Genomic DNA, 69734 nt, shown 5'->3' with positions numbered 1-69734 from the left:
GACAATATGACGTTGGGCCAAGATCACCATTTTTTCACTGATAAACAGTGAATATTGGTTGGCTGTACAACGTTTGGCCAACAACATTAGCTAAACGTTGGGACATGGCACATGGTGGGAAAGGTTTGGCCCGACGTTGGCTGACATCAATTTGTCGTTGTTGAGCCAACGTTGGCTCGCCAGCCAAAAAGACGTTGGGCCAACGTAACAGCACACGTTGGCCGAACGTCGTATTGCTATGTGGGAAGAGTAGATCACTTAAAACGTGTTTTTAGAAGAAAAAAAAACATACAGAGGTTTCAGTATATTTATATTTAAAATATATTTGCTCAAATTATTATTTTTCCATACCTAGTGATTTGTGACTCAAATGAAGGGAAATGTAATTCATCTGTTTGGAGCCTCAAGGGTTATTACTCCATATGGGTTAACCCTCTTGTGCCTCCAGACATACGAGACGTTAGCCTTCTTATGTTTCCTTACCAAGATATAGCATAGACTTCAAGTGTACTTCAAACAATAGGTGTCTATTCTCTTATCCGGCCTCCAAAGCAAAGTGGCAGAATCCTTTTAGAAATGTGACTTACAATGAATAGAATGAAATGGAGCACAATATCATTTTGTTTAACATAAAAGAATGAAGATTGAAAAGTGCTATTAAAGGTACTATGTCCCTTTTGCAGCCAACCTCACATGCTGTAGAACTTTGCAGGAATTATGAGTATGTCATGTATGTCCTATCTGTGAAATTTAAACATTAGCATTGTCCTCATATTCAAATTATGCAAGGAAACCCATTTACTTGCTAGACTTCACTGTCAGACACTATTGAGTGACTGACTGGCTTTTTTTCTTCTTTGGTAATAACATACATGAAAAGAGTTGTAAAGGGTACATGAGCTTTTGTCTACATCAATAACCCACTTCTTGTGATGGCCAAGATTAAACTGATTGATTCTTTGCGCAGCATAAAACGTATGACCATTCGGTACAATTGTCTGAAAATCAAGACTATTACTTTTGGGCTCTATAGCCTTAAAATCGATTTGACAACTAATAGTCGTTATTTTCCCACTTGAAGACATTTTCAAGCCCCACCTTTTTCAGGGAAGTTCTAAATTAGTATTATCTTCAAATGCAGTTGGAATTTAACTTTTTCATTTTTTTGGCCCGCAAATGGGACATAGTACCTTTTAAAGGAGAGTGAAAACTTAACATCTGAGTTGTTTGACCCATAAACTTATTAAGTTGATGAGATGCTAAACATTCACGTATTGACAAAACTTTGTGTCAATCAATATGATGATTCAGTAGTTACACTATTATAATAATGTATTAACACTCCTGTGACAGGCTTTTCTGTGGGTGAGCAGAATCGAAGGAACTCGTTGGACAACCCCAGGAGAGGTGTCGCAAACGGCAATCAACCCAATACTTCCAAAGTGAGCAGCAGCCCACCCCCTTTTGGCCACATCGGTGCCTTCTCTACGTACAATAGCCACCTTCAGACTCAGTCCAGGAACGGCCATCTCAAAGTCTTGCCAAACAGTACTCCGATCACGAATAACAGGTAGGGAGTGTTTTGTTCAGCTCTGTCTATGAAAAAACAATAATTTGGGGTTATGCGCTTAACCAGGATTTCATTTTAGGGGGGGGGGGGGTGGTAGTGAGCATGCAAAGCGTGCGAATCACTTACAGAGCGTGCATAGCGCGCTCCCTAGGGGGGTGGGTGCAAAGAGGGAGGAGTTTCCCCCCTCCCGCGCGAAGCTTTGACATTTCATTAAATTATTAAAGAAAGAAGACGATTCGTTGGACCGTTCTCGACTCTTAATCCTTATCTAAACTCAGTTTCTTTTGACGTTTCATTAGAGAAAGGAGACGATTCGTTGTACCGTCCTCGACTCTTAATCCTTGTTTGAATCAAGTTTCCCTTCCTCTGCGCGGAAGTTCTGACGATTCATTAGATTATTTAAGAAAGAAGACGATTTGTTGTACCATTCTCGATCGACTCTTAATCCTTGTCTGAATTCAGCCCCCCCCCCCCTCTCGCGCGAAGCGCGGAAGCTTTGACGTAGCATTAGATTATTAGAGAAAGAAGATGATTCGTTTTACCGTTCTCGACTCTAAATCCTTGTCTGAATTCAGCTTCCCCGCTCCCGGCGCAAAGCGCGGAAGCTTTCACGTTTCATAAATTATTAGAAAAAGAAGACGATTTGTTGTACCATTCTCGACTCTTAATCCTTTTTCTTCCTACGTCCTCTTCCTTTCTTTTTTTTTTTTTTGGGGGGGGGGGCGTTTTTTTTGGGGGGCGATCGCCTCCACCGCCCCCCCTGGCTACGCCCCTCACGCTTGGTGATGCTAATGGAGGGGATAGGAGTTCTTGTTTGTACATGTAGATTGCCATTTTAAAACTTACTCAGAATTTAGGGGTATGTGTTCTGTCAGTTTGACACACCAATCTTCTGGCTCTTATGTTCACCTAAAAATCTTATCTAGGATTGCAGCATCCTATGCTAAAATATTCCTTTGCCTGAACCATGTGAACATGATTTTCAAAAGCTATGTATATGTGGACTTCATGAACCTGTTCATAACTGGGCCCTGTCTTTTAAAGGCTTGCGATCTATCCAAATCAATCGCAAGTTTGCAGTCCCCTATCTCTAATATGTACATAGTTGCGATCGATATCAACTCCTTTTAGGACGGGGCCCTGGTCTTTTGATTGAAATATTATCCTCTTAGATCGAGCTATAATATTTAAAATCATTTTCCAAAGGGGATTTATTCAGAAATTGATAATTTTTCTTTTTTCCTGTCTTCTACTTCAGACTAGACAATCAGGTTACATCAAACACGGCGCCAACGTCCAACAGCCAGCAACAGCAGCAGCAGAACTCCGCCCACAACCCCTCAGGCAACTATGTCATCGACTACACGCCCCCTCAGAAGGTCATGCACTCTTCCTGGAATGTGATGGGGATTCCCCCCAGCGGCAAGACTAGGGGAAGCCCCAGCAGCAATCAGAACAATACCCCATACAAGGGGGGAAGCCCCGCCTACCAGCAGAGCCCCCAGGGGCAGGGTCAGGGTCAGCAGGGAAGCCCCGCCTCCAAGCAGAGTCCGGGGTACAGGAACCAGCACTGGAGCTCCAATGGGATATTTTGACGAAGGCTTGGTCGTGTTGCTGTGGTGAGTGGTGTAACAAACTTGTGACAAACTTGTGACAATGGTGACACAAATAACATGTCATAATATGTAACAAACATATGTAAGCAATTGTGTTACAGATGTGTACCAAGCATGCTACAAAAAGTATTGCGAATGTGTAACAAGCGTGTAGCTGTCGTGCTACAAATGTGTACCAAACATGTAGCACATGTGTTACAAGCATGTACTAACATGTCACAAATGCGTTACAGATGCATGTGACAGCTTGTAACACGATGTAATGCCTTTGTTCCATGTATTACAAGTGTAAAAACATGTGTATCAACCATGTTACCAATTTGTATCAACTGGTTACAAACATGTGATATACAAACAATCAGGTAACAATATATAACAAACAGATCGAAGAGGTGTAACGGCTGTGTTACTAATCTTTATTGAGCAGGTTACAAACATGCTACAAACGTGTAGCAAATGTGTAACAATCGTGTCACAATGTGTGATACACATGTTACGGATGCGTAGCACACACGTTACAAATGTGTAACAATCATGTCACAATGTGTAATACACATGTTACGGATGTGTAGCACACATGTTGCAAATGTGTAACAATCGTGTCACAATGTGTGATACACATGTTACGGATGTGTAGCACACACGTTACAAATGTGTAACAATCGTGTCACAATGTGTAATACATCTGTTACGGATGTGTAGCACACACGTTACAAATGTGTAACAATCGTGTCACAATGTGTAATACATCTGTTACGGATGTGTAGCACACACGTTACAAATGTGTAACAATCGTGTCACAATGTGTGATACACATGTTACGGATGTGTAGCACACACGTTACAAATGTGTAACAATCGTGTCACAATGTGTAATACACATGTTACGGATGTGTAGCACACACGTTACAAATGTGTAACAATCGTGTCACAATGTGTAATACATCTGTTACGGATGTGTAGCACACACGTTACAAATGTGTAACAATCGTGTCACAATGTGTGATACACATGTTACGGATGTGTAGCACACACGTTACAAATGTGTAACAATCGTGTCACAATGTGTAATACATCTGTTACGGATGTGTAGCACACACGTTACAAATGTGTAACAATCGTGTCACAATGTGTAATACATCTGTTACGGATGTGTAGCACACACGTTACAAATGTGTAACAATCGGGTCACAATGTGTGATACACATGTTACGGATGTGTAGCACACATGTTGCAAATGTGTAACAAGAGAGTTACAACATTGAGAGAACATGTGACAGATGTGTGGTATTTGTGTTACTTGTGTGCCACCAAGCAGATTACAAATTTGTAACAACTATGAAGCTAATGTTATCTGCTTGTAAACACAGAGCACTTTCGTTGTACAGTAAGTCTTCCTTTGTAGAATGCAGTTAAAACATACAGGCAGTGTTGACATGATATCTCTAATGTATATGTCTGTTTGTAAGCGTATATATTGAAACTTGAAAACTCTAATTTTAGCACAAATTCTCAACATTCAAAACGATATTCCTGACACAAATGCTTACATCATGCATTACATATATACATTTTATTTCTTCAAGGGTGGGGGGGGGGGGGGGATTTACAAAAACATGTCAATGGAGATTGAAAAAATATGATGTGTATAATTATCCTCTAATGGGAACAAAGAAATCTGTTGCACCTTGTATTTTATTCTGTTGATATCTGATATGGGAAAACAAACAATTTATTAGCTTGGACTGTGCATACAATGAGTTGTATAAACAGCTGTAATGACTGATAAGTCTTCTGCAAAACTGTCTTGATGAGAACAAATATAAAGCAACGCTTGTGTGTGATATTCTTGCGAGATCTATTTTGCTAAAATCAGCTTGCAGTTCCTATTCCAAAGTAGCTAATATCAAGTTATTCATGTGTTCTGTGAGCTGCCATCCGCAGATATATACAAGTCTTCTTTTGTAATATAGTTTTGTACTTAAAACTAAAAGCGCATACTTTTAAATGTATATGTACCTGTATGATATAAATAATTTTATTTTACATGTATTTAGGTGGCTGTAGTGCAAATGTCTAAATTTTTAGTCCATGCATGTATGTGTAATGTCAGTTATATTCTAGCCTTTGATTCAAATCGATTCAAATTTAAGCTACAATGTATGTGTACTTGTCTGTTCATCTATTCATTGTAAACTTGTGTGTTTTATCTGGGCCCTGTAACACTAAGGTTTGTAATCACTTGCAAAATGGTAACGGCCAATCCGGATGTTATTAACAAGGCTGACTATTACCAATCAGAATGGTTATTTCAAATTTGCAATTGATAGCAAACCTTTGTGTTATGGGGCACTGATTCATAACACATGCTCTAGCGACAATTGCTCCATGGTAGATTTCATACACATTCCTAACTTCAACCCTTGACCCAACTCTATACCTAAACCTAAACCAAACTTAAAGAGAATGTCCACCCTGCTTTCAAGTTGGTTTTAATAGAAGAAGAAAAATGAGAAAAACACGTCATTGAAAGTTTGAGCAAAATTGATTAAAAATAAGAGAGTTGTGAAATTTTGAAGGTAAGGCCAATTAAACGCAAATTGGCAGCTATGTTATTAAAACCAACTTAATATCAGAGTGGACTTCACTTCCCCTTTATCTCAATTACTCCATATCCTTACCATCATGTCTCGGACAAAATACAATCTTGGAGCAATTGTTGCTGGATCAAAAGTTGAATCATCATTTCGTCTATCGCTTGTGCTCTCAGATTTCAGGGAAAAAAGCATTACTTACCTTACCTCTATATCTAGTCTTCTCCATTTCAAGAATTTAGTCACTTTGGTAGGGTTTGCAAAGAGGAAGAATTACTGATGAAAAGCTAGTACCGGTAATGATTGCTTTGAAAGTTTGAATGAAAATTGTTGTAGGATGAAGGATAGATCTTGCTATACATATTTATGCTCAATTGTGATGGAATCATTACAAATTCTGTATTTTGTGAAAAAATGAAATGTATTACTTATAAAAAATGAAAGAATGGTCTCCAAATCCTAGAAACCTGAAGTTGTCTTTAGAATTACAGATTACTCCAAAATATGTTGTCTTTTTAGTACATTTTGCAGTGGAAAACTGCTCAGTATTTGAAATTGGGGTATATGGTTTTACTGCTTGAGGTCACAGATATTGATTTTTAAAAAAATTTTAAAAAAAGAAAAACAGAAAAGCAGGGTTTATTAATGCCAAGGTTACATATTGTATCAGTAGTATTCATTTTGTTGGGTTCATGGTAAAACCAAATTAAAATTAAAAAAAAAAAAAAATATGTATATATATATATTTTCCACAAAAGAACAGTCTTATTTCATATACCCTAATAGAAATTAAATCAGAATATATCTATTGTCAAGACGTCAACAGTCTGTGTTTGTATGACATTTAGTGGAAAGACATTTTAAACACAGAATTTCAAATAAATATTGAGGGAAGACTGTGCTGCCATTCTGTAATATTCTGAAAGAAATGTGATAAACATGTCTCTTTATATATTCTGTATCTCTAGAAATCTGCCAAATTATTCAGGAAGATAGTTATTTTTATGAAGTTCTGCTGATGACAGAATAGGTATTCTTCTCGGAGTATTAGCATTTCTAGAGGATAAAAATCTTGAAGTTTTCTACACTTTCATATACATTCATACATTTTATCAGTATTTCCTCAGGACCTGACTCATGAAAAACATTTGTATCCAATCGATATATTTTAAAAAGTATCATCAGTTTTCATAACAAGATGTGTCAGCACTTTGAATACTGCCATGAATGTTATCTAACAAAGGCCCATATACATAACATTGCAATGTAAGTAGTGATTAGGAAGGATTTAGAGTTTTTAATCAAAATCTAGTAGATTGTGATACATGTACATGTATGTTATCCTAGATACATTTATATAATTTGATTTGTAGATTTTTTATATACATCTGTACTTGTATACATTGTTGAAACTATTTGGTAAAATTATTGACTGAACTAATTAAAAAAAAAATTACATGTAGTATGTATATTTGTGTCAATAATAACATATGTCAATGCTGATTTTCCTTAAAATTACTTCTTTTAAGTTTGCTTCAAGCATTCTCTCTTAAATTCTTTTCGAATATATTTTTATTTTCAAAGTAAACGACTATGTATGCAACCGTTTCTGACAACAGAGAGTTGTTAAATAGAATGAAAAAAATGTTGTTGAAAGAACAATTTTTTTTCTTCATTGGTTAATTATGTATGGAATTGGCAATGGGCTTATGGCTGCTTATTAATTTCTTTTTGTCCAAATCTATTTCAGTTGGATGTAATGATAACAAAATATGTTGATTTTGTTTTTTTTAAATATATTTTTAGAGGTTTTGTTCAGTTTTTTTAATAATAATAATTAGAAAGGCCACTTATTTAGCGTTCATATCCCTCACATAGTGATACCCACAGCGCTTTAATAGCTTAGACATTATTTGCCTGTTTCTTAGTGGTGTATATGCAATGTGCTGGTAGTTAAAAAAGCCTACTTTCCTTTTCATGCAAATGTCTCATAGTTTATTTAATATATGATATGTGAATCAAATAAATATATACATGTATAGATAGTTGCTGGCATAACAAACACATATGTAAGAGATAGTATTTCCCCAGATTGTACATAAATAGCATATGGGTGTGCAATATGTTTTGAGTGCTTTTATAGTTTTTGTTCTTATTATTGCAAATGTTTAGAAAATATAGTTGATATATTTCTTATGAACTGTAAATTCATGGCTACCAAATCTGGTATGCATAGTACAATTTTTTTTTTAATTTGATCACATCTAGATCATTCATTACAAAGAGAAGGCAGAGTTTTGGAAAATATATTTTGACTGCTTTTAATATAAGTTTTATTCTTATTGCAAATGTTAATATAATATAGTTGATATATGATCTGTAATTCTATGACTGCCAACCTGGTATGCATATATTGTAATACAATTATTGTTTTTATTTGATCACATTAATAATATATAATTTAATATAAAACAGAAGGTTAAGTTTTGGAAAATATGTTTTAAAAGGATTTGTGAGCTTTCTAATTCTTTGTGTGTGTTAGTATTAAAGGGAGAATATCCAGTTGAAATGTCCTCTGACAAGGGTTGCTCTTCAAACGCCCTCATGTTTGAAATATGATGATAAATTGCTGAAAAGTTTGGGGTTTTTCATGCCACTTGTGTGTGTGTGTAGTCCCATATACCTGTTTCTTTGTGCAGTGCACACAATTTTTCAGCAAGTTTGGATAAATTTCTATTTATTTTGATCAAACAAAACCATACAGGACACATATTAAAGGAGCTACACAAAGAAAATTCACTAACAACTGATAATTAGAACAAATTACATATGGATGGAAAGGTTTTCTCTTGAAAAACACGAATAATTTGCTGAGAAATCATATAGATATCATGGAAAGGCGTGCAATTTTTCAAGACCCTTCTTAGACCCCCAAGCGCCCCCGAACGTAAGCCAAACACACGAGCGTAGCGAGCTCTGAATAGTGACGTCACACACTGGACAAACAGCTCGGTACCGGAGTCGCGCGTGTATTAGTCTGCAGCTAGCCAGCCGTGTCCCTGTGTGACGTCACAAATATTGACGCTCTACAAAGGACCGCTGAAGGCAGAAAATCTGGATCTCAAAACTAACATTTTTGAGAGTTGATTACTGCTTGCCCCTAACATATTTTGAAGAAAAGAGTTGTTGTATTCGATCAGCAAGGCTTCCCCTTCGCAATGATATGAGTTTTGCATCAATTCAAAACACTTTTGATTCTTCGTGTGTCTACTTGTATTTTGTACTACATAAACAATCTTTGCCAATAGTCCATTTTCGTAATGTAGTAAAATTTAATGCATACGTCTTTGTGAAGTGCCTCAAGGCAAATATTTAATTCAAAAATAATTAATATTGTATTTTTACAGTCAGAATGCAAAATGCATATGATTTATTACCTTTTGTTAGGCAGGGCAAGTCATGTTTATCCTACCTGGCAACCACTTATGTAACATGCAATTTGGATTCTGACTATTGAAAATTCAGTTGTTTATAACAGATGAATAAACCAATTTGTATAATGAAACACTTTACAAAGATTTATGCATTAAATTTGATTACATTACAAAAAATGGTATATTGCATCTAGTCAGGATCACAATGTAATCGCACGACCATGTTTGTATTTATTTATTTTAATTATTATTACTATTTAAAATATTAACACTAATGTGAATATCAGCAGGAGTGCATGTTCTTATTTTTTACTTTTATACACTACCTTAATATCAGACAGCTCTAAAGTAATAAGCTGAAAACATTAAAAAAAAAAACGCATCTTAAAATCAAGGTAGAATATAAGCCATGTTCATGATATCTTTCAGGGTGGAGGGAAATATAAAAGTACTCAGTTGGTACAACTATTTTCTATTTTACTGGAAATTGGAATATTTAAAAGGTATTTAACATGATATCCAACCATTGATTTGTAAATTTCTTTTTGCTTTGACCAAAATTTGTGTGTGCAGGATTTTGCTTTCAAATTAAAGATTTTGGTTTTCTTTTTTAGAAAGAAGTAATGAATGATCACATCTATCCTTTATTTGGTATTGAATTTTACTGCTCAGTAAAGTAAGGAAGGACAGTGGAAATGAGAGAGAGAGAGAGAGAGAGAGAGAGAGAGAGAGAGAGAGAGAGAGGGGGGAGGGAGAGAGCAGGCGCGGATCCAGGATTTCTTAGGGGGGGGGGGGCCAAATATTGGGACGTATTGGTGACCAGCAGTGACATAATGCAGGGGGATGTAGGGAGGGGCGAGTTTTCCCCTCCCTCCTCCGCAAAGCGCGGAAGCTATATATGACGTTTCATTAAATAGTCCAGTAGACGGTACCATAGACCATACCATGTACATGACCTGGAAAAGTTTATAAGTACAAGGTTTTTTTGTTGATTCGTGTTCTAGATGGGTATTGAAGTAAATTCAGCTTGGTTGCCAGCTTGGCAACCTTGGGCAACCTTGAGCAACTTTTTTTATAGCCTAATTAGCATAATCATCTAATTATCATATGTGCAATATGTAATAATGTTGCTAATCTCAAACCAGGAAGCCTGAAAACAGGGATAATACAACTTTTCAAGGGTTTTCTATGACGAGGAATTCATTTATGACACCAGTTTTTATTTTTAAGTAATGCAATTGTCTTAAATAGCATAATTAGCATAATGAGCTAATTAGGATATGTTAAAAATATGGACTTCATTGTCATTGTTTATCTATAAACCCTGAAAATGGTTTATATATCCCCCCCCCCCCAAAAAAAAAAAAAAAAAAAAAATTCAGGTGGGGGGTGGCCCGTACAATCATCCCCCAATAATTCACCATCAAAAAAAAAAAAAATGAAGAGAAAAATTAAGGATGAGAGCCCGATGAGAGTAGTTTTACGTTTCATTAAATCATTGCCGAAAGAAAACTATTCGTTGTACCGTTCTCGATTCTTAATCCTTGTCTTAATTCAGTTCCCCCCCCCCCCCCCTCTTGCGCGAAGCGCGGAAGCTTTTACGTTTCATTAAATCATCGGAAAAGGAAAACGATTCGTTGTATCGTTCTCGACTCTTAATCCTTGTCTTAATTCAGTACCCCCCCCCCCTCCGCGAAGCGCGGAAGCTTTAACGTTTCATGAAATTATTAGAGATAGAAGACGATTCGTTGTACCGTTCTCTATACTCTTAATTCTTGTCTGAATTTCAAAGATGTTTTTTGTCTGGTTCTTTTTCTCCCTACGTCCTCTTCCTTTCCTCTCCTCTTTTTTTTTCTATCCCCCCCCCCCCCCTGGCTACGCGCCTGCGGTCAGATAAACAAATTTTGATACCTTGTCCGACCCGGGAAGCTCAGGGGTTTTAGGCATTTGATTACGGTCAGATGAACATATTTTTATACCTTATTTGTGACACTGGCAGGACACTAATTGGCGTGAGGTCCAGCGGGCGAAGCCCCCAGAAAAACAGGGGTTTTAGGCATTACATTTCCGTCAGATTAGCATCCAGGGGAGTCTAGGGCCCTAGGCGGGGTGCAGGGGACAGAACCCCGGAAGCTCAGGGTTTTTTAGGCGTGTAATTTCGGTCAGATGAGCAGCTAGTTAACTATTCTTTCTTTCTTGCTCTCTTTATTTCTATTTCTCTTTACTATACCTTTTCAAAAAAGTGTGGGGGGAGGGAGCTCGAGGCTTGCGATTCCAGCCGATCTCCGGGCCCTAACTCTTCTCAAGAATCATATTTCTTGCCTGGCTGTAAATTTAGGAATTTGTCATTTTCCAACAAACGCATACAAAAGTATAGTTTACTAAAAACTGAGGAAAAATCTCGGAAAGAATTCAGCATTATTTGTAAGCCACCGTTATGGAATTAGAAATAAACCACGTTTGAATTTGAATTCCCCCAAGCCCCCTATCAGTACGCCAGTGCCCCCTTTCTTCTTTCTCCTTTTTTCTTCTTTCCCTTTCTCTCCTCCTTAAGGTTTGCCGAGGGGGGGGGGGGGCAAGGGCCTTTTGGCCCCCACCCCGATCCACACGTTGATGGCGGGATTAACCGGAACTGATCTCCCGTTCTTTTCACCCTTTTCTTTTCTTCTTCCTCTTTTTTGTTCCCTTTTAGCTCTCCTCTTTCCCTTTTCCTTCTTTCTCTCTTTGTTATAGCGGGGGCGGGGGGGAGGTAAGGGCCTTTTGCCCCTCCTCGATCCACCGGCGGGAAAATTGCAAATGATATCCCCTTTCTTTTCTTTTCTTCTTCCTCTTTTTCCTTCCCTTTATCTCCTCTTACCCTTTCCCTTTCCTTCCTTCTCTCTTATTTTTTTATTGGAGGGGGGGGGGGGTGCAACAGCCTGGGAGGCAAGGCCCTTTCGCCTCCCCGATCTCCTTCTTCACCCGTTTCTTTTCTTCTTCCTCTTCTTTCTTCTGGCGCTACACCTCTAACAAAAACAAAATACAACAATATCCAAAAAGAGAGGACTGCAATGGGGAACTTTGATTTAAGCTATACGCGACCATTATTCTCTCATTTCCTTTCACATTGTATCTCATAACACGTATACCCAGGGAAGGGAAGGTAATAGAAAAGGGAAAACAAAAAAATATATATAAGGAGAGTGCAGAGGATATGGAGAAAGAAAGACAAAGAAATACATAACGGAAGAGAAGAGGTCAGGGCTTTTAGGCACCAAATTACGCATCTAGGAACCCGCCTTAGGCCCCTTGGTGGAGTCCAGAGGGCAGAGCCCCCGAAAGCTCAAGGACTTTAGGCATTTAATTACGGCCAGATGAGCAAACAGGGGCTGCCTTAGGGCCCTTGGTGGGTTCCTGGGGGTAGAGCCCCCGGGAGCTCATGGAAAAATACTGTCATTTCAGCAATACTTGTAAATCACTGGTATCAAATTAAAAATAACCCATGTTAAAATTGTATTGGGGGGGGGGGGGGGTTACTGCCCCCTCCCCCCATCAGTACGCCAGTGAAAGAGGCGGAGGTGACGGAAGGGACTACCCCCATAAAGCTGTATGATAAGTCTTATATATGTAAACCCCTCACAGGTTTTGAAGTTTTGTTGTGTTACAAAATTACATTCTTTACCAAAACTACAGCATAAAAACAAGCAATAAATTTTTTTCACGCTTCACTTTTACTTTGCCGATATCTAGTGTGCAGTCCGAAGGGTTGTAAATATTTACTAGTTAAATTTTTTAGTAAGTACTGAGCAGGAAAGGACTTCTTAAAAGAGCAAGTTGAATATTCATTTTTGGAACACTGATCTATTTCTATAACTTTTAATCTTGTTAGCATACAGCGTAAACTGTGCATACGTGATACCAACAGAATACATATTTTCTACAATATTTACTTGCATATTTTTTTAGGATATTATGCGAAGGAGCGTAGCGACCAAGCGAGAAGGTTTTAGCATTTCTATTAGTCTAAACGCTGTACTCTTGACCCACCAGAGCCTTAAAGTGTGTTGCAGTCTTTAGTCAGTATTTGCTATACATTTTGTTGGTGTGCACTTTTTCAAATTATCCATGGGGGACTATCCCCCTAAGAAAATTGAGGGAAGACGTGTACCCCGTCCTTCCCCCGGGATCGCCGCCCCTGACTCGCACATTTCGCTTTGTAAATTCGGGCCAAAACCTCCATGGGTGCGATGTGACCTGTGTGGACGTTGGCTCCACCTATTTTGTGTTTTGCTCAAAAAACTATCCACAACAAAGGACTATGTATGCCTCTTTTGTGAAGCGACCTATCAATATTAATGTTCACATATCAGTCCCTTTCTGGATTGCCCTCCTCCCGTCCCCCCCCCCAAGAAAAAATATTATCACATTGTTACATGTGTGCACAATATATATTGATGTGTCAACCTTACGAAAGTGGTGTTTTCATAATGAAATTGACCTCCTTAAAATTTATATTTATATGGAAGACTTAAGAAGACAACTGTTTACAGTCCAACTAAGGGTGTACAGCATGCCGTGTAGACTAAAATGTGCAATGTTGTTCAATTTCTGAATTCTTTGTTAAAAAAACTTGCTTGCTGTCAATAGTGTATACATTTTTTTTATACATTTCAAATGTCTAGTCCGGTTAAAAATAGCACGTAATGATTTCATTATTTGACACGTACTTCACATTTATTTATCTTATCGATAAGCGAAACGATTTCCTTTAGTATCATATAACAAATATAACAGTAATGACAAGTATATGATTTTCCTGGAAATTGCATTATACAATGTATATTCATCGTTATGGAAAATGTTGTATAATATATAACAATGGGCATAACATTTTCCAGACCATTGATTTAATTACGTTTAATATTAAAGCTGTTGCCCTTTGTATATACATGAACTTGAAATAATAAGTAGCCTTGAAAGTGTCGCAATAAATCATGTGTGAGTGAGCTTGAAGTTTAATGGTGTAGGTTTGTTTGATCCTGTATAGCCTTTACTCTGTTTTTAATGAGATATATCTCCAATCAAATCAAACTGAGTGATGTTATTGTACAGCTTAACAATATCAATCTTCTGTTCTCCTAAATAAGCCTGGGAAACTTGAAAATTGCATTACAATGTGAATTCATTGTCAGTGAAAATGTAATACAATACACAACAATGGGCAAATAATTGTTTCCAGACCAATGATTTAAGTAAGAAGAACTTACATTTTATATTGAAACTGTTGCCGTTGGCAGGCGCGGATCCAGGGATTTCTTGGGGGGGGGGGGGGGGGGCAAAATTTGAAATTATGCGAGCCAAATGGTTCGTAATGGTGACCAGCAGTGACGTAATTGGGGGTTGGTGGGTGCAGGGAGGGGCGAGTTTCCCCCTCCCTCCTCCGCCAAACGCGGAAGCTTTGACATTTCAATAAATTATTAGAGAAAGAAGACGATTTGTTGTACCGTTCCCAAAAATAATCCTCGTCTGAATTTAGTTTCCCCCCTCCCGCGCTAAGCGGAAGCTTACGTTTCATTAAATCATTAGAGAAAGAAGACGATTTGTTGTGTTGTTATCGACTCTTAATCTTTGTCTAAATTCAGTTTTTTTCCTAAGTTCTCTTCCTTCCTTTTGCCCCCCCCCCCCGATCCACAAGTTGTTGGCGGGAAAATTGCAACTGATATCCGGCTTTTCTTTTCTTCTTCCTCTTTTTTCCTTTCCTTCCTTCTCTTTTATTTTTTGATGGGGGGGGGGGGGGGGGGGGGGGGAGGACAGCCTGGGAGGCAAGTCCTTTTGCCCCCCCGATCTACTTCTTCCCTCTTTTCTTTTCTTCTTTTTTTCCCTTTCTCTCCTCTTTCCCTTTCCCTTCTTTCCTTCTCTCTCTCTCCTTTTTTTTTTTGCGGGGGGGGGGGCAAGGCCCGCTCGCCCCCCTGGATCCGCGCCTGGGAGAGAGAGAGAGAGAGAGAGAGAGAGAGAGAGAGAGAGAGAGAGAGAGAGAAGGGGGGGGAGAGAACAGAATACAAAATAGAGTAAAAGCGTGTGGCAGGGGGGGGGGGGTAGAAAGTGGGGAGGCAAGAGGGAAGCGGAAAGGAGAATGATAATAATAAGAAGAAGGAAAATGAGAAGAAAAGTAGAAGAAGAGGAAAAAGAAAGAGAACAATAACAACATCAAGAGGAAGAAGAAGGAAAACAAAATTGGGAAAAACACGGCAACAACTGAAAAGCGCACCTACAGCTAGCTTTCCATAGAATTTAAAGAGCATCGAATATTCAGATATTAGCTTTCCATAGATCTTGATTGACACGGTGACAAAAATGGCATCATCCGGAGCTCATTTAGGTTTCTCGACCTCCAAATTACTGCTGATTTTCACGCTTTCTATTGGAGTGAAAGCAGTACTGTATGAACCGACTGGCGATGTCTTTGTCCTGGATGATTCGAATTTCGCAAATAATGTTTTCAACTCTGACAAAATCTGGTTTGTCGAGTTTTTCTCGAGCTGGTGCGGGCACTGTATCAATTTTGCTCCTACGTGGAAGTCTTTCGCGAAGGATTTGCTGGGTGAGTAACACATCCGTGCCGAAGCTGCCGGGGCCGTGGGCGGGCGCGGCGCGGGCCCGACGCCTAAAGTTCGGCATCGCAGTTTTGCTACTCAGGCTTACTGTAATATAGACAGAAATAACCGTCTGATTGGGTCATTTCTTTAATAAAATTGACATTTGTTGACATTCCCCAATACAGACGGCAACCCAGAGATCTCGTACCGTGGGGGTAATTTAGAGCCACAGCGGAACATCTTTTCGTTCCCGACATTTCTCCCCCGATTTTCTTTATTTAGATCTAATTTTCTGATTTCTAAATCAGATGTAAATTAGGTCGGTATATATACCTCCTAATTACAGTTTTCAAAATTTGCTAACCTATTATAGAATGTGAAATTTACGGACTTAATTATTATGAGTTATCCAATTTTATCTCAGAACCGCGAAGCAGTACGTTCATGCATTCGAACTATTACCCGGCGGCTGATATATTTCCGGTTCAACCTACCAAAACATAGCCAATGGCCAATCAGAGCACTCGTTTCGTGGGAGTTCGTTGGTCAAGCCGGGCTGACTCGTACGTAGCTTCGGTAGCTATTGGACGTTCGAAAAGAAAAAATGAATATTCATCAACTAAAACCAAGACGGATAATGTTGACGACGAGACTTTCTCGGATTAATCATTAATTTAGGATCTAAATGAGCAAGCTATCGTAAGTCAAATAAGCTATATAGACTCTATATGTTATTTTTAATTTTTATTATAATTGCAGCAGTTATGAGGATGTAAAGAGTGAAAATCTCGTTGCATATCTCATTCATCGCGGTCTGGTCGAACCGAACCATTTGTTCCGTACAGTCCCGTACAGTCCCGATAGGCCATACTTCAGTCTCTATAATCGGAGGTCTAGTGGAGCCAGACGTAGTCTCAGTGTAACAACCGACGATTAGAGAGACTGAAGTTTTCGGTCTAACTGTAATACTGCATTTCTGATGTCAATTCAGAGTTTCAGACCAGAAGATATTATTGGTTTGACTGTAAATGTGACTTTTGATGCTAATGCTTTTAAATCTACTACTGCCCTGAGACTGCAAATTAGTACCGTAAACCCTCAATAAAAAGATGAAATAAAATTGACAGATGTAAATAAATGAATCATGTTAAAATTTAAAGTTAAAGGGATAGTTGAGTTCTGTTGCAGAGGGCGCTACACAAAATATTTTTTTGCGAGATAATGAAAAACTGAGTGTCGAATTTGAAAGAACGTAATATTTAAATGACAAAATCATCTTTGTTTGATCAAAATCGGTTCAGAGACGGCTGAAATATAACAATTTCTAATTCTTGTGTATCACCTCAAATATTAGATATTTTGAAAATTTTGAAAATACCCTTGAAAAAACGAAATAACACCTTTTACGTCGTATTTCAGCCAATGCCGCTGTTGGCTTTTTGTTGGCATTTTCATGTTGCTTATATTACCCACAATTAGCTGGCTCATGTATTGTTATTTTTGATTAAATAATTAATTAACAGTCACCATGTTTTTTGGAAAGTGGAGCTGAATTGGGATGATCGTATTGGCTAAATTTCACACATTTTAGGGTCTAAAATTACCTTCATAGCAATTTTAGGTTCTAAAAGGGCACTATAAATGTCATAGATAAGAATAAGTGCAATAACCATGCACTTTAAAGGCATTTGCGGTCTGAAAACAGAACTCAACTATCCCTTTAAACTCAATTTAAATGTTCAACTTTCGACAAAACGAAAGTTTTAAATGTGAAATGATATATTCTCAGTGACAGTGCAGTCTGTGCAAAGCTTTATAGTGATAGAAGCGTAACTAAAATTTAAATTCTGATTAATAAACTTGATTGATTATATTAAAGGGATATTTGAGTTCTTGTTTCAGACGACAAATGCCTTCAAAGTGCAAGGTTGTTGCATTTGTCAACAGAGACAATGCAAACAAGAATAGTAATTTTTTCTTTAATTATTGGCAATAATTTGTGTACCCATTTGATTTGTATCTCCCAGGGGACTCTAGGAGACAGGATTTCTCTGTATTATTTATGTCAACTATCAAATAGGTCCTGGAATCAACCCCATCCCCCCCCCCCCCATATTATCAGGACAAGGTTTCATTAAACCCTCCTGCACTTCACAACAAACAAAAATCAGCAACAGATTAAAAAATAAAGACCACAGTCATAGTCACAGGTTAAAACTTGGTTTGTTTGTTTTAATACTATTGCTAATGCTATTTGCTATTATTTACAGATACATACTGTATGATCTCTCTTTTATAATTCAGATTGGAGACATGTTGTCAACGTAGCTGCTATAGACTGCTCAAATAAGAAAAATACTGAGGTATGCAGGAAACATGATGTTCATGGATATCCTTCATTGAAGGTAAGATGTAATTTAGTGCTGTAACATCACAGATATCTCCAATTCCGTTTAACCGCCAGTCAAAACCGGACGGTTTTCGGTTAAACGATTTATAAAAAAAATAAATAAAAAAAAAAATATATATATTTTTTTTTTTTTTTTTGGCCGTGTGGAAAAGCGGGAAGGACTGCGAGGTGATTTAACTGAAGGCACCGATTTGTGCTTGTGAACTAGTCACAAATAATAGTAACAATGTCGTTTTAGAATAATGTGTAAGATCATTAATGTTAATTAAAAACAGTAGAGGACCTAGGATAGAACCTTGTGGTACACCATGTGTTAAACTTGGATGAATATATATTGAGATCTATTACAAAGATTACTTTCAAACCAAGATGACAGACAAATTGGAGTGTTATATGTTCTAGTTTCCAAGTGGTAAGTCATCACACCGATTACTGAGCTGGGAGACATTGCCAGGCATAGTGCCAGGTGGAGGGGCATAAATTGAAACTATAATAATAAATAATAAATAAATAATAATAAAAAAATAAATAAAAAAAAACGGGGAAAACTAAACCGTCCAATTGAAAACGGAATCCGCCATGGGCGGTCGGATACCGGACGGTTAAACGTTTGACTACAGCACTAATGTAATTATATTTCTCTTGTTACTGAGTTATCATACTTGAATCTGGTATCATTGAAAAGTTTGTTTATTCCTGATTACAAGGATGTCTCATTTGTAATGATTGTGGTATACAATGGTATTCTCATAATGAGTGGATTATTTAAAAACACGTTTCGTCTTCTAAACAAAAGAAAGTTCATGAATGACTACCTCATCATCCAAAACATATTTCCTCCCCCAAAATAGGCAAAATATACCATTAGCAGTTGTGCATGACCCCTTTGAACATCATTAAAACACAATCCACCTTCCAAACAAATGAAGAAGTCGCTGTTGACAATAAATCATTCAACTTTTCAATTGAGATTTAGTCCCATATTGAGATTAATTGCACATTCCATGAGTAATTAATCATCACAAATGCCATCCTATTAAAGAGGGAATAAACAAGCATTTAGAATGATGCCAAATTAGATTACAATAGTGCATTTAAAACAAGAGATACTCTAACTTGAATTGCACAACTCTTTTGAGCGGTTTAGTAAAAGTATGTTAAAAGTTAAGTGATAATCATAGATTTTGACACCCAAAGATATACAAGGCCATTGTGGAAAGCAGTTTTTTGGACTTACAATGCTACCCTGTAAAAATTAAAAGGACAAATAAATAAATAAATGAATATGTTATACTGCCTGCACTTGGCTGTGTGCCCTTGACAGCAGTGTAGCAAGGCCATTTGAGTGCAAAAAGAAGAAAAATAAAGTACAGTCAACATGGCATGAATCAAATCAGTTGGGGCTGAAGAGAATACTTTGACTTACACAATTTTTTACTCATACAGTATACAGTTAACCTTGTATTTACAAGTCAAATCTTGTGATGAGAAGCCAATAAAAAAAAGAAATCTCCTTTATTTTTTCTTTTGGTTTGAAGGAACTAATCTTTCCTTAGTCAAAACGAATGTGCTCATATAGGAATTGTCTTCAAATTTAATGTGGGCACACTGTCTTCTTGATAAATGTATTGTAGGAGTGTTATTAGTACTAGGAGGAGGACTAGGATAATTGTAGTAGGGAAGTACATTTGCATATCATGAGTGTAGCAGCACTACATTTAAAAGTGGTTACATAATGTATGAGTATCAGATAAATATATACATGTACATGTACATGTATAGTAGTCAATATTACAGCTTTATACATGTAGTTAAGTTTTCAACCCTCTAAATTTTTACAAAGTATGTAATTGTTGAGATTAATAAACTCTGTTTTTGTGCGCGTTTTTTGCTTTTAATAATTTCATTGATGTTTTTCATTCTGCCATCTTACCTTCAGTGCTTTTTTCCATTTACAAAACCGGAAAACATGACGGGTGTCAAACTACACAGAGGTAAGATCCAGATGTTCATTATTATCTTTTGCTAATTTCTTTTAGTTTTGGAAACATCAACTTGTTTGACCAATCTACACATGTAGTAACTCAGCTTCAAACTTATCTTTTAGTCTACTTTAAATTGCTATACTGTACATCATGTACAGTATAGCAATTAAAGTACATGTAACATGTATCTAAGTTTAATTTTACCTGCATGTACAGTTTCTAGCTCTTCTTTGTATTGTGCTAGGGACCTTTATATCTTACATGTATATGGTTTACAAATTACGATCTCTATCAGTCTTTATGGGCTAAGGTCTACAATGTACTACGCATTCTTGCAATAAACATGTAAAGTATAAATTTTCAAAGTTTTTTTGTCAAACAAATGGCAATGACACTCGTATATCACTTCTAAATATACACAGTACTTGTTCAGTTTATATATCTTTGTAATGTATTATGAATGTACTTTAATGCCATATACTTTTTACTCTGTAAACTGAATAACTTCGACTCTTAGCTGATGTTCAATGATTTTTATATCAAGAAACCAATACATAAACAATACAATACAACTCCATTAAGTACCGGTATCCGAATGTTGACTGCTGTTAGTAATTAGGGTCATGGTATTGCCGAAGGTTATCTTGAAACTCCATTGTATATTGCAGTCTCAAGGTTAGGAGCTATAGTCATAAAACTAACGGTGACTCAAAAGATAAACAGTCAATATTTGTTTTACATACCCATAATGTAATTTATAGTGGGGGGGGGGGGAATGTATAAAATGATAGAAAAAGTTACCTGTCTAAAAGTATCACTGCATGTATTCATTGCTAAATTGTAACTTCACGATTGCAACTTTGCATTGTACTCGCAAGTAGAACTATGCACAGTCAATATTTTCACTATACTGCCCAGCAGTCGGTAGTGAATTTCATGCCTTCAGTTGTGACCAATCAGAGACCTAGAATCTTGATGTTTGTATAATAAACTATAAAAAGGGTTCAACACTATTTTTTTTGGAAGGGGCCTGGATTTAACTTTTTACAGTCTGTGTGCATGAACCCTTTGTAAAAACTTCAAAATGTTGGGGGTCCAGTCTTAGATTTTTGGGTCCCAAGTGTCCCAGGTGCCCTGCTATAAGATTGTTGGATGCAGTGTAAAAACCATTGTTCTGCTCGCGGGAGCTCTTTTAGGAATTAGTGTGGTTAAAGTGTGATTTGCTCCCAGAGATATATAAGTATTCTATTTTAGTTTTTAGTTATTCCTGTATTACCAGTGAGATCTCTTTCCAGTTTACCATATATGCAGCTATTTTTTGAGATTACCATATGGAGCTATTTATCGGAGTTTACCATATGGAGCTATATTTCCAGTTTACCATATGGAGCTATATTTCCAGTTTACCATATGGAGCTATTTTTGAGCTTTCAGGAACAAAAATTGATCACCGCTCATGTATATTTCTTTTGCTGGTGGGGTGAAGTTGGAAAGGAAATAATACTTGTGAGATGCCTTTAGATGTAAATGTCCATGTACATACATGTATGGTGCTGCCAAGTTGCAACTTGTTTGATATAGCTCTTTGCATTTGAATGTTACTTGTACTTGTTAGAGCTTTTGAAGTACATTTTTACCAATTTATAAGCAACAGATTTTCTAAAATTTCAAAATTTCTATGGGTGTATCCATATTCCTATAACATTAGCATATTTGGATATCATAAGCCTCAACAGTGCCACAGCCCATGAGGCGAAAAAACAAACAAACTATAATTAATTTAAAGACTTGCATCGTTTAGTTATCTATAAAGTTATTTTTTACAATGTGCAGTGGTGGATCCAGGGGGGGGGGGGCCCGGGGGACCCGGGCCCCCCCCCTTGAGAAAAAAATCATGTAAAATCACGTGATTTTTACCTTTTTTGGGGGTTGGGCCCCCCCCTGGCGCTCAAGAATTTTTTTTGAGGATCAAAAAAAAAAAAAATGTGCTCACTACCCCCCCCCCCCACTGAGCGAATTTTCGGCCGGCGCGATTTTCAAATTTTCGGGAGCAAAAAAAAGTTGGGCCCCCTCCCCTAAGAAATCCTGAATCTGCGCCTGACAATGTGAAAGAGAGTATATTATAGACTTATTCTTTTCATTCTTAAATTTTCCTTTTCTTTGCCTAGGGGATGGGATATGTATATTGTTGTCTTGAATAATTTTGTTGTTGTTATAACTATTTTAAAACAAAGAGTGAATTGGATAAACTGAATAGAACTGAACAATATAAAATGCAATTCCAAGAAAACTAATCTAATGTGAACAATTTGGCACTGAGTCACACAAAGCAAAGAGTGGAATTATGAATTTACCATTAATGTTATCCTTCAGATTTTAATCCCTCTTTGGCTTTGAAATCAAGGGATTAGTATCAACCCCCTTGCGACCTTTGCATCTACCCTTCCCTGTTTATGGATTAGCACTAATCTATTTATTCATATATGTACGTAGAGATCTTTTCCTCTCTCCCTCTTTCTCTGTTTCTCTCTCTTTCTTGTTCTTTCTTTCTCTCTCTCTCTCTCTCTCTTTTTCTCTTTCTCTCTTTCTCTTTTTTCTATCTCTCTTACTTTCTTTCACTTTTTCTCTCTCCCTTTCCCTCTATTTCTCTATCTCTCTCTCTCTTTCTCTCTCTCGCATTCTCTCTCTCTCTCTGTCTCTGTCTTTTTCTCTTTCTCTATCTCTTCTTTTTTTTTTCTCTTTCTCTATCTCTTCTTTTTTTCTCTTTCTCTTTTTGCTATCTCTCTCACTTTCTTTCACTCTTTTCTCTCCCTTTCCCTCTATTTCTCTCTCTTTCTCTCTCTCTCTCTTTCTCTCTCTCTTTCTCTCTTGCCTTCTCTCTCCCCTTCTCTCTCTCTTTCTCTCTCTCTTGCTTTCTCTTATTTGTTTGGTCTCCTTGTATTGGGAGGTTTTCAAGGAGGAGTAGACATGTATTATTGTATCAGTCTACATTGTACCTACTGTAGTTTGTTAAATTATGCATAACCAAATAATGCTGGCACTTACTGGTACAAGTAATAGCCAATGTCAAATGATGTGGTTTTGTTCAATCAGTTGCATAATACGTATTGAAAAATCAAAACAAACATTTCTGTAAACATTTGAATGTATTGGTAGTATTCAAGCTTAGATTGTACATTTACATCACATTGTGATATGATTATAAAATTATATAATCTTAAATTTCTCCATGTTCCTGTATGTATTGTACATGAAAATATACAGTATGCTGCTTTCAATAATGTTCATTATGTTCGGTAGAAATTATAGATAATGCTGTTTTTTAGCCTTCAGGCTATTTTTTCCCTTTTATGATATCATTCTTCCTACCTATTTTGTCTGCAATTATTTTGATGTCTCCAAAAAAATATTAATAATTTTTAAGGCAAACTAATACAAAATGCTTATTTGTAAGGTTCAGCCAAGCAGATTTCATTTACATGTATTTACCAGATATCTTGGAGATGTATGTCAACTTGCATGCAACTTTTGCATGTTCAATATGCACACTCACGCTTGTTCTTTTTTCCAGAGGGGGTGGGGTTTTGTTGTTGCCACTATGTTCCCAGCATCCCTCCCCCATCTGTAATAGGCCATTGTCATGGTGATGGTGCTAACCATGCACAAATGAATCTGATGACTAGGGTAATAATACCTTGATAGTGCCTAGAGATAATATTTTGTATTAAGTGCTTATATAAATCAAGATTTATCATCATCATCATTATTATCATTATGTGCTGCAATTGGCATCAGAGCGAGTGTTATCAAACTCTACAATGGATTTTCATTTTATATGATTTTATCTGTCTTGTTATTGAAGGTGGGAGAGATGTGCGGGCATTGAGGGAGTATGTTGCCGCACAGATCGAGGAGGAAGCTCAGAAACCCCATCGTCTCAAGCCCTGGCCAGATCTCCAACCTGCAGAGTAGGTTACCTTGTTAGTCAGGGCCCTGTAACACGAAACTTAGCAATTGATCGTACGATTGATATTCGCGATTGATTGCACATAGCGATTAATGCAATCAATCATACAACCGTACAATCAGTTGGTAGGCTTTGTGTAAAAGGCATGATTTCGTGAAACCATCTTAACTACAAATTTGCTGGCATCCCATTTGAAATGCATACATACACACCAATACATATATATGTGTTTCAATTGGATGTCAGCAATCTTGTATCAACAACTGTTCCTGAAGTTACTTTCCAGTTGAACATAAAGCCCATTACAACTCAATGACTCGTGCTAGAGTCTATGAAAAATGCCTGTTATACCAAAATCAAATCTGACTCCATAGAATAGATCTATAGCATTCCTATAATGTTCCAATCTTTATTAAAGTGCCATGCAGATAAGAAGCCATGCAGATAAGAAGCCATAAAGTGCTGCATTTTTAACATGATGACGTTAAGTGTCATTATGCTACACATCTCTGTATATTATGACACAAAGCTTAGTGAAAAGCGGAGGATCCTTTTGCCTGCAGCTTCCATTCATTTACACTAAAAAAAAAACCTGCAGAAAATGTTTGCAGTGGTTTGCTGCATCATGTCTGAACAAGCCTTTATCAACAATGATGGAGATAATCATCACATGAAATGCTTACCCGTTAGATGTACCCTCTGTACTAGATAGATAACAAGGGCAGCGTTTCACAAAACCGTCATAAGATAGAAGTTCACCGATATCCCATTGAAACGCGTGTTAAACTTAATATAAAACGGTTTCATGAGACGCTGCACTGGTAAAAAAACAACAACAAAAAATCCCTTTTTTTATTTCTTGTACCTGTACAGAGCACCTTGGGTGGGGGACTTCTTCTCTCATCATCCCAATCATCAGTTCCTGGTGATCATCTTTCAGGGTACTGACAACTTCATGGGAAAAGAGGTAAGAAATCATATCCTAAACTCTTCTAATTTAGCTCTGCCCGTGGTTTTAATTACGGTATACATTTATGAAGAGTACATGTTTGTGATGTATTACATAACCCAGTGGTGTGCTCTCTAGATATAAGATTGGTACAAGTATGCATGAGCACCGAAAGGTGGACCTGTGCGCTATACAAGTAGGCACTATTATATAGAAATATATAGAATATACAAAATTCTATAGATTGTCTATTTAATGATAGGCACTCATGATGTTGTAAGATATGTCATCACTTTTAAAGAAGGGAAAATTAATACCCATTATTAATAAGTTTAATATGTATTCTATACTATGGTACAAATAATTCTGCAACCATATGCATACATATACCGTACACGTATGTCACTCCAACTTGAGGAGTAGATTAAAAGTCTTTTATACCATTGTTGCCACCCAGCGAAAAAATATATAAACAGGAATGGTGGGTGAATTGCCATCTTGTAGGCTATCCCCTGTAGATCTGTATATCATAATTTTTCTTATTTTTGTTTAGATCATCTTAGATGTTTCAAACATTGAGAGGGTAGAGGCAAGATGGATGAGGAAAGCAGATAACCCTCTTATCGAGAAATGGGGTGTGGACTCGTTCCCCTCGGCATACATCCTAGACCGCTCAGGAGCCCCTACCAAGATTGTAGGGTAAGATTCATAGATACTTTGGCTTGAAGCTGGGTCATACTGTGGCTGTTGGAGAGGGCATATGGGGTATACTTTTAATTTAAGTTTAGACATAAAATTGTGAAAAAAATGTATCTTATATTGTATAAGATTCATAAAGTTCATGATATATAATGTTTTAATGGAAAATAAGCCTTGAAGTCTTTAAATTGGCAACTTGTAGTGTCCTACAGTATACATGTATTGTAGGAGAAATTCTGAAGTGCTGAGATGCATTGGTGATAAATACAGTGATTAATTGGAGGAGGTACATGTATGTACAGGTACCTAGACAGATTAAATTGTTGCATTAACATATAAGTTTTGGGGAACAGACTAAGAGATTTGAATATGAATTAGAAAAGAATTTGATGCGAGAGGCAGCAAATAGCACTAGTTTGGGGGACAGTGTTAACAATTAATTACAATCATACGTTGATGTACCGGTATTCTCCATTTTGTTATTTTCTTTTTTGTGCTCTTTGTAGAACCGACAGGGGCAGCTTCAGTGCGGCCATTAAGCAACACATCAAAGACAATGCAAACAAACAACCCCCAGTCGAACAAATCCTTGATGATACCAACCATTACCATGGTGATGAGATGCTGAAAAAGGAGCATCTATTGGGACCAGGAGGAGTGGTTGGGAAGGTCATCAAGAGCGAGGGAGACAACATCGAGAGTGACTTTGATGGGAGGGACGTGGACGAGGATGGGAATTTGGAGATTAAGGAGAAAGAGAAGGAGGAGGAGGAGAAGAAGAACGAGATGGGGCTCAGTCTGCTCTTGAGGCCAGGCGACAAGGGATTCGTGGAGATGAATAAAGGAGGAAGAGGAGAAAATGATGGAGGGAACGCAGGAGAGGAGGAAGAAGGACAAGGCGGAGGAGTGGAAGCGGGGAGAGAGAAGGAAGCGGAAGGGGTGGGGATACTACGGGAGGAGGTGGGAGGTGCCGGAGTCGGGCTCGATGATGTAGGAGTAGATGAAGGACTGGTAGGGGATGAAGGAGAGGCTGGTGAAGAAGGAAGAGAAGGAGGAGAAGGAGGAGGAAAGCAGAAGATTATGTGGAATAAGGTGCTAGAGAAGAACAAAGAGAAAGCATTGCAGAAGAAGACCAACGTCAGGATGAGCGATCAGAGGCCTAGCGAGTGGTGAGTAAAACACAAGGTGTCCAGCTTTGAAATATCTCTTTAAGGATAATATCTGAAATACACTAGTCCTGATAGTATTTTCTGAGAGTAATTTGCTTCTCTTACTCAGAATACAAGACAACTTTCTTTAAAACTGGAAGAAACATGATGTACATTGAGTAACAGAAATTTAAATAAGTATGATTTCAATAGAAATGATGCAAGTTCTAGGCATAGTGCTTGATGAATATATTCTGAATGTCTAGATGTCATCATATATTATCATCATCAGTTTGTTTAAAGAGATTTCTTTCCTCTGTAATCTTGCTTCTTCCGTTGACAATACACTAATCCACATTTGTCACTCTTCACCCAGGTGTAAATGGGTACCTGCTAATTGCTGGGGTAATAATTAATTACAGAACCCTCAGGAAAAACAGCACTGATGGCTTTCTGGGTATAAAACAGAATTCTTCTTTTTATATATATAATACATTTTAAATACATTTTTAATATAATACTTTTGATTGAAGTTGATTCCATTTCCGTTGTACTCCTAGGCCTAAAGTCTACATGCTGGATCTGGAGTCAGCCATCCAGTACTCACTCCGTCAGGAGGTGTCTCTTCGAAGTCACATAGAAGGGGAGGAGCTCCAGGCTCTAACCAACTACGTGGGTGTCCTCAGCAAGGTCAGTGTACTTTCATGCAGCTTATCTTGTACCTAGGGGTGTTTCACAAAGATCCTAAGTTGAACTTATCTCAAAGTTGGACTTAACAATTATGGAAAGCCGTTAGCATCTTTGAAAATATTTTGTAAAAGTTATTTTAAAAGGTATTAAATGTTAATTCAAATCATTCATATTTTCTTTTATCAAGAAGATTTCACGGTCTTGATCTGGAATTCATGAAAGTTTAAAATACTTGGATTTTTGCTTTTGAATACATTTTATTTTAAGGCTACAAATGGCTCTCCATAATGTTTAAGTTCGACTTTAATAGGATCTTTGTGAAACACCCCCCTGGGTATTGCACAATGGATTTACTCAAAGGGGAAGTAAAGTTGATATAAAGTTTGAGTTAGTGGAAGCAGAAAGAAAAGTCCATCCTAAGTCACACATATCTAAACAAATATATATTTTAGTCATTTTGTGTTGGAACGAATGGAAAGTTGTTCGGAACTTTGTCACAATGATACAATTCAGCAAATTTGAAGTTCCCATGGATACGAAAAGTGATTACAACTTTCAAAAGTTCAAAGTTCTCATATTTTCTGTCCAATTTCATTCAAGCTTTCCTCCAGTCTGCTTCTCTCATTATTTTCTGCTTTATTTCTTTAGAGTTTGTCTCTTAAGATTGTGTTTTCCTTTAAATGATCCTTAATTTCATTTCACAAATTTGCAAGACTCATGAATCGTGTAGAAATTTGATCAAATCATCTTGGAATAATACTCTTTTTCTGATAATTTGGATTCCAGTATTTTCCAGGGAGACCTGAGGTGATGTCCTTTTTGTCCACCATCCATCAATGGTTGCTTGAGAAGGAGGGTACCAGCATACCCATACAAGAATGGTTGACCCTCGTTGACCCAACCAAGGTAAGGTCATATGACTCTAGTACAGTCAAACCTGTCTCTACGGCAACCACCCAAGGGAAACACAAATAGTGGCCTGTGTAGACAGGTGGTCGTTGTAGACAGGTTCTTAACTACAGTGTACATGAAATCTCACGCAAGCATTTTAAGTGGTCGTTATGGACAGGTGGTCTTAAAGGGAAAGTCCACCCCCAAAATAAGTTTGTTTCGATAGAGGCAGAATAATAAGAAAATCAGGTGAGTGAAAGTTTGAGCAAATTCTGAATGAAAATAAGAAAGTTATGAATTATTGAAGTTGTGATCAATCAAATACAAATTGGCAACTCTGTGACTTATTATACGAGCTCTCCTTCATTTGCTTTGTGCATAATATTCCATAAAATCATGTTTTCTTCGTTATTGGTGTTGGCTCAGAAAGCTATTTATGGGGTTTCAAAATCCATTTTGAAGGAATGATTCATATTTTCTGGTGTTCAGAATAGCGTTATAAACCCTTGATTCCTCTCTTTTGCTGAGAACTTAAATGTAATATCATACTGTACAAAATACTCTGCCTTCCTTATCTTGCCTTGAGAGATTCCTATTTTTTTCTTCTGCTGAAGGGTGGCAGGTACATGCATGTGTATGCACCTGCAAATCTGCAAATGTGACGTGTGCGTTGTGCAGATCTGTAGAAGACGCTAACAGAAAGACAACTTTAGACTGCTCAAAAGAATAGACATTTTTAAACAGTGTCATAAAACCACAGCCATTATTATTGACCAAAATGTGTTTTGCTGACACATTCAATTGAATAGAACAGTCTACTGCATTAAAAGGGTAAATAAAACATACAGGGATATCCCCTAAATGCAATTAACCAAACAAAATCATTAAAGATGAAGTAGAGTTCTGGTCATGCGATTGCATTGTGAAAGCATCGGTGTGGAATCGACCAGAAAAGGTTGATCATCTAGCATATAAGAATTTGTGTGTATTGCAAGGTTCTAGAATCATCAAAATGATAAGAAATTTGGCCAAGTCTTGGTAAGTTACAAACACTGTACACAGAAAGATGTATATGGGACTACACGAACACGTGGCGTAAAAATCCTACCCCCGAGTTTTACGATGTTACATGACATATTTAGAATATGAAGGCATTTGAAGAGCCATGCTTTTCAGGGAGCATGTTTTATATGATGTTCTTCCACACTTGCATAAAAAGAATGATAATGCTCACAAATTATTTTTCACCTCTTCCAAGAACTCAACCTTCTCTTTAACATTGAACTGCTACAAATGTTGGAGGTGGTTGCTCATTAACAGTCTTTTAGGTACCCTTTTCTTGTCACATTAGATGCACATACAATATAAAAATATCATAATTTTTTTCATAATTTTTTTTAAATTTGTGGACCAGGAACCAGGGATTGGACTCCCCGATCGAGTGGAATGGATCGGATGTCGTGGCAGCGAGCCTCAGTTCCGTGGTTACCCCTGTGGCCTCTGGACGCTGTTCCACACTCTGACCGTCTCTCAGGCTTCACTCATCAGAAGATGTAAGTACAAAAATTTGATGGCAAAATTTCACTTAAATAGTATCATAACGTGAAAGAAGATGTCATTTAAGACACACTTCTTCAAAGATTTCCCTCGAAAGATGAGTTTGAAGACAAATATTGATAAAGGAATACATTATTTGGGTTTCTGTTGTATGCAGAAAACCTAAATCTTGTATTCTTTCATCAATATTTGACTTCAAACACGTTTGTTTTTAAATACATGTCTTCAATGACATCCTCTTTCACATGATACAAGTTAAGTGAAATTTTGCCACCATTTTTTAGGGGCTCCCAACACTTTAGAGGGGCTTTAAAGAAGAAATAATTTCTGCAATGATTAGTTTGTCCCTTGGTTTAATCATTGCACTTATATAGTGAAAGGATACCTTTCAATAATGCAAAATTTTATTAATTAACATATATTTAATTATTTATTTGTTTGATGTTCCTTTCTAACTCTAGATGATAATGTCAGCTACATGGAGGTTCTGCATGCCATGAGGGGCTACATCCTCGCTTTCTTCAGCTGCCAGAACTGCCGAGAGAACTTCCGTCACGAGGTCGCCGACCTGGACGACTCAATCACCTCCTTGGACAGCGCCATCGTGTGGCTTTGGCAGACCCACAATCACGTCAACAAGCGTCTCCATGGCGACCCTTCGGAGGACCCCGCCCACCCCAAGACGCCTTTCCCCTCGCGGACTATATGCGCTTCCTGTTACGCGAGCACCAATGTAGAATTGTGGGAGGAGAGGAGGGTTCTTCGATTCTTGAAAGACTACTACGGCTTGCGGAATTTCGCGTTCAAGGGAATCCACGCCTCGAACAGCGGAGCCCCGGACGACACGGACATGGGGACCCGCGCCACCCTGAACCCTGAGGGTGTTAAGCAGGATGTTTTGAATCACTTGCGGCAGAGGGAGATGAGTATTCGGTTAGCGGTTGGGACGAGGAGAGCGGGGTACTTTGGTCTCGGGATCAACGGGGTGGACCTCAGCATGTGCATGGTGCTGAATGTCAGCTGCGTGATGCTCATAGTCTGCGTTTACTTCGTCCTGGTATGGAGGAGGAGAAGGAGAAAGAGGCTCCTGCCTCGATGATGAACCTTCTCTCATTTTCTTTCGCACTCTTGGAGAGTGCCGAAACCAGAGACATGATTAAGACATTTTTGCTATTTATTTAATACACTTGAGGAGAATGATAACCTGTGGTGAAGCGAGACCAAAGTCGGATGAAAAACGAGGGTTATGTTACTCATGTTCGACAGGTTTAAGTATCATGGTGCAATTTGAAATATCCTTTGTAAAGTCAGTTTGTTACTTTGTGGTCAATATCTTCTCTTTGTGAGTATGTGGTAATTCCCTGGTAATGAAATGATGCAAAAACACTGTTTCTCAGCCTTTGATTTGCTTCTCAGAAATGTAAGATTCCTATTCCCCAATGTTTAAAACATAGATATCTGTGGTTGGACTATCAATTTGATGGCTACATTTTTTCTTCCCCTGACAGAAACATTAATTTTTTTCCGTTATGAAGTTGATGTCCAGGTTAGGTATTTTTTAAGACAAATTTACCAGTGGGATAAAGCATTTTTGGTCCATTTACACTCTTTAAAGTTCATTTATGACAATTGTCACAAAAAGGGATGTCCCAGAAGGGGTTAAAAAATTATCCGCAAAATAATTATGTCTCCATAGCTTCCATATCTTATAAGTTATAATGATTGTTATCTGTGGTAATAGATTGCCATTAAGAAGTCATGATGATAATCATGATAGCAACAAATAATTGGCTGTTACATTTTGTTGTTGATTTTTTTCATGAAACTTATACAGGGTTGCAGATTTTCGCCCAAAGTGGGATTCTGCAATGTGACTTGCTTGGTTTCAAGAAACTACAATAACAATCATGAATATAAATTTATAACAATAATAACGGATAAAACACAGAAGAAAATAAGTACATACATGTATACAGGTTCGTTGGTATCCTCCTAATAAATGTGGACCTTTTCAAGATAATACTGACTTGCATATTTGTAATATCATATACATGTGTACATGGTAATCTGTTTTTAAAACGGGTGAAATATAAATATTAATTTGTAAACATGTTTAGTTTTGAAAATAGCCTCATAAAGTTTCCGGAATCTCATACACAAAGCAGAAAGTTGATCTTGGCTCACATAGATTCACACTTGAGATACCAACATTTGAGATTGAATTTCTTGTTAAATAGTAGAAAATAATTGAAATGACTATATAGTACATGCATTGTGATAAAATCTTTCATTGATAAGTGTTCAACTTATGGCTATTTATTCTTAATCAACTTTGTCGGTGCAGTAATCTTATATCTCAATTAAACAATTTAAATGTTGAGAAATAGTGTTTTTTCTCTCTAATCATGGAAATGCCTAACTTGTACAGTTTAGATAGTTAAATGATAAACCTAACAGTTATATTTGAATCTACTTACATTAGGTTACCAGATCTGAAATGCTTGTGAATATAATTCAGACTTTTATTTTCTTATTTTAAACTCATTGTACACTCATTTTCTTGTAAATGTAAGATTTCTTTCCTTGCCTGTATCTTATTTTTGTTTATTTCGATGTGATATTTATTCCACATACTTTGGATTGAAATGTCATTCAATGTAGTTTATCATTGAAAATGTTCTTAGATGGCGTTTTAGTCATTATCGGATTCTTATGGTTGTTTAGATGTTGTTGAAAAATATGTGCGAGAATGACTGCTTTGTGGTTAATATGGATAATATGTTCCCAAAGACTTTATAGATATCAACTCGAGGACAATTTGCTGTTTTATATCCCATTACAACCATGTCCTGATCATGTACAGTCAAACCTGCTTTAGTGACCACCTGTCTACAAAGACCACATTTTTTGTTTCCCTTGAAAAAGGTTTCTCATTGAAACATTTACAAAAGGAACCTGTACATAAAGACCACCTGTCTGTAAGCTGTAAAGACAATTTTTCTCGTCTCCCTCGGGTGGTCTTTATTGACAGGTTTCACTGTTATATGACCCCAAAGACTTTCTAGAATTCAACTCAAGGATATCAATGTTTTATGTCTCATAAACAAAAAAATCATGTAATACATAATTGTAAGACTCACATATTTGAAACAGTAATTTACTTGGCTATTGAAGTTGCTTTAGGTGGCTCATCTCGAAAGTTTTTGCACTTGTGTTAGATAATTTTCTAGTTGTCTGTATTACACAGCAGTGCATGTGCCAGTATAGAGTGGTGAAGTGTGACGTCATCAAAAATCTATTTTTAGAATTTCTCAGTGTGACGTCATCAAAAATCTATTTTTAGAATTTCTCAGTGTGACGTCATCAAAAATCTTTATATTCCAAAAGAACACCAAAAATAATGTCCAAATGTCAAAAACCAATTGAATATGTTTAGTATTGGCTGAGATATGACCATCTGAATAAATATACTCCCCATAGGAACTCAGTGTTATATGCTCTGGCTCCTAATGGTTAGGAGCCAGAGCATATAACACTAAGTTCCCATAGGACATATATTCATTCAGATGGTCATATCTCAGCCAATACTAAACATATTCAATTGGTTTTCGACATTTGGACATTATTTTTGGTGTTCTTTCGGAAAATGAAGAAAAAATTGAGAAATTCTAAAATTAGATTTTTATGACGTCACAGCTTCGGTACTCTATCTCGTCTGTTTGGAGCCAGAAGGGTGTTTACTCATATACTTTAATTCAGAATTGACCCCCTTCTGACTCTGAATATACAATATAATGGTATAGAAACATCCCTGTTTTATGTGAAGTCAAATCTGTGTGTGTATGAAGAAGTTCAAATTTTGTAATGAGAAAATATGCCTATCAAGAGGAGAAACTTGTGTCAATCTATTTATGTTGTAATGCCTGAAAATGTACCATTTTCGTGGTGCTTCATGTAGTAGTACCTAATATGATTTAACCATTTATGTATCCTTGAATCCTTTGAACGTTAATAAAATCATGGTTATTGATGTATTCCTAAAGAATCATTGATAAATGGAATTTGTTCCAATTCATAATATTCAACGAAAAAACATGATGAAGTAATTGTGCTGTATAGTTGCTTCAATATATTTTGGCTAGAAAGTTTCAGGTAGAGCTTGAAATTAGGGAAAGCTTGCCCCTTCTTTTCTTCGTATTCATTATATTTCATCGTATTATTGCTCAATTTTTTTGTTCTTATATTTCTAAGATATGTCTTTTTGTAGAGAAAGCAATATTTTGTAGTCGATTGGTGTTTATCAATAATAAGAAAGTGTGCATACAGATACTCACCCTTGCATCACAGTAGATTTAGTAATGTCTTGCACTGCCATTTTAACATTCAAATTGTCACATTAAATCTTGTATACATGTACATGTAGTCTTTCACAAGAACTAGTTTTCACTGCACCTTTCCCATCATAAATCAGAGCCAATTATTCAAAACAGTTTGGCCACCATGTTTGCCCAACCTAGCAACATGCTCCATAGTTCTCCCCACTGCAAACAAGTAGGCCAAAATGCTATACATAGCTAGATATCTCTGCCTTACATTTTTTTAAAGGAATAGCGCCATCACTTGTTGGATATGAATAAGTTATCCAAATTTCTTATCCAGATCATGCTTGCAATTCTTTCATCAGGTTTTGATGTCCAATATGTTTTGTTGCATATTTTTTCGACAGTCATGATTGTGTATACTTCAGCTTCCTATATATATTTCTTCATAGTTTTTGCTCCCAAATTTTCATTTTGATTTAAGTTGTCATTAAATATTGAATCTTTTCTTACATTTATGAAAGAATTTTAATTTTTAGAAGAAAATTACCTTTGATTATTGAATTTTAATTGTTGAACTATAATAGTATAATATTTTCAGCTGGTACATAATTATATGTCAATTGTTTTGTTTAACTTTGAATGTATGTGTGATTGTGTTCCCTCTATCCATATATGACTTGGGTTCTCCTTCTCTTTGTCTCGTCATTCCCCTTGTCTCTCTGTTTCCCTTTCTCTTATTCTCTCTCTCTCTCTCTCTCTCTCTCTCTCTCTCTCTATATATATATATCTCCCTCTCCCTCTCTTATTTTCCTTCTATCTGCCTGTAGTAATCTACTTAACATAACCTATAATTATGTGTTGATTAAAATAACAGGGTAAATGTGTTCATATATAATAATTGTGTGGGTATTCGGTATTCCAGCTTCCTTGTCATTTTTTTCCATCAATTTTAAGCTAGATTTTGATTTGTTTTCTCGATTTTGATATATGCACATGATATGCAAATTTCAATCAAGCTATGATTAATTTTAGGTATGAATTGCAAAATGAATGTAAAACAATGTGTTTGTTAGCAGAATCTTTATTTTTCTTCAGTTTTTAAAATTTGCATATGGTAGTATGCAATATTGTATTATGCACTATACAAGATATTCATCAGTGGAAATATAATTTCAATGTCAACTATTCTTTACTTTGGTACATCTATTTTGTCGTGTAAGGTTAATCGTTTGTGATTTGAGAGGTTCTGTGGTCCAGTGGTTTAAACACTAGACATGGGATGTGAAGGTCGTTGGTTCAAGCAGCACCACACCTGTTATGTCCCTTTGTCAGACGTTAATCTACTTTTGCTATTCTTTACCCGGGTGTAGGGATTGATTATCTGGTAGAATTTATTACTTGAAATGCACTGTGTACTAGTAATGGTTGCCGAGCTAGAACCAATGTACATGTAATAATTTCAAAAGCATTTTCTAAGCCTTTATACAAGAATAGAATACAAACCATATTCAAAAGTTCAATAAAATTATTCAACCTTGCACCACTAGATTCAAAATAGTCCTCCCTTATGTTATTTCAGAAACCATACCTTGTTTTTTGATAAATAATAATTACAAAATAAAAACATAGACGTTCTATAGCTTTATTCCTTTGACATCTTTTTGCAAAATTTCCATTTTCACCCTCTGTTTTGTGCAATAGTATTCACTGTATAGAAACACAGCATTTATAACAATTCAGTCTTATCTAATTTCTTTTTTTCTTTTCTTTAATACAACTTTTAAAAATCCTTATTACTGTTATTATTTTAACCCTTTATAGAAACAAATAATTTGATAAAATTCATCCTCATCTGGGCCCCATTTCACAAAACTTGTCATCAGTGACAAATGACAGTTTTTGTTTTAAGTCGTGAAATCCTGCTTCTGATCGGTTAACAGCAGATTTGTCACTGATTTGTGTCATTTGTCATTGAAAAAAGGCTTCATTTGGAAAGCATTCTCTATTTTGCCTCCCACTTTTTGCTTTTTGGGTCTTGATTTCACATTTCGTCCATGTGTATAAAAGCTTTGAAGAAGAACATGCATAGATGTGAAAATAATTGCATCATTATATATAAAGAAATTCATACCAAGAGACCAAAAAATAAATAGAAAAGTGATCTCAATGCTGTCACTTTTATTTTTTTGAAACAATTTTGACTGCATTGGCTACATAATGATGTTCCTATTATGTATATTATGGATTTTTGTTTTGCTATTTTGTGGTGCCTAATTATGACAAAAAGGAACTTTCAACATGTATCTCAGATGTTAAAAGTTAGTCCTGCTTTTCTGTCCTTTTTCAAAAACTTTTGTTTTTACTCATGTTTGTCTAGCAAAAACCTGACAAATAAATTTGAAATTGAAGCATTTTATTTATTTTAGAAATTTTAAGAGTTGTTGATTATAGAAATTGTGTCTTTTTATGAATTATTATTATTTATTTTTTGTTTTCTTAGTTTTTTGTTTAATGTTTATTTGTTTAGCCAGATATCTTACAAAGTGAATATTACGTAGTATTATCATGTTTCTATTTTATTCACCGATTTGCATGAATGTGCACTTCATTTTGGAAATAAAAGTCGTTGTGAATCATGGATTTATATTCTCAAAGAAAATATGATTGATGTGTAATCATGTTGCATTAGTAAAAAGAAAATCCAAGTTATTTTAAGAAGACTGAGAGTATGATCGAAAAAACGGTGGCACGTTCCTCCTGTTTTAGTTGTGATTAACAACGATATTATATTTTGTTTTAAGGAGAGAGAGAGAGAGAGAGAGAGAGAGAGAGAGAGAGAGAGAGAGAGAGAGAGAGAGAGGGGGGCATAAACCGAGGAACAAGAAGAGTAACGGAAGAAAAGGGGCAATGTAAAGAAAGAGGGAAAAGAGAAGAAGAAGAAGAAGAAGAGGGAGAGGGAGAAGGAGGACAAGGAAGAGGAGAGAGAAAGAGACAGAGAGAGAGAGAGAGAGATAGCAAAGAGAAGAGAGACAAAGAGACGCGGAGAAAGAAGAAAAAAAATAAAACGATGACGATTATGATGATGATAATAATAAGTCTTCCAGTTGTCATTCTCTGACGTACTCTTCACTCCTTTCTCTCTCTTTCTCTCTCTCTCTCTCCCTCCCTCTCTCTCTCTCTCTCTCTCCCTCCCCCTCTCTCTCTCTCTTTCCCTCTCTCTCCCCCCTCTCTCTCTCTTTCCCTCTCTCTTCCTTTTTCTCTTCCATTACATATCTTTTTTCCACTCTTTCTCTATGTCGATCGACCCTCTTTGATAATTCGACCTCTCCATGACTCTCCCGTGCTCTCCGCTCTATCCCCCTCTCTCTCTTTCTTTCTCTCTCTCTCCCCCTCTCTCTCTCTCTCTCTCTCTCCCTCTTTCTTTCTTTCATTCCCTCTCTCTCTCTCTCCTCCACCAAGACAATGATTGAAGAGGGCGGAAGGATTGGATTAACCAAGCGTCCTTCGTCCACTTATTTTACCTCTTTAATTCAACCCCCTTCATACGCTCCCAAATAATACCTCTGCGGTGTTTAATACAAACGAGTTAGGGTCCCTCTCTCCTCACTCTTCCGCCGAGCTACCGGGAGGATGGGCCCTGAGTCTCCGTTGATGAGAGATCCCCTCGTGGGGGAGAACTCACAGTGAACATTTTTTTTTTACACCCCTCCCCTTTTAAAGATAAAGTTGAAAATTGTTAACGACTTGTGATTACATTGTGAAAGAAAAATTCTAGAAATTTTATGTATGGAAATCTCATTTATGTATAGCAGATCTTAAAGAGGAATTGGCGTATAGGCTACTACGAGGTTCGCGAATCATCAAAATGATAAGGAATTAATCAAGTCTTTATTAAAACCACATGCAATGCATAAAGAAATAGATAATTATAGGGACTACAAATGCAATTGGCATAATAAAGTTTGGTCCAAACATTCCACCCGTTTCTCGTCATATTGGAAATAAAAGGAGTTATCCTTTACAAGCGACATTTTTATCATTACTTTCGTCAAAATGGACATGAAACGAACGAGATTTATTTTTTACATTTCACTAGAACTCATGCAATCTTATCTTTAAAGTTTTGTTTAATAACGGAGCGGTGAAAATTGTCGTACTGCCACCCGCGTGATATATCCCTGGCTTATCGGGTGTTGATGGGGTGGACTCGTGCTTCAGTCAATCTACACTTGTGTTTTCGCACTTGTTTTAATGTCAAGTCGTCGCGCGTGTGCCCCTTGTACATGTATTTTAAACTTTCAACCCCCATTCGCCGTATATTATAAAAGCCTTCTCTCTTTTTCATTGTTTTCACCATCATCACCATCATCATCATCATCATCATCATCATCATCATCATCTTCATCATCATCTTCATCATCATCTTCTTCATCTTCTCCTCCTTCTTCTTCTTCTTCTTCTTCTTCTTCTTCTTCTTCTTCTTCTGCTTCTTCTTCTTTAACGACGTATTCTCCTTCTCCTTCTCCTTCTCCTTCTTCTTCTTCTTCATCATCGATCATAATCTTCTTCTTCTTCTCATTATTAGCTTTAAAACAAAGATTTTACCACGGCAACGCCAATGTTCGAGGTCAAGACAGATTGTTCACAAGCAGCCAAGTGGTGGCGCTCTAGCTCTTGAAAGTTGAAGTTTGTAGAAGAGCCAATCTTGACAGTTTGGCTTTACCGCTGAATCCCAAACATTTTTGTGAATTCCCACGGAGAACTATAATTGGCTTCCGATCAAAGATTTTGCATCAATTTACATATCATTGTCTCGTAATACTTATTCCACTTTCCCCCTAATTCCATTTGCTATTTATTTATCCGCATAAACTTTAATATTTATCATGTAGTCATCTTTTTTCTTGACGATTATTTTTTTCTTTCGGCTTTCCCCCTTGTGCATCTTTAGCTTGCAATGTTTCTGAAAATGTACCCCCTTTTTTCTTAAGCGATGAAATTGTTTTGTCCAACTATAACCTAAGGGGTTTATCTAAAATATTGCTACAGAGGGTGATTAAATTTGTTAATTCTTTATCTGAACATGAATGTTTATCATCAATTCCTTTAAAGTTTCCTAATTTCCCGCTCTCTATTTATTTCATTCTCTATCTGTCGCTGCCTCTATCTGTCTCTCTCTGTATTCGTGTGCGTCTCCCTGTCTCTGTTTCTGTCTTTCTGTCTGTCTGTCTGCCTCCCTCTCCCTCTCTCTCTCTCTCTCTCTCTCTCTCTGTTTGTGTGTGTGGTGTTTCTCTCTCTGTGTTTTCTCTCTCCCCGTATCTCTATCTATCTCTGCATTTTGTGTTCTCTCTTTGCCTGGCTCTTTGTCTGTTTCTTCATCTGCCTGTCAATCTTGTTTTGTTCCCTATCTACTCTCTGTTTCTCTCTCTAACACCGAATCTATCATCTTTCTTTAGCCCTGATCAAAGTATCAACTCGAATCGCCCACAAAATTACTCCTTGAGAAATTTTGGCGCGAACCCTGTGTATCGTCTGCGCAGGATAAATCCCATGGATCTGTACGCAGTGGAAACTTTCTCACAGCAAAATCAATAAACCGTCAGAAAGCCCGGGTAAAATTGACTTTATGAGATTGGGGGGCGGTCGAGGAACAAGCAAATGTAAAGTTTTATAGATTTGGTAATTGCGAGAACTCCTCATCAAAGCCATTTGCGGTAAAAAGAGAAAAGGTTTCTTTCTTTTTCGTGTCCTTGTTCTGGCCATCCTTCACCCTGAACGATCTTTGTTCTGGGTCGAAGACATTTTCAAAGATGCGTCCCAAGTTTTGTTTAAACAACAGGTTGTTTGGAGTCATCCGTTCTAGCTGGACCGAGATGAATTGTTTTTTTCGGAAGCCATGGGTCATTGGTGTATGAAGTGTGACCCAGGAATTGATTTGGAGGGAGTTGGGATGCGGCCTTGGGGGGGGGGGGGGGGGGGGGGAGTATTTCAATATTCGGTTTTCTCTGAAGATTTTGTCTGCAGTGTCATGTGACATTAAAAAGAGGACAATTAAAATTAATGTATTTCTCAAAAAACGAATTATAGTATTATCTCATTCATTAATCGTAACTTAACAATAAATGTTAACTTATGATTGATTCTAGGTTACAGACATAGGATGCAATATACGGTAAGATAATAATTATATGCATTTAAAACGAGCAAGATTAGAGATGAAATAGATTTTTAAATCAATTTTTATCTTACAGGGACCGGATAAAATTAATGATGGCTCGTCAATGCCTAATGGTGTCGGGAGTTTGTTCTTTATTCGAAATTGCCATTTTATCTATATTCCATCAACTTCACTGTCTCAGCTTAAAATCATCCCTTTATTTGACTATTTCTGAGGATGTTTTACCCCACCCCTATCGTCTCTATGTCTCTGTCTGTCTGTCTGTCTCTGTCTCTGTCTCTGTCTGTCTCTCTGTCTGTCTGTCTCTCTCTCTCTCTGTCTCTCTCATCTCTCCTCTTCTGCTATTTCTCTTTTTCTCCTCACCCATCCTCTCTCAGTCTCTTCAATTTTCCCTTTCAATTACAATCATGTCTCTTTTTCATCCGCATCGCAATTTTGTTGAGTATTGGTGAATGTTCTCTTTTTTGTTTGTTGACTAAGCAAAATTAGAAATGCAACGCACCTCGTACAGCAGATACAGTTTCGGTCACATCCAGTAATAACATGTCCACTTCTTCGCTTTATTGAAATTTATTCTTTGAAAGAATAATAATAAACTTAAGCTCCAAATTGTTTGAGAAATGATTTAAATTAACTATTCATCATGTTTATTATCGGTTCTTTAATATGAATCTTGTCATCCGTACTGCCTTGTTGTGTTGTAAAATAGAATGTGAATAATAGATACACTGAGTTTGTTCTCTTGCCGAATGATTCTGTTCAATTTTTTTTAATTTGCTGTCCATGCGTAGCACAGATAGATTTAGGGCACAGTGTTTTCCCAAGCATGATGTTCGTAGTTTACACTTTTGTGTTTCTGTAATCAAGACTGGTAAATCCTATCACTATATCAAATATGAAATTGAGAATAAACATATTTACACATGTTTAGGGAAAATTAATCGCATTGTAGTGAATGAACTAATATAGCGATCATTGGTGACAAGAGCGTTTCTTCATTTTTCTCCAGGAAAGCTTATATCTCTGTCTCAGATAAAAAAAAAAAGAAAAAAAGAAGAAAAAAAAGGGGTTTTACAAAAAATAAAGGTTAAACAGATTTTATAATTACGGCTTCTTCTAAGTAGAAAGTTATCTCGTGTTTTCCTTGATTGGTTCAAGTGCAGCTATGTTGCCTTAGCGAATATTCCTACCACCAGTCTTTACCAGTACACAAGCTTCCTTTAAGGGGTTAAGCTTTGCCTAAGGCCCATCTCACTTAGCGGTTTATTTCCGACTTTAGGAAAATAATATTTCCACCACTTCCCCCTTCTTGATAACGTGGTCACTATTTAAGTGGTCTTTGTCCCCCTATAGGGGTCACCAAGCGTTTACATATAGGGGTATAATCGGGGCGGCCTGAGGGGTGCACAAACGAGTGGTGGGTTGGTATAGGGGTGCACAAATTTGGTAGGTGGATATGTTGGCAGTCTTTTCTTGAAAACTCAAAGTTTGGGGATTCTTTAGATTGTGATGATTTTATTATTGTTGTAGTTGTTATTATTGCTATCATCATCATCATCATCATCATCATCATCATCATTGTTATTATTATTAGTATCATTATTGATAATATTATTTTATTCTTAGACCCTCTTTAACTAAGTAATGTTGACAGTTTACATGCCTATATATGTACTTACTAACAAGCATTTATGCTTTCTTAGCAGTTAGGTAAACAAAAAACACATTGTATAACATAACCACATTGTATGCATGTATTTATTTATCTATTTATTTATTTATTTACTCTTTTTGAGGGAAGCGCACATGGGAATCGTGACACCGGCCAAACCACCTACATGTATATCGTGCCTGCATGCTCCAATACATATTTTCACTCGAATTTCATCTTAAAGGTAAAGACCAGTATTGGAAACGCCCCAATCTTAAAAAATGAAATGGAAGCTCTCATTACCAATCATGTGAAAGAATATGTTTTGACTAATACATGATGATAACAAATTTGCCGGGAAACCGCCTACTAATTCATATATTTGGTAAATTTGTTTCTCTCATGGTCTGTGAGAGATATAGGGTAGTCCCATATACATCTTTCTGTGTATAGTGCTTGTAACTTTACGAAGAATGGGCCAAATTTCTTATCATTTTGATGATTCCAGAACCTTGCAGATGCTAGATGCTAGATGATCAACATTTTCTGATCGAATTCACAACGTTTCTTTCACAATGCAATCGCATGACCATAACTGGTCTTTACCTTTAAGATTTTTCTTATGAGGCCGCCATATCTAGTGAAGCCTCGCTTATTATGATGGTGGCTTCCTGCACTTTTACTACAGATAGTTAGGATAATACTTTAAATTCATAATAACATATTGTAAAAATATTAAGTTCATTATGTATAGATGTAAATCACATTTCGACATGAAGTTATTATTGTTTACATATTTGTATTTTACTTTATTATTCAGTTATCGTATTTGTAAAAATGCAGAAATATAATCAAACAAACAAAGTTTTATTCTTTCGACCCCACCCCACCCCGGGTCAATTAATATAGTAAAGTAATACGAGTCATGATAGTGTTAACCAGCATTACATCCTTTCAGAAGTAAAGCTTGACAAAGAATGTGGTTGAAAAACAAATATATTTCTTTCAACTGGATTTTCGATGAGTGGTCTTCCAATAAATTGCGGTGGAGATTTAAAAACCACTTCTAAGTGCGAAACAAAATTTACTCCTCTCCCTCTTACCACTTTTCTCTCTCGAAGTAGCTATGTTAAGCGAGTAATGTGCACATTGATGTAAAACGTATCTCCCTTAAACCTTAGCTTGAAGTATTCCTTTCGACGAATAAATCCGGTCAGCATAATAAAACTGGAGTGTTCGCCACACTGCAGCACTCGACATATGGACATTAATCATTTTGCGGAGACAGGGACAAAAGTACGCGGTGGCAAATTGAAATGTCCAACTTCAATTTGTCGAAACCCAAACCGACAGATTATTTCAAATGACGATGTCATTGCCAAGGACACGGCATATGGGTTATGAATATGAGTTCATCGAATCATTTTCTTTTCTCACCATGCTTCCACCGTTTTTTTTTCTTCTCTCCCATAGCCTTGTTTTGCTGATAAATGACAGTTTTGGCTAATTCTCAAAACAATGCTAACGCTCGTATTGCGTGAATCTATAGCCTATAGCAGAAGGCATCTTCACTGCACCCAATTCATTCATGCAACCGATACAATCTGCGAATTTATCGCTTTAATCATCCATAAAACCGCAAGCGTTTGTATTTTGTTCTCCTCTTTCCTTTATTTCTTGCCACGATAGAATTTGTGATTATCCACTTGTTATACATTTTGATGTGATACATACCGGGTTTGGCACGATCAGTGACGATAGCCAGCTCAGGGGCGGTCTCGGATCGATACACATCATTACGCGCGACGAAAATATGACGAAGAGGTTCCCGCCTTTTTTCTCACCACGGCTCGAACGTCTGTCTCTCTCGTTCTTGTGCGTTGCACATTCAGAAATGGCAATAAAATGAAGAAAAAAAATAATATGAAAAATGATCGAATTTCTTCCCATTTTCAATGAGATGTGGATTTCACGTATTTGGTAATGACATTTAATTTTCATGTTCCAAAATGGTTTAACAAAAACTGCCAGCACAGTATAATGCAGGTTTTGAAGGGAGAAACACATTTTACAATATAATGAATCTATCTTTCATAAATAAACGTGAAAGGAACTCAAGATTACAAAGGAACAGGAAATTGTCTAGCAAACTTAGAAAATGGATGCAATTTGTTACACATAATTATGTCCGATTACAATTCTTCCCATTTTTAAAGAGCTGTAGGCTATAACGTTTTGATGCTTTGCTTTAGTCTCACTAGTAGGGAAATACTACTTTTAAAAAAATTGTCAAACTCTCTGTTATTGTGAATAGGCCTACTGTTATTTCCGATTGTAATGTCTTATTGGGCTACGCTTCTTTTTATTTTCTTACTTTTAAGATTCTTTTTGATAAGACGGGATGACATTATAGCAAAGAAGGCTATTATTTACGGGATCGGGAATTCAATTTTAGGTATTCAATTGTAATGGATCTGTTGCACAAGCGCACATCTACATCTCACCCTTTTTATGTTTTGTCTTGTATCTCGTTGTAGCACGCACTGCTAACCTTGCGTGCGACGTAGGAATGGGGCATATGTTACTTTCGTTCCTAAAGTACAGGTTGGGTTGAAATTATAACTTATAGGTTATTGTTATTGTTATATAAAATAAAATATCAAGAGCAAAAAAAAAACCAAAAAAAAAAAACACGCCAATATTCATTCTCTCACCCCTTCTAACTTTCTCTTTATCCCTCTTTCGCCTTGCTCTCTTTCTATGTCCATCTGTGTATAGTATACAATTCTTTACCGCATTGTATTATTTCATATTGGTTGAATATGCTTTAATAACTGGGGCAGATCAACGTTGTGTTTTCGTCCCCATTGTACTTTCTCCTGTATGGATACATACACACAAGAGGCGGGGATGAGGAGGGAGCTATACCCAGCGCTCTCCAGAAAATCTAAAAGATACCACAATGATTGGTTTCGTTATTATTTTGTAAAAAAAGTATTCGAGGAAGAGATGGCAGACCTTTGTAGACTATAATATGCCCGTAATGCTCTCTTCCATCTCTTACTGCATTTCTCCTATTTTACAAAAACAATAAATTCTTCCTCTTTCAGGGCTGATTTCATTTGTTAATTTAACTACCTCTTTACTTCGAGCAGTGTCAAATTAATATACCCTATCCATTTTGAGCCTTCTCTGTTGCCATAATTGCGGCTTATAATGCGATATGTCATTATACGGGAGTTCCCCTGAACTCCGCAGTCCACCACGCAAAACAAAACAAGTCCAGAAGGGGGTCGGTGTTTTATTTTCATCGCTGCAACGCCACGGCAGAGGGCATGCCTGTCATTATAAAGACAAAAAACCAAGTCCTTCAACTACGGGAACCTGTCCTTGAGTCCACATTAAGTCCCTGAAATAAAGGACCCCTTCCTTGAACTTGGTTAATCAAAGAGAAAATCGATAAAGACAACACGATGGGATCTGGTTTCTTTCATTCAACTTTGAGCAATAACCACTGCAGGCACGGGCGAGAGAGAGAGAAATAGAGAGAGAGAGAGAGAGAGAGAGAGAGAGAGAGAGAGAGAGAGAGAGAGAGAGAGAGAGAAGGAGAGAGGGGGAGAGAGAGCTAGCTAGCTCGTGGATCTGTCTGTCCGCAAGCGCGGGTGCGGGCAAGCCCAAAAGCGCGAACAACTGGTGGCTTGACTGTAGATGGATAACAAACGCACGCCTGAACGCATGCCGTGTATTTGAAACTCAAGGTCAAAATTAAACACGGATTGACGCGATGCTGTTAATAATAGTGACTTCCCTTTCATCCTCAGTTCTCTCTCTCTCTCTCTCTCTCTCTAAATCATCTCAGATTCTATTGGTCAGTATATCGTTTAAATCCTTCCCGTTACTGCAATTTGGAAAGGGGGTTGGTATGGGATGGGAGTTCAAGGGCTACGTCGGACAGTGCTAGACAATTCATTATCTTTCGCAAGGGCAAGAAAACATTAGACAATGTACTAGCATACAGTGATGTAGGTAAAAGTGCATTGAAGGCACGTGCCCCCTCCTCGAATACCCCTTCCCCCAAATGGAAAATGAGAGAAAGAGAGAGAGAGAGAGAGGGAGAGAGAGAACGCGACAAGGAGAACGGGAGCGTAAAAGAAGATGCGACCCCTCCATAATCTCCCTAACAAAATAATGGCCTCGTTCATTTTCATCTTCATTTCAACCATTAGCAAACCCCCCACCCCAAGAATGCCCACATTGTTCATAAAAATAATGATGAAAACAATTTCCGAACTCTACATCAAATTTATGCCCGGATTTTTTTTTTACTTTGTGCTTTATTAAATCTGAAGTCAATCACAATTCCACCTTAATCAATTAATACAAAATAGGAGTAAATGCAGATATTGACGCTAATATAAAGACGCACGGACGGGGAAATGAAAACATTAAGGTTTACTTATCAGTTACTGTGATGTTGAATCATAAGTTTCAAAAAATTGATAATCTAATTAAAAAAACACTTAATCATCCATATTATGCTCATCTAAATTGATCATGAAATTTATGTCTGCTTTGCGTTTTTGGTACTACTTTTCCTGTGGGATATTATCCCCTATTCGGTTATTATGTAGTTAAGATGTTACATGGGTTTGCCGGGGGCTTAATACCCCTGGCCCTGTGCCCCGCATATCCGTCGCTTTAATAAAATAATGCAGCTTACAGCCAAGGCCTTTTGGTGACAGCAATTTCTCAATTAACAATACGACTGAAGAGTTCACAAATAATCTCAAATCATATTTCATGTTGTTCTATAATAATTATTTTGTTCTATCAAGGCGCGTAGCCAGGGGGAGGGGCGGTGGGGGCAGTCGCCACCCAAAAAACGCCGGCCAAAGAGAGAGAGAGAGAGAGAAAGGAAGAGGACGCAGGAAGAAAAAATATTAAGAGTCGAGAACGGTACAACGAATCGTCTTCTTTCTCTAATAATTTAATGAAACGTCAAGGGTTCGGCGTTTCTCGCGAGAGGGGCGGGGGAAAATTGCATTCATATAAGGATTAAGAGTCGAGAACGGTACAACGAATCGTCTTCCTTCTCGAATAATATACGTCAAAGCTTCCGCGCTTTGCGCCGGAGGGGGGCAAACTGAATTCGAACAATGATTAAGAGTCGAGGATGGTACAACGAATCGTCTTCTTTCTCTAATAATTTAATGAAACGTCAGAGCTTCCGCGCTACGCGCGGTGGAAGGAGAACTTGATTCAAACAAGGATTAAGAGTCGAGAACGGTACAACGAATCGTCTTCTAATAATTTAATGAAACGTCAATAGAAACTGAATTTAGACAAGGATTAAGAGTCGAGAACGGTACAACGAATCTCCTTCTTTCTCTAGTAATCTAATGAAATGTCAAAGCTTTCGCGCTTCGCGAGGGAGGGGGGGGGGACTCCCCCTCCCTGCATCAACCCCCCCCCCCCCCTAGGGAGCGCTCTGTAAGTGATTCGCACGCTTCGCGTGCTCACTACCGCCCCCCTAAATTAATCCTGGCTACGCGCTTGGTTCTATCCTACTCAGTTATGTAAGACATTGATTGTATGTGAATTTATCTTTTGCACTGGGGCACCTTGAGCATTATTTCAAAGTTCATTATGGCGCCTTCACAATTAGGCCTAATGATGGCATTCAAGTCTTTTGTCAATCACTATTTAAAAATCATCATACTTCTATTATATTATTTTTATTCCACTGCAGTAAATTAGAAAGAACTTTTCAAAAGCAGACTCAGTAAAAGCCATGCAGTTCATCAACCTATGATGTCGTGGTTTTAGTAAATAAACATAGATAGAGTTTTTAAATTTTAGACAGATGATCCTCGGGCTAGTCATCGCCATAGTGATATTTTGCCCCTGCCGCTCAATTGAGTCTCGTTCGACTAAAAAGACATATATTAACAAGAAAACTATTTAAAGTCTTATGAACAAAATCAAGCAGAAAACCCGGATAGCAAAGCACTCTTTTATTTCAGCAGCTTAATAGTTGAGCAATTTTCGGCCGTGATTATAAACTCTTTTCTTCCGAATTCAAAGTAAATTTACTCAATCACAAAAGGATTTCGTTCTGTTTTGGTTTTGTTCGAAGGGAAACAGAAGGCGTCTTGTTTCGTAGGGTAGGAGGAGCGCCGGTCACTCAGCGTGATCCCCTGCCGTAACTCCGGGAAGCGGGTTTGAAACCAGTAGGCTCTCTTGTCCGGGTAAGATAGAGAAATGGTGAATACTAAATATTATGTCTCCGCGCCCTTTTGCGGTATGGACCCAACATGTACTTCCTTCTGTGCGGCTAAAAGCGGGTTTTACCAACTGGAAGTCGGATTAAGATCTGCCTAAGATGTTAAGTGCGAAATTCCTCCTGCACACTGATGTTAACGTGTCAAATACGGATCTCTATTTCGTCGCTGCATCGTTGCAAACCGCGCCCGTGTGCGCGCGGTGTGCCGAAGAGCTCCCCCGCATGCACGTGGGTGTGTTCCTGACTGGTGCCACAGACGAACTCCCCGAGAAAGCGCCACTTATCCCCACTCGTCAGCGTAACCAAGCATTCTTTCGAAGGCCCGCGAACGGAGAAGAAAAAAAGCACCAAATGTCGCATTTCTGTGTCTTTCTCTTTCGGTTTTACATGACGTTTCCCGGTGACTTCTCCATCCTTCTATTTGCACACCGCGAAGCCGGTCTCCAATCTCTTTCTCGTTAGGCTAATTGAAACACGCGGTTCATTACTTTGCAAACCCCCTTCTCATCTCCCTCTATGAATTGTTACTCTTCAAACATCCCTCTGCGCGACCACTAAATAGCTCATTTTATATTAAAAAAAGGGCACATATGTTACTTGCTTGCATGGCATGTCGTCCAAAAGTACATCGTGAAGCCAAACATGACCAAATTTGAAATGAATCAAAACGTCGTTTGAGGTTGTTGAGCTTTATTTCGCGACATGGTTTACAAGAAGCATGGACAATAACAAAATAATCAAACAATGTCAGCATTTGCTATACCTCGAATCGTGCTATTCTCTGTTCCCTTACGCGTTTTTTGTTAGTTCTTTTTTCTTTTTGTTATGATTTTGCTTTTCCCTTTTAAAGTAGCACTTTTGTTCCTTCAGTAGACAATCTTTGTACTCAGTTTTCTGTTAATATGGTTATGACTATTTCTCTCCCTCTTTTCTATTTTCTGCATAATTATATATCTAAGACTATCTAAAATGACCACTTCCCGCTTCTTCCAACCTCTTTCTAATGAGAAAGTTGAGGCGGAACATACTTTTATAATATACGAATAATAGAATCACCTCTATAATGCCAAACTGCTCATTACTTTTGCTATACCTTTGATATTCTTTTCTTCTTCTTGTTTTATCTGAAAACCCCCACTCATTAATTCAGCTTAACGGTTGCGAGACCGATTTTTGCTAAAAAAAAACAATACATATAAATTATTGTTGATTTTGGTAAAGACGAAAAATTAGTTGCGAGATTTCTCATTCTTTTTGTGTCTAATAAAAAGAATATCAAGTCATCTGAAAAGAACTCACCCTTCTCCTTAAAGAGAAGGCTGAGTTCTTGGGAGAGGTGAACAATAGTTTGTAAGCGTCTTTATTGTTATACATGTATGCAAAGCATGGCTCTTCAAAATAATGCCTTAATATACTAAATAATTATGACATCATGTAACAGTTTAAAAATGAGGACCTCATTTTTATGTCATACGTTTGTTTGGTCGTCACTAACATCTTTCTGTGTAAAGTGCTCGTTACTTTTACCAAGACTGGGCCAACTTTCTTATCATTTTGATGATTCCAGTTCCAATGATGATCAACTTTTTCTGATCGATTCCACACCGTTTCTTTCATATCGCAAACCAGAACTCAACCTTCTCCTTAAATGTGAGCTGAAAGTTATACACTTGGAAGTTATACACTTTGATGAATACATGTACACTCTATATAAAAACTCAAATGTTTAATAAACCTAGGAGTAACCTTTATTTCAACGTGGTAGATTAGTTCAGCCATTATACTTCCGGATCTAGCATATTAAGAGTGCGAATCTACCATTTTGAAAACGTTTTCACGCTTCGACCTTTCTGATCTAACACTTAAGTTTGTCGCGTGTACAACGACTTTCACCTTTCGTGTGTGACCTTTTTGGAGAACCTACTTATACAGGACAAGCAGCGTGAACAGAGGCTTATCCTTTTTACAAAGAATTTTCCCTTTATTCCAGGGTACCAAGGAGATTTGGCGTTTGAAGTGAAGAAAAGAAATTCCGGTTGTCTGAAGCCATTACGATCTACAAGCAATTTTTCTCGCCAGATTGTACTTTGTGAAACTATTAACAAATTACAAACTCCTGTCTTCTCACAAGGCATCAATGTTATCTAGAGATCGGGAGGAAGGTGGAGGAGGGGGGGGGGGGTAGGTTAAATGTGCCGATTGTTGGTTTTCTTTTGGGGGTGGCACGAGTTGGAAATTGTCAAAGAAAGAAGACATATTGACAGAATTTTGTTCTTTGTGCGTGGTGACTGATGAAGAGAGAAGAATGGGGGGTATATGATCAAAGGAAGCATTGTAAGTACTAGTCCTGGACCTATCGAAGGCGATGATATTATGGAGAAGGTATATTATTTTGTGCCCTTGGGGCACGGAATATTTTCAAACGCAAGAAGAAAAACACTTCTCGCGATATTAATCTGGTTGGAGTAATTGTTTGGGAAGTTACTCCTTCTAATCGCGCCACCAGCAGCGAGCCAGCGTACCGTGCTCTAACGTCCAAACACTCGCTAAGTAACTATTTAGCCTTTTGCCCCAGCATCTCAAAACACCACTCCCAATTGATTAAGTGGGGAAGAACGAAAATATGCGGCACGACGAATCTCTGACCAAAGTAACAGCATGTTGATTTGTTCACGGTCCCAGTGCACAAGCTTAAATGGTGCGCGGAGAGGTAGAGAGGAAAAGGACGGGTCACCACCTAAGAATAAATCTGGACGATGGAAGCATGGAGGGATTAGTCACCGATTTGTTGAATAATTTTATTCGACTTCTGTTATGTGCGTTTCTCGAGGCGCATTAAGGAAGGCACGACGTCTTCTGTTGCCTTTCAGCACCTCTCGCCACGCGCGCTCCTTTTATTTTGTTTTCTAAACCAAGGCGATCAGAGGGCATAATAGAAACACGATTTGCCCCCATCCGTTGCCCTCGTTTAGTCCTCCTTCATTCGGGCGGTCCGCCCCCATTCACAAACCTGCCGCAAACCAGTTATTCCCTAAGGCGACCCTAAGAGGAAAGCAACTGAGATCGAATGAGAGATTGTGGTCTTGCCTCATCCATCTTGATCGAGATCGCCGGTATGTTGTAATTGATCACCGAGTCGGGCAAGACAGTGATCGGACCAAGTAACGATCCGCGACGAACCAAGTAATTGGTCGTACTTTAGTAGAGGTGTCGTGTTCTATAGTAGATGTCGTTGGACTTCGAATTATATGGTTCGCAGTTCGAGTCCCTCTGCGGTACCAAAAATTACTCTGCATAACAAATATTTAAAAAAATCTCAAAACTGAAGGTTTACACGTAAAGTCGATATTTTGCCAGTTCGTAAAATCGGGCAAGTGATCGGACCCAAGTAACGATCGACGGACCAAGTAATTGGTCGTACTTTGGTATAGAGGTATCGTGTTCTAAACCGGATATGTCGTTGGGCTTTGAATCACAAAGTCATGGTTCGCGGTTCGAGTCCCACTGCGGTACTAATATTAATGTTCAGCAAGTGATCGGACCAAGTAACGATCGACCGACCAAGTAATAATTGGTCGTACTTTGGTAGAGGTGTCGTCTTCTAGTGGATTATGTCGTTGACTGTGAATCACATGGTTCGCGGTTCGAGTCCCACTGCGGTACGAATATTAATCTACAGTTGTCACTATCCACCCAGGTGTAGAGAATGGTTACCCGGTACGAAGAAATATGATGTAAATGGGTACCTGCATGGCAGGAAATAATTCCTTAAAATGCTCGAGCATGTAAATAGTAGCCAACAATGGAACACCCGGAGAGGCAATGTGAATGCGCGCTATAGAAATTATTATTATCATTATTATGGAGTATGGCAAATTAATGTCTTGCCAAAGAACATTCGTGCTGCGACAGGGATTCGAACCCCATACCTTCTGGTTCACAGTCAGGAGACTTATCCACTAGACCACAATCCCTGCACATCAGGAGCGTCGGAACACTGTAAAATACACACTAGCATGAGGGTAACCATGTATCCGACCAACTTTGGGCAATATCTAATCACAACTCGGGTGAGTTTTGCTCAAAATATAGTAAAAAGGGATTGTGATTGGACAACAAAATACGTAAAGTCAAACATTATTTCCTAAAACGTGTTTGGAATCACTCATATTGCTCTCATGCTTGGAAACTTTACCCAGTCTTTTTTAAGGGATGTTATCGAAAGGTGGGAGCGGCCGCTGATACGAAATATCTATGTCGACAGGGGAGTGGTTATGATTATGTAAAGCATTGGGACATTTAAGGGGCATACTGATTTTATTTTCTGTTATCATTAATCAGGGTTGCCTTTTCAGTTGAAAAAATCCCACAACTGCCGTCCTTGAGGGCCCTGGATAAAAACAAAACAATACTATACACAACGTGATAATATACACAACGAACAATCATAATGTACATCAAAATAAAAAAATGATAACAACAATTTAAATCTCACTTAATTAATTTTTATACATCAATGTGCACGAGATTTACATCCAAATGACTCAAACTTAAAGCGTGAAAGTGGAAGAGATACTGACAGCTGGAGAAACAGATCGAGATGGGAAATTAAGGTGATAGAAGGGAGGGTGAAGGGAAGAGGGATAAGGTAAAATAAGTGAGGGAATATTAATGAAGCCAAGTGATTACGGGGTAGAAAACAAATGAAAAGGCAGGATGAGAAGAATTCAAGAAATGGAGAATAATATCGAAGAATGAAATAAGATGGAATTTCCCGAAAGAGGGTGATCGTTGATCCGAAACAAGGGTTAATGGGTGTGAGCAAAGCCTTAAGTGAGTGTGGTCCAAACGAAGAAAACATCGAACGAATTGTTTTAAAAGAATCGCGGTTTCGTAGATGATCGGTCTTGTGAACCCTCTGAAAAGTGGATAGAAGCATCATGAGACTGACTTAGTCGGTCTCATTGGCCGTCAGTCTGGTAGGTCATTGGTCTTGTGGGCTGTCAAGTCAACCCTCAAAATAAAATTGTCAGGAGACCGACATTATCGGTCTAGCGGCATGTTGGTCTCGTGGGCAGTTGATCCAGTAAACCCTCTGCAAAATAGCTAGAATGCACATGAGACCGACACTGACGGTCTCATGGGCTGCCAGTCCAGCAGGTTTTAGCCAATTGAGTGTCTTCAAATGGAAGTATATATTATATAGGCCTTTCGCTCTATCCTCATTGTCAGCTTCAACTTTGTAGATCTTGTACCTTACAGGGGAAAACACTTTAACCATCTTTAGATACGTGACGTGAAGCAGTTAAACAGCTTCCAACAAAGTCATTACATCCTTGTCTTTCATGCTTGACTTACGTTTCAACTTTGTCAGCAACTAAAAAGGATTTGTTTTCCCCTCAAAGATTCTTTCACCAATTCATTATCGCCGCCCAATGTACCCCTCTATTTCCCGTTTCTTTTTTCCCCATTTTGCTTTCTTACTCGTTAGATGTTGCTCCTTAATTCATGTTTCTCGTGTGTTTTCTTTCTTCATCTTTTTTCTTCTTCTGTCGACATTAGTGTGATGAATGAAGCATCGAATTCTCGACCTGGGGTTATGCGTACATCATGAGCATCACCTTTCATTGGCCGTGTTTGGGATCTAAACATCGACGGCGCTTCTCGATTCCCTGGCAAAGAAAAGAAAAGAAGAAAAAAAGGAGTTCACGGTGAAAAAGAAAATACGTGGTCCCTACTTCGCACCCCCATGAAGGCCCAATTCTTGCCAAATTTTCCATTGATTCGTTGGTTATTAAGCAGTCGGAAGCGAGAGGGTATTGGTAACAAGAAAAACAACGCCGCGCGCGAGACTCGCCGCCAAGTGCTGAGCAGAATTTAACAAGCTCCCCTCATCCGGAAAGAGAAACTCTGGGCGAAAAGTTTTCCTTTTATCTGCACATATGTTTATTTCGTCTTCCTTAAGTGAAGTGGTGGAGGGTAGCAAAGAAGAAAAAGGATGGGGGCGAATACAAAAAAAAAGTTTCCCCTTCCATTAAGCCCATGATTTGATAATCGAGATATCGCCGGGGCGAGTCAATTAGGGAAGGCCGAATTTCATGAGAGCTGTGGTAATGCCTATGATATCACTTGCGGTTTTGAGTCTCGTCCCGCGCATTTTATAAGCGCATTATGAGATTCCTCGTACTTGTCGTTGATTTCATATCTCTTTTGCCTTTTGAAAGACCGTGTGTGCGCCACTAGCGATCTGCGTGCGCCCCGAACAATACAGATACAAGCTTCTTTGCTGACGTTGAAACGCGAGATTCTGTGTGCGCGCATTATTTCAACGTGCCATTTGGCGAGTATGGCATCGACGCAAGGCACAAACTGCCGACCAATTTACTTCTGATTAATTCTAGCTAGATCCTTGTTCTTCACTTGTATCTCAACGAGACAGCGACGAAAGATGGGAGAAAAAGAGCCAGAGAGAGAGAGAGAGAGAGGAGAAGGGAAGATGTCATAGTATAAAACGATTATTCGTATTACGCAGCTCGATTGCGAATGGCATATAAAAAAGAGTAAAGAAAAGGCACTTGGCTTTCGGATGAGTATGATCGCGTGCCGTTTTTTTCTCTCGGCCACCACCCCGGTTGTCGTCTCATGTTTATTTAGTATTCATAGCTCTGTTTCTGCACACCCTCTGCGTAATGAATGGTAGTGACCTTAACACGGGAGTACCCGTTCCTCGCACACAAACCCCTTTCGCGCGCTGACAACATGTTGGGGAGTTAAACAACGCAGGGGAGGGGGTGCCCCAGGCCAGCAGATCGAGCCATACGTACGCACAGAGGAGCAATACCAAGAAAAAGCTCGGACCTCAGTTCACGGGGATGGGAGCGAAGCGCGTAACAGATTGCGTGAAAGATGCGAACAGAAGTTTGTGGGTTTTAAGGGCAGGCCGCCTCCAGGGGATTGTTTTATTCTACTTTCTCTTCTTCTTCTCCATCCTCTTCCTTTTTCTCTCTCCATTGCCTATTTCAAATAGAAAACAAGTTGCAGGAAGCGGGATAAGCAGGCTTATCAGGTTTTGCTTTGTAAGAAGATGACAGGTTTTTTTCTTTTCTTGATCGGGCACTGGCGCGCGCCCTAGAAAGGGGTTATTTGGGGCGCGTTTTAACACCCTCGATGTGCAGGAGACACGCGTTTTATTGTTTTGGAATGACGAGTAATCATCATCCCCTGTCCGCTCCTTCGTTGTAAATCAATTTTTTTTTCCTGGCGCAAGAACGAAATGATTGAGAAGGAGAGAGTGAACAACCGGAGAAAGACAAGGTAGAAGCCATTAAACAATATGGATGATAATTATGTTGGCATGAAGATAAGATGGAACGAGAGAATGATAGATTGAGAGAGGGAGAGAGGGAGAGAGAGAGAGAGAGAGAGAGGGAAGGAGTGGGCTAGAACAAAAGGGTGTGGTCACGAAAGATGGGTAAGGAGGTTCATAGCCTTGGGCACCAGCCGCACGCTGTGAGGAGAACAGGCGATACATTAAGGAACAACCATGTGATATAACACTATAGAATTCATTTTCCAATCGACACTAATTGGTTTTCATCGTCAATGTCAATGTCTTTGCTTCTATCAGACAGGCCGGACTTTCCCCAGTGAATACCCAGCGCGAGGCTGGAGCGCGTTCACTGACCGGTGGCCGAAGCAAAGGCAATGTCCGAAAGCTGGTCCCTCGTATACAGCGACATATGCCGCGCGTAAAATTCCTGATGCTCGTCCAAGCTAGACCGTGCAGCACCCTCGCCGCCAGCCCCCCCCCCGAAGTTAAGCCTCTTACCCAGCAGGTACTATACCATCAGAACATGCCTCACAGGGGCTTACGGACCGACCGGGGAGGCACTTGACTCAGAGGCACTTCGCTTACCCCCCTCGACAAACACTTGGGCTCTTAGCAAACCAACCATTACCCCTAAATTGGCTTTGGATGGGGCTCGAGAGTAAACTTAATCGATCATCATAGAAAGAGATTTTGGAGAGGGGGAGAGACTTAGATAGATAGAAAGAGGGAGACAGGCATATAGAGGGAGGGATAGATAGATAGTTAGAGAGAAAGAGAGAAAGAGAGAGAGAGAGAGAGAGAGAGAGAGAGAGAGAAAAAAAAAGGTGGGAGAATTATGGGGGAGAGAATATTTTCTAGATAGATAGAAAGAGACAGAACACAAATTATAGATAGAATGATGGGGATGAATGAAGCAAGAGATAATGTGTAAGAGATAGAGACAGAAAGAAATAGATAGAGAGAGAGAAAGAGAGAGAGAGGGAGATGGGGGCACCCCAAATGACGTCGGCTGCCTCGTTGGGTGGACATAGCTGTAAACTCATTCACTCTTTGAAACCCTCCTACCCTCTTCTCGACTCGGATAAATGCGAAAGTAAACAAAAATACATTATGATTGAATACCCTGTAAAAAAAAAAAGAATGGCCGTTAGGGAAAAATTGTTAAAGTAACAGACGTTCTTTGACGTCTTGACCAAACGAAAACTCCCGCCAGCGCCATTTCTCCCTCCTCGATATTGCTATTTTGCGACGAAGGGGGGAAAGAAAAAAAAATGGGAAAGTGACGGACCAGCAGAATATTGCTATCATTTCACTTTTCTTTTTTTTTTTTTTTGGTGTGTGTGCAAGTGTGGAGGATGACGACGAAAATAACTTGGCAGCGAGCTGAAACAAACAGCAATGAATAATTAATATTTACTGTTATCACCGAGGGGGACAAGCAACGAGCGGCAGATGGGGCGAACGCGCCGTACCGTTTCGGGTCGGTTCGCGCCATACCCATCCAGCCCCTTCTTTCCCCGTCATACTATGAATTAATCATTGCATTACAAATCGTACCCTTCCTACTGTTGGGTAATGACAGCTTGTCTACAATTACAAAAAAAGAGAGAGAAAGAGGGGATTTTATGGCTGTGATTTCTTAATGGATTAAGCCAATAAAATTTATTGATTGTTCGATGAATAGCTAGCGAGTTATTCGTCATTTTTTGGCGGATTTACCCGTCGCGGTGTGTTTATTCTGCGAATGAATGAATCTTTCGGAGCCACGGACCCTAATTGTGGTGTCCAACTGGTAACAGTTATTAGTAGAATGATATTACGAAGCCCAAATTTTGTCACGAATTCGAAGTTAGGCAAACAGGAACGGAATTACGTCCACGGTTGGAAGCCAATGTAAACATTCCCAGAAGAGAACAATGCCTGCTCCACTATTATGAATATTCTTAAAGCAAAGAGAGCGATTTGCTAGAGAATATTTGCTTTTAAAAAAGTCGTGAGAATATGAGTACATATTTCATGGTTGACAAATAAATGGCACATTCGCTCATATTCCAAGCAAAGCTTTAATGTTAATATAATAAGTTCCCTCTTCACTTATTGTCCGAATGAATTTAGGCAAAATCGTGTTCAGCGTTAAGAAAAAAGATCAGGTTGTGTTCATGTAAAAATTAACATTTTATGTGAGCTTTCTCATAATTTATGTAGTCTATGTCAGTTCGGAAGAAAGAACGTCTCAGTAGAAACGACCAATGAAAAGGATTGCTTTTTGAAGGCCCTCCTATTTGATATATGATGAGAAAAAATGCTGATGAGTTTGTACCAAACTGTCATAGAGCATTTCTGTTTAGTCCCATATGCACGCTTTTTTTAGTCCGTACTATCTCTTCATTGATCATTTCATAACCTTATATATTATTATGATTCTAGTTCTTATTTGAAAATAGGCACATATTTTTTTTTATTCAAGAATATATTTAAAAGTAAATGAGTAAAGATGACATGCATGTAAGCCAGGTAAACATGAGAATCTAGCCCGTTATGAACTATCATATGCGAATCAAAAGATCAATTTCCTTACATTTGCAGCTATTAAAACCTCACGACGATATTTGATTAAATAAGCGGCTGCCTTTTGTGGCTGTGGCTGTTGTTGTTGTTGTTGCTGTCGGCTTTTGTTTGTTGTTTGTTTGCTGTGTATTTTCTTTGTTGTTGTAATTGTGTTTTGTTTTTGTTTTGTTTTTATTTTAGTTATTGTTTTTGACAAAGAAAATACATGTTTTGATCTGACAAACAACATGGCCTTAACCAGGCGACTGGACCATCAACTTTAATTTCACGCACTCGATGCAAGCTAGAAATAGACTGTAACCTTGGCAACCCCCTGATAAACCAATCAGAGTGTTGGTCATTGAAAAAAGGTCAAATAGGCATCAATTATCTTGTTAACCTGGCTTATGTCCCAACGGAAAATGGAGGCGTTAATCTTTTTTATTATTGAGTTCTGGAAAACGTGAACAATATTTTGGGGGCTTTCTCATTCTGTGTATGCCAGTTTGTAAGAATACCTTATCTTCTGAAAAGCGTTACTCTTTAAAGATAAAGTTGAGTTCTTGTCTTGCGATTGCGATTGCGATTGCATTGTGAAAGAAACGGTGAGGAATTGATCAGAAAAACATGATCATGTAGCATATAAGTATACTGTACTGCAAGGTTCTGGAGTCATCAAAATGATTAGAAATTTGGCCCAGTCTTGGTAAAGCAACCAGCACTATACACAGAAAGATGCATATGGGACTACACAAACATGTGGCATAAAACTCAGGCCTCATTTTTAAGCTGTTACATGTCATATTTCATTTAAAAACATATTTCATTTCAAATCTTTTACACTATAAAGCCATTCACTCTTACCCTACCCGTGATTCCTCTGGTTTTCATCTAGTAAACCCGAAATTACTTATTGCCCATTATATCCATAAGACACCATGGTCCTGGCGAAAGGAACTCTCTCCCACAATCTATTACTGAAGTCATTTTTGCTCTGATGTTCTTCCACACTTGCATAATAACAATGATAACGCTCACAAATTATTTTGTTAATCTTCTCTTTCTTCTTCTATTTATTCTGTTATGTTCTTCTTCTACTTCTTCTTCTTTTATCTTCTTATCCTTCTTCCTCTTCCGAGTCCTCTTATCCTCCTCCTCCTTCTTCTCTTTCTTCTACTTCTACTTCTCTTTCTTTTTCTTCTACTTCTTCTTCTACTTCTTCTTCCTCCTTCTACTTCTTTTATCTTCTTCTTCTCCTTCTCCTCCTCCTTCTACATCTCCTCCTACTTTGCTTTTTCCTCAAGGCAATTACCTCATTTTTTACATTTTCTTTTGATTCTCGTATTATCTACGGCTATTACGTTCGCTTCTTTTTATTATTTTTACACGTGACCCTTTTTACTTATTCATATTTGTTAGTTCTTAGGAATTAAATTAAGGCCTGTAAATGAAATATAGCAACAAAACGAAACAAAAATTAATCTGCATAATGCGCAAAAATACACAATAACCGAAGGCAAACCTTTCAATGAAAGACATATCAAAAATTCAGAAGTCATCTTTTCCGGTACTTCATAGTCATGAAGACATTGAACAATCTAGTTCATAGGTACGTCATTCAAAGGTCTTTCGCATGTGAAAAGTGGCCCAGTGCGAGGGATTCGCGTGCCCGACATCACCCCGGGGATGTAGGCACAAGGACCGCTCAATCATCGCTAAACGAGACCCATGACAGCTCGGGCTTGCGCTAGTATAGAACTACAGGGTGCCTCAACAAAATGTAGTTTATGATGGTTAGGGATAGTGAACATTATATCATATTCGGAATACAGGATGTTCCAACAAATTTGGGTGTGTGTTCATGTGAAATAGGAAATATTTGAACGCGACTGAGTTAATATATAATGAGAAGTTTGGTAACCATGGTAGCTGCAAGTTTGTTTCCTATAGGAAAACAGTCCACTTTTAAAAGTAGTAATCAGCGAGCAAATGAGAAAAGAAAAGAACTTTAATGATCTCGTCGTATTTTAAACTGGCGGCCAGTTTTCGTTATTTATGTAATTTTGAAAATTATTGAACAAAGTGGTGTGTCTTTTAAAAGTTGCATATTTGCCTTTTGAGTCCCGTGTATTCATAACTGTGTTAAGATCTTTTTAATTCTTTGTGATTTTGGCAAGATCTTGCCAGTACGTTATGGTATTGATGACTGCAGTTTCAAAACCTTATAATGCATAAAATAATTACTATTTTTGCACACACTAAACCTGTCATAATAACTTCTAGACAGTTTCTTTCACAGTCTTAAACTTGAATGGAATTCATTTTTTGAAATAAATCTTTAAACGCTTACTGATTACAAAAATCCAGCGGAATATGCGTTAAAACAAAGAGGCTCGGACTGAAACAAAACAGAACCCAAGACCGAAAATCTTTTCCAAGCTTTTTGTTAGTGTTTTTTTTTTTTTTTGGAAGGGGGCATCCCAGTACGTTTCTTTTTACATATTCCGAGCGTTGCAAAACCGCGCGCAAGTGGCCAATAATAAAACGTCGTAAAAATGCCAAAATTGTCCAGGGAAATTAGAGCCGTATTTGATATCTCTCCCTCACGATTGGTACCAGATTGAGGTAGACCTATCTATTATGATTTTACACCAAGGAACAATAAATTTTCACCCTTTATTGGACTCGGATGAGGTACAATTTAGTTTTAAAATATGACGACTATTTGCTGGTTGTCTTCACTTTATTTCGAACAGTGCTTGGGGAATGAATGATTGTGGAAGACACTTGATATGGCATCTGAGAAACAAGAATCGCGTTGATAATAACGGTCATTATTCTGGCTATAAGTTGAGTGTATGGACCCATCTCTTGCGATATGAATACATTGTGTTTTCTTCATCATTCAAATCACTGCCACCTATCATCATCATTAACAACGCAGTCATCATCATCTCCATCAACAACTAATGCAACAACGTCAACAACGCCATCATCATCATCTTCATCGACAATAACATCGACATCAACAACGCCATCATCATCATCATCTCCATCATCTCCATCATCTCCATCACCGTCATCATAATCATCATCATCATCATCATTATTGACACCATCATCATCATCATCAACAACAACATCATCATCATCATCAACAACAACATCACCATTATCATCATCATCATCATTATCATCAGCATCATTAACAACAACGCTATCATCATGGATATGGGAGAGAGAAAAGGAGAGAGGGATGAAGGGAGGGGAGAGAGAGAGAGAGAGAGAGAGAGAGAGAGAGAGAGAGAGAGAGAGAGAGAGAGAGAGAGAGAGATAGCGATAGAGAGAGAGAGAGAGAGAGAGAGGGGGGAGGGGAGAAAGAGATATATATATATATATATATATATAGAGAGAGAGAGAGAGAGAAAGAGAAAGAGAAATGGAGAGAGAGCGAGAGAGAGTGAGAGGGTGGGAGAAAGACAGAGAGAGAGAGAGAGAGAGTGAGAGAGAGAGAGAGAGAGAGAGGAAGAAAAATAACTTGAATGGAAAAGCAAAAGAACCTTAAAATACATAAAGAAAGTCACACTTTCATCAAGCCCTGACTGAGCAAACACCAACATTATTTCTGGCATGGTTTATGTTGGTTTAAGAATGGTTTTCGCCCTCGAGATATGAGGTGGTCGTTGAGCCGGTGAACGAAGAGGAATGAGGGCACAAGACGCGTCAGGTTGACAGCATAACATTACTCTATATTACCAACACCGGGAGCAAGGAGGTGTATGGTTGAACATTGAAAGCAGGGGCGTATGCAGGATCGTTAGAAGAAGAGGGGTGACATGTCTGAAAACCGCGAAAGTTAGGTATCTCGACTTAAGTCAATGAACGAAATTGTTTAGTCCAGGCCTGGTGAAAGTGTGACTTTTTCTTTTCTCTGGAACACGAGAATTTCCATCCTAAAGAGGATTTTCAAAGTGTAAAAATAAAGAAATATAGTATATGTTGAGCAATGCAAACTATATGCTTCAGTCATTTTTGTCGCAGATTTAAGGAGAAACTCATTGAATCGGACATTGATCACGCAGATTTCGGGAAGCCATCTTCGATAAATTCGCCCGGTATAAATAACAAAAAAAAACAAAAAAAACAACAAAAAAAAACAAAACAAATACACCTTCAAACTGTAGTCGAATTAAAGATAAACTTGAGTTCTGGTAAAAAAAGAAAATGAATTCCGACAGAATCTAACGAAACTTGCACTGAATGTTCAAGATTACAAATAAATGTTATGTGCCAAACAATTTTGGAAGAAAATGTATACTGGCTGAGTAATGAGCATAGAAAGATAAGGAAATCAGGGTAGTACTAGCCCCGACACCATGTGTGTTTTCCCATATACATCTTTCTGTGTAAGTGATTGTTACTTTACAAAGACTCTGCCAAATTTATGATGATTTTGATGACTCCAGAACCTTGCATTACACACCATTTCTTACATGCTATATGATCAACTTTTCTGATCCATTCCACACCTTTTCTTTCACAATGCAATCGCATTACCAGAACTCAAGTTTATCTTGAAGTACATCTATTTAAAATACTGGAAGAGATACCACGTAAATCTATGTGTAAATATATGTGTTAAGTGTTAACCGATATAATTTTACCACTTGTCTGACGCAAAGAGTTTTACGTTTATTTAAATGTCATGTTATTACAAAAAGAAAAAAAGAGTGTTTCTACTGGATATAATTTTCCTTTTGTTTTGCTATAAACACTGCATTGTAGATTTATTTATATGATATATATGTTTACAAACAGAATATTGATTTTGTTGCATTACATTGTAAATTGATGTATACATGTATGTTTATAAACAGAATATTGATGTATATCAATGACGTTTAATAAATACAATACAAAAATACATGTCCAAATTCAATTCAGAGAATGATGCAACGTTTTGCTCCCCGTTCCTCTTAGTTCCTTTCAGTTAGATTCCAAATTTTGAACAGTTGACCCACACTCATAAGTACAGATGTTTGTTTGATTGATGAAAATGTCCTGTCTTTTCTGTTGGGGCGGGGAGGGGAGGGGGGGGGGGTGTAATCATGATGACTCTTCAAAAAGTACAAGGTCTAGAGAAGCATCAAACATTTCAATTATCCCTTCCAATTATTAACTTCAAAATACGGAGTATGAGAAAGAGATTCAATAAATTACAGAATGTTCTATCTCTTGTCTTGCATGTGATATATTCCAGTAAAAAAGGTGGACGTGGCCTTTCATAAAATAGGGTCACTAATGAATCGGTGAACTAGTTTGTGGCTGTCAGCCTAGATTTACTTTTCCTTCATTCATTGGAATTGGATCGGGGAGGGAGGAGAAAGGGGTGGGACGTAGAAGGCACAGGGGAGAGACAGTTGAGGTAGAGATGGTGAGAGTAAGAGGAAGAGATAGAGGGGGAGGATGGATGGAAGAAGAAGAAGAAGAAGAGGGAGGGAGGGAAGGAGAAGAAGAAGAAGAGGGAGAGAGAGTCAAAGAAGAAAGAGAGAGAGAGGAGAGAGAGAAAAAGAGAAAGAGTCAAAGAAGAGAGAGAGAGAGGAGAGAGAGGAGGAAAATAGAGAGAAAGAGAGAAAAAAGGAGAGAGAGAGAGAGAGAGAGAGAGAGAGAGCGATAGAAGAGAGAGAGGGGGGGGGGTGTATAGTAGTGGTTTTAGAATGGAAATCTAGTTCAATCGCAAATCGAATTAAGTTGTAATGAAAGATGCGAATGGATGCAGCCTCCTTGCAAGTAACTTTTTCATCGGGGAAAGTAATTTTTGGGAAAATACAAAGTAAGAACACATTAACATCCGTCGGATAGTACTATCTTTTTGATATAAATCTATTCTATTTCAGTTGAGCAAAGTAAAATATAGGAATTCATTTTGATAGATCTCTGTATTATTCTTCTTTACAGGGAAAATAATTTGATTCTAAAAATAGAAAGATCCATTGCGTTTTGTATTCTAACACAAATTGTACAGATAGAACAAAGCATACTTTATAAAAACTGAGAATGGCAAACATCATCAGAAAATACTACGTGATGGAAATATCTTCTCATTAATCACGTTGATAGATTTAACAACAGAGTCACAACTTTTGAAATAGTGCAAATGCACGGCCAATTGACAAGTAACGATAATCTGACATTGTTGTAAAAATTGAAATCAAGGATTTAATCGAACCATTATCATCAAACCTATGACTAGTTATAATGTAGATAGGATGTATATTAAAGGTAATACAAAGTTTTGGGAAATTTTGAAAAATGGGTGGATGGTGATTCTTTACAATTTTGATATAATTGGATGCCCCTGTGGATGAATTAAAAACACCAGAAATGTTAGCCCCTAAAACACTTCTGCTTTCGAGAAAAATTGAATATAACGATTTACCGGTGCTCCCGGTAAATTTTTGATAAATTTCAAATAGCTCCTACGGCCGTACAATGTTAGCTGCGACCATGGAAATCTCAAAGTATGTAGTTGTGGTATATAATTTCCTAACGAGAATAGTTAATCGGTCGATTTCAGTTAATAAACATTGTTTTATAGCTTAATTAATATCTTGACCTTGAGAGGGAGCTATTCAACATAAAGTGTTTATTATTTACAATTTCATAACTTTAGAGTCGATTTCGACCGCAACAACGATCACTGAATATTGTAGGATCGTATATGCTTCCAATATGTTCATTTGAACCAAATTCATGACCCCATACCAAAACTTTGTATTACCTTTAAACTAAAGAGTCAAGGAGAAGAGGATGTAGTCGTTCTTAAAATGCAAATTAAAAACAAGAGCCATTTCTTTCTTATTATTTGACAATGTTCCTTCCAATATCATGCTCGCTTGTACCACTAAGTCTTGACCATACTTTTTCTTCCTCTCTATTTTTTCTTTCTTTCTGGTCTTTACCCCCCCCCCCCCCCCCCCGTCCATAATCAGGACTGCTCTGCTCAGTAAAATTTAACTCGCGCGCGTGTGTTATTTTATTCTCATCGGCAGATGCGGGGTCGAGCCTTCGTCCTATTCCAAATAAATAAACCTCAAAGTCAGCCCAAAGAACCTTCATCCTCTCTCCCCCTCTCTTCCATATTTTCTTCCATCTTTTCCTTCAGTCTTTTTGTTTTAAGGAGGGGTTTGGGAACCAATTAGTAAGATGAATTGGAGGCACGAATCGGGGCGCTGAGTGTAGTAATCGCCGTCGATGTCATCGCTTCCAAACCCGTGTTAAACCCATTCATAATGCCCGGGAAAACACATGAGCGTCGCGCGAGGGCTTTACCCCTCCACTCAACTTTGCGCACCCCTCCTATTACCCCTCTCTCAGCTCGCGCAATCCCTAACTGCTGTGTCTTGCGCGTGCTATGATATTTAATGTATATGGTGTACAGTCATCATTATCCCCTCCCCCCTCCTTGGGTAATCTCTTTTCAGTGGTGTAACCAGACAATAATCATGTGGTTATGTGGTGATGAATGGTCCATTTTCGTGACAGTATTTGAGTTATTGCGCTGCACATACAATGATCAAACTTGTGGGAGGGGTGGGGTATTGGTATTTGATTTCACTAAAATTTCACTAAGATATGATACGTTACAAATTTGAGCGAGCTATAGGCCTATTATATTATTAGGATTATCATTCTGAAATGCTTCATACCTATCACATCTTTTAGGGGTAACCCTTTTCCCTTTCATACCTCTCTCTTTCTCATTTCCTCTATAAAAAGCATTATTACATGATAAACTTGTTCAAGAAAAAAACAAAGATGTTTGAATTTGCTTGACCTAAGGAAACGTTTCAAAAGAGAATGGTATTGGTAAGTTTAAGTAAAGTTGTAATATTTTCCAATTCATTACTTGTCTCTTGTTCTTCCGCGTCTAAATTGCTACATAATTATGAGGACAAAACTCAACTGTTTATTAATATCTATATTAAAATTGCTAAGTTTCATGAAATCCTTCGTTGATTCAGCAACCCTGCTGACTATCATAGACGAAAAAGACTAGTAATCAGCATCTCGTACAATCACAGACCTTTTTTTTTGTAAGGGGGGGGGGGGGGGCTTCTTCCCCTGGCATGTACCACCACGATGACTCACTTTTAATTAAGTACATATTTCTAGGGATTTTTCTTCTTTTTTTTGCTGTCGATGTATGACGCAAACTTGGCAAGATATTAAGGAATTGGAAAGGGATCTCATACTGGTCGGGCGAGAATCATCAGACATTATTCATACGAGAAGAACTTTGGCCTAATGAGACAGCAATAAAATCAAAACCAATCGCAATGATGGGTGACATACTAGCTCGCCTGCTGACTTTAAAGCCAATCCTGCCAACATTTCAAAGCAACGACACCAAAAGCTTTAATAACCAAAAGCTACGGCATGTTAAACACAGCAGCTCACTCATGTCTATGTCTACGGGCAGACGACATGCACGCAACACACTCCTTTAAAGCGCGCGCGTGCGTGTGAAGAAAATCCTACTTTTGTACGTATTTAAAACCTAAATGACAAGATCATGCAGGCTCCGGCGCGCGAACAAAAAGAAACCCCTTCCAAACGTCTTCTTCCCATAAACGTCCCCGTGTCAAACTTTGCTATTAAACTTTATCACATTTTTAAAAATTAATACCCGTCGAATAAATTTATACTATCTCTTTGGACAATTTTCCACGATTGAACGGACGGTATGCCTGCGAACAACCTGTTAATATGCATCGAAAACTCCTTGGAAATGTAGGGTTTGGATAAGACGAAGTTAAGTCATCGGCACGTGAATTGCGTGAAACAAAAACACGCCGTGCTGCTGCGTGTGTGTGTGGTGTTGCATACGGGGTGCTGTGAGTTTAAAGAAAAACTAGCAATTGCGGCTTCACCTTTTTAATTTTAACATCTTCGTTATGACTTCAACTTAAACAGCTGAAAAACTACCACAGACCTCATCGCAAGGCTTCATCAAAGAAGGAAAAAGGGTGCGAACCTTTGCCGACCGATTGCCCTTTCTGATTTGGTCATTCATGATGGCCGCAGATCCATTCAAAACAATGTAAGCCGAGACAAATCGTCCCAAACACCATTTTTTTTCCCGATGCTCCCGTGATCTGTCATAGCATTCAAGAAAGCCGACTGAAGTTTAGGGCCAAGGACAAAGAGAGAAGGACTTCAAAAGAGGTTGGAGAACCTTTTGCTTTATAACGGGGGTGGGGTGGCAGGGCGAGAATGATGATTGGGAAGAGAAGAACAAGAAGAAAGAAACATTTCGCAAATGATGAGGTGAAGAAAAACGAAGAGGAGGAAGAGGAGGAAGGAGAATAAGAAGAAGAAGAAGGAGAAGAAGAATAAATAGTAGTAGTAGTAGTGGTGGTAGAAGTAGTAAAGAAGGAAAAGAAGGCGAAGAAGAAAGAAACAGCAGCAGAAGAAGAAGTATAAGTGTATGCCTAAGTATTAGGAATAGTGGTAGTAGTAGAAGAAGGAGGAGGAGAAGAAGAAGAAGATTGAAAGACATGCAGAAAGAGAAGAAGAAGACTATATAATATTGTCATATTACATAGTACATGTAGTAGTAAAAGTGGTAGTACTAATAGAATAAGAAGAAGGAGAAGAAAAAGAATAATAATAAGAAAAAAACAATAAGAATGGGTTACCAGACGAATGTTTCCCATTTCCTCTCTTGTTTGTATTTCTTCGTTTTTATTGTATTTTTTGTTGTTGAAATATAAGGGAATAAAACAAACAAACAAAAAACAAGAAGAAGAAGAACAAGACGACGACGAAGAAGAAGAAGAAGAAGAAGAAGAAGAAGAAGAAGAAGAAGAAGACGAAGAAGAAGAATACAGTAGCAGAAGTAGTAGTTGTAGTAGTAGTAGCCTTATAAAAGGAGAAAAAAGAAGAAGAAAGAAAAAAGAAAAAGGAGACGAAGAATGAAAAGAGGAAGAAAATAAAGAAGTAAATTAATAAGAGAGAAATGGAGAGATGGCAGAAAGTGAAAGAGAGAGAAAAACAGAGGGATGTTAAGATGACGAAGAGAGAGAAAATATGAGACAGTAAGAGAGGAAGAAATGAAGAAAGAAAGGAAAGAAGATAAATTCGAGAGAGAGAAAGAGAGAGAGAGAGAGAGAGAAAGAGAGAGAGAGAGAGAGAGAGAGAGAAAGAGAGAGAGAGGGAAAGAAAGAAAGGAAGAGGTAGAAGATGTATAAAGAAAAAGAGAAACTAGCAGGACAGCTTTTCAGCGTGTAAACCCACGCAGGGAGAGAAACTTACCAGCAAAAGATCTTGGTTTAGAGCCGTTTGGTATGGAAGTGACGTTGTCATGGCTACCGGGTGACTGGAGAGCAATTTTGTTTGTTGATTTACGGAGTATGGTGCTCACGAATTCAGAATTCATGGGCCCCCAGTGGAAGCACAATATCATAAACTATCGCCCTACATTTTAAAGATTTAAAGTTGACTACCCGTCGTGCAATATCAATGTGGAAGAAAGGTCTAAAAGTTATCATTTATGGGTTATTATGTATTAAATAGTAACACTTAATGTGTGATGATTCTTTTTTTAATCATCAAGGAAAAAAAAATCATAATAGTGATTTGGTCTTATTTGCCCAGGGTAGCCACATCACGATGAATACTACTCTTCCTTCGGACACTATCATTATTATCCCAGCTATTGCTTGGTAGCCATTTTCCCTGGTGGAGAGTAGCAAAGGGGATTCGTCTTGCCAAAGGACATTAGTGCCGGGCTGGGATTCGAACCCTCAACCCTTAGATTAAGAGTCACGTGAATGAATCACTGTAGGCCTACCACGACACCTCCAGGTTAAGACAAATTTACGAAATGTTATTGAAATCACATTCAATGAAAGGCACAGGTCATGGAATATAGGTACTGCCTACTGGGACTACACGACCAAATGGGATTCTAATTTTGTTTCAAATTGTAGACTTTCACTAATTACTATCATTACTATCATTATTATTTTTTTAAAAAAACTTCGAGGAAAACCCTTTTCATTGGAAAATGCTGCTGCAATATTATTTCTTCCACGTTGGTATAAAAAGAAGGAAACAAGAGATAATATTAAAACTCGCCTTTTTCACAACCTCACTGATTTTTCCTTTAACTTCTGGCAAAGCACCGGAGAAGTAATTTTTTTATTATTATTTAGTTGTTGTTGAAATTTAGAAACGAAAGTAAGTTGCGCGTGATTGTTCGTGGAAGGTTATCACTCTCCTTTAAGTGTTCACAACTCCTTAAGCTCTTACGATTTTAAATATTCAGCATCTCT

General features: G+C 37.9%; 2 protein-coding genes across 2 annotated transcripts in view; both read left to right on the top strand.

Annotated features, from left to right (window-relative positions):
- The window catches only part of LOC581275 (alpha-tubulin N-acetyltransferase 1), a 17264-nt gene extending 12500 nt beyond the window's left edge, over positions 1–4764 (top strand). Inside the window, exons 9-10 of the mRNA XM_030997840.1 lie at positions 1354–1570; positions 2829–4764. Of these exons, the coding sequence (XP_030853700.1) occupies positions 1354–1570; positions 2829–3165 (554 nt within the window). The 3' untranslated portion in view covers positions 3166–4764. The remainder of the gene's footprint in view (positions 1–1353; positions 1571–2828) is intronic.
- Positions 4765–15508: 10744 nt separating this feature from the next.
- Positions 15509–31756, top strand: LOC575261 (sulfhydryl oxidase 2). The gene is made up of 11 exons (XM_030997823.1): positions 15509–15793; positions 18093–18193; positions 20138–20192; positions 24046–24151; positions 25024–25117; positions 25653–25798; positions 26305–26967; positions 27507–27636; positions 28423–28542; positions 29942–30080; positions 30546–31756. Exons 1-11 carry the CDS (start codon positions 15547–15549, stop codon positions 31181–31183), a joined length of 2439 nt encoding a protein of 812 aa, XP_030853683.1. The 5' UTR covers positions 15509–15546; the 3' UTR covers positions 31184–31756.
- The last annotated feature ends 37978 nt before the right edge of the window (positions 31757–69734 follow it).

Source organism: Strongylocentrotus purpuratus, unplaced genomic scaffold (assembly GCF_000002235.5).
Source record: "Strongylocentrotus purpuratus isolate Spur 01 unplaced genomic scaffold, Spur_5.0 spur5_scaffold_4, whole genome shotgun sequence".
NCBI classification, from domain to species: Eukaryota; Metazoa; Echinodermata; class Echinoidea; order Camarodonta; family Strongylocentrotidae; genus Strongylocentrotus; species Strongylocentrotus purpuratus.
Note: the sequence above shows the minus strand (reverse complement) of the source record. Positions and strands in the feature narration are given on the sequence as shown.

Coding starts and splice junctions, on each gene's coding strand:
- LOC575261 (XM_030997823.1), top strand. CDS start 15,547: ATGGCATCATCCGGAGCTCATTTAGGTTTCTCGACCTCCAAATTACTG. Junction 24,152..25,023: donor CCAGATCTCCAACCTGCAGA/GTAGGTTACCTT, acceptor GTACCTGTACAG/AGCACCTTGGGTGGGGGACT. Junction 28,543..29,941: donor CCCTCGTTGACCCAACCAAG/GTAAGGTCATAT, acceptor TTTGTGGACCAG/GAACCAGGGATTGGACTCCC.